Here is a 71234-nt window from a genome sequence, read left to right as displayed (position 1 = left end):
CAATTTTTTCAACAACTTTCCATCCCTCTGCAGTTGGTGGTTTGAAAAAGCAGGGTTCCACTGTAATATTACAAGGTTAATCAATAATCATAGTTAACGACCCGACTTGGTGTTCTTCACCAGCTAGCCAGTTGGCGCTTGTACAGACCTTTTTAGTTTTCAGATAGCTTCACATCAAGAAGAAGTCCCAACCAGGCAGGCAATAAGTATGGGTAATCAAATGGTGACCAGTGAAATCAGAAAATAATTTCACTTGCATTTTGTCAAAATTCTTATAATTTCCTGAGCCTTTAGGCGAGGGGAATTATTTAAATATTTTTGACAAAACATAAGTGAAATTGTTTCTTAATTTCACAAGACTAGTTTAGTATTTGATTACCTTTTGACATCATGGGTGACACATTACGCTTACAATGATGACTTGTTTATTGTATCAAGAAATTTTGTGCCAAATGTTGCAATGGCAATTTTGTAATTCCACATGTGAAATTATATATTAACATTGAAATTTCTTGCCAAAATAAAGAAGTAATTTGTCATCCAAGAAATTACTATTATGCATTTCTACATTCAGAGGTAGGCACTTTTCTCTAACTTTTGCCTTGTTTAAGAGTAAAAGATATGTAAAAAATGTTCTAGGTATTTTAGTGTGATTGTGTGACAGTGCAACATACAAGAACATGCACACTAACTTGACCTCTAAGTAGTGGTGGGAATCAGTTGAGATTTCACAATCGATCATCGGAAATAATCGGATTGCCCCAACCAATCGATCATCAATTATAATCAGAAAAATATACCAGTAAGCATTCCATGAGACTGACACAAAATCAACAAAACACACGTGCCACAAACCTTTGTTGGCGCACTGCGTTCTGCAGAGCCTACAGATTACCTTCGTCATATCCAAGTTTTCTTTTGTTTTGGGCCCTTCCTTCACTTGATAAAAACCCAAATATTCCCACACTTTTGACCTGGCATTTCCAGGATAACGACAGATCTCCAACTCAGCCATTTCAGCCGCCATGTTGGACTCATCAGCAACATGTAAGCAAGGCAGGTTTGAGAGAGGACCTTGGGAATTAATTTGACTCGACATTTCGCTGCGATGTTGTTTCTTAATACCTTTCATTCGCTAGTGATAGTAGTGATACTACAAATGCGAAACAGTGAGCTTGTAATTTATGTTTTGGTTAAGCTGTTTACGAAATACAAAGCAGCTTAGCATGCCACATCTTTCAAACATGCGTGGTGTATTTGAAGTGACAACAACTCAGCGGGCAGGGTACGCACAGGTGAACACATTCAATCTTATATTTTATCCACTTTTACGACTTAGAAGTTAGGAGTCCACAGAAAAAGACAACTCACACCAAGATATTAAACGTACATTTTTATTGATTTTAATACTTTTATTTGTCCCCAATAAATTTTTTTATTTTTCCGCAACAATCGATTATGAAAAAAGCATAATCGATTGTCGCGTCGCTTACACTTTTCGATCAACTTTCGATTATAATCGATCATCGGCCCACCACTACCTCTAAGGATAACAATCTGAAGAAAATCAATAACTTACCTCATGATAAGAGATCTGTGGTTTTGCATACACTGGAATTGCAACAGTTCTGCACAAAAACAAAAAATAATTGGAATGCCACAAAACCATCTGGTAAAATTGTCTCAGTTAAGAATCTTCATATCATAATTCTTATTTAATTTCCTCCCACAAAAGTAAGCTATTGAATAGAGAAATATGACGTACCCAGCTGTGATGTGATAGGACAAAAGGCGATAATTTCCATCAGGTGGAACAAATGACAAAACTTTCTCCCCCTAAGAAGCAAAAGATTGTTATTTTTTTTTTTTTTCAGCAAATGAGACAATGGAACAAATTCAGCTTTCACAATATAAAACAGAAACCCAGTTTGATAGTTTGCAATCCACTTCCACCAATCCTACTTACATCTAAGAATCTGCACTTTTACATGTACAGCTACATGTACATATATACATGTGTAAAACTTGTTATGGATTCAGACCTGACTTGTCCCCAGTTGTCTCCATACAACTTCATACAGCACGCATCACGGGGCGAGGTGAGAGCACAGTGTGAGATGGATAGGAAGAAAGGGATCCTTAGTCTTCTTCCTACAACTTCAAAAAATGTACAGCACAGGACGAGGTGGGAGTGCAGGGTCACCTTGCACCATGCCGTGTGTTGCATGAAGATGACTGCAGACAAATCAGGATTAAGACTGCAGATTATTTACTTCATCCTTTCTTTGAGCACTTGGATAACACATTTATTGTAGTGTAAACTCACTTCCCATCTTTTCAATCTCACACAAGGATGGAAACTTGGGTCCTCTAACAATCTTGAGTTGACAAACGATAGTGAGAGATCTGGCATTCCTGACAGCTTACAACATGAATCAATCTGTGTCAGTGAGGAGAAAAAAATATTAATTAGCACTCATAACTAGCACTCACTACCTGGCACTAATAAACAGTGGTTTTCCCCCAGTGTAAGCACATGAAGATATTTACTGTAATTACTTCAAATTAAAAAAAACTATAAAGAGTACTTAAAATGATGAAGACATTCCATGTACACTGTGCATACTAACCACTCCTTGGATTTCTGTAAAAACTGTTGAACCCTGGTAAAAAGATTATCTATTGGTAAGTAAGCATATAGAGTGTATAAATGTGTTCACTAAGGACAATAACATTATTACACACAATCTATATGAAAGTCAGATTTAATGAGTGCACATACATGCTTGTCAATTATACAGTCAATTTCCTCAATGACATCAAAGTAAATCTGCAAAGAATAGAGATCTTCTAGTCAGAATAAGGTATAAACTGATTTCTATTTAATATACCTATAAACTGTATGTGTAAAAAATTACCAACCATCAGCGCTATAAGTTACTTGTGGAAAGTGTCTGATAGCCAGCCGTAAACATTGCTTATAATCATGTAGTTCCAGAAATACACCCCCTGCCACCCCCCTCTTATGGAAAATTCACTTCGGGGAGTGTTTGATGGTCAACCTGACATTTGTATGGTCTACAACACTTTACACCATGCCATAGAAAATACAGCCAAACAGAATAGAGGAAAGCAGTTGTATATTTGACAGTATTACATACAACCCTCCCATCATGCGCGGCGCATATGTCGCTTTGACTGTGTATTTCCTACGGCATGGTATAAAATAGTTATGCAACGCTCTCTCGTGGTATACCATGGAATATCCTTCTTGTCACTTGTATTTTCCTGGTGTACACACTCACCTAAGCTTGTGTGTATCCCAAGAAAATACAAGCGACCCGTGGAATATTTCATGGTATACCACTTGAGAGCATTGCATATGTGTAACAAGTATGTACACTAATCAGAAAGAAGACCACAAAGACCAGAAAGGTTACCACACTTTATAGCCACCAATGCTACAGTGCTTCTACAAACGTTCATTGTCAGCTGGCTGATGATTTTACTGCTCTTCATTTTCATACCAACCATTGGAGAAATGTGTCAAAAGCAATTCGTACCTCATTGTGTGTATATTTGACACCTGTTCTTCTCCATGGAACATTAGAAAGTTGTCCAGTTGGAAGATGGGAGCTGACACTGAAACAACATGATCAATACACAGTTACATGTAGTTTCTGTTTCATGGCACTAATTCAGTTGTTGTGCAGTTCTGGAACTCATAATCAAATTCTACATGACTGAACTGTTAATTAAAGAGTATCAAGATGTTCATGTTTCCACAGCATAATAATAATATTATGTATTGATTTGTAGACAACAACAACACAAAATAAGAAGTTACTTACTGTGAACCACCAGTCACTGTATTGACAACTTGTCTGACAATACTTGGAGGATTAATAAGTTCCCGTAAGATATTAGGTTCTGTTGCTAGAGGAAAGCCATTATCAAGCATCTCCTCAAGTAACTAATGACAAAAAAGACGTCTTGGTTTCAAGAAAAATGGATGAATTGGAACACAAGCATACACGTACTGTATGGCTTAACACAGAACTACACTTCTACAACTGTATTCATCAATGATCATAGCTTTTTCTCACCTCAAATACTACAACAATATGCTCCTTTATAGACGTCTCATTACAGCTGTTAAAGTACTCTGTAAACGTGTCCACAACTCTGTGTAAAAATTCTATCACAAAGAGTGGGGGCACTGAAAATACAACGTTACAAGAAAAATAATATTAACAATGTGACTTATCACCTTTATTAATAATCTCTGTAATGCAAAGACATCCATGATCATTACAGTTAAATAAACAGCTTAAGCAGTTGTGAAAATAAAGTGAAAACAAATTCAAGCTTGAACTCTCTGTAACTGACTTGTACATGTGTACATTGAGTAAATGGATGTCTAATGTTTGTTGTAACTCTTATTTATCAGAAAATGCATGACTTGTACATGAACTAGGCTCCAATTACAGTAGCAGTGTCAAGTATAGTAAAAGGTAAAGTATACATATGGGCCAAGTAGCCCATCAGGCTGGAGCTTATCCCGGTTTCTGTTACATGAAGTGACTAGGAATATTTCTACTCCCCCTTGGATGGGATGCTAGTCCAACGCAGGTTACCCCCATCATTAAGTTCGCCAGTACCCATTTCAGGGCTCGAAAAAAAAAGTTGAATTCCAGCTTGCCCTTGGGACAAGTAGCTCTAAAATTTTGCTTGCCCTGGAGAAGTCTTAGTTTGCTCTTTCATGATTTAGTTGGTAGATGACTTAATTGATCACTTACCCATCGAGCTAGTGAGAATGAAAAGTTACTTGCCCAAAAGGAAAATCTACTAGTCTGGGACAATCGGACGGCACTTTTTTCAAGCCCTGGGTGGAGAGAGGCACTGTAAGGGTAAAGTGTCTTGTGCAAGAACAAGACACTATGACCCTGGCCAAGACCGCTCAGTCCAGAGACAAGCATACTAACCATGAGGCCATTCATGTAAGTAATGATACAAATACTAACAGTAAATTTAATACATACTGTAGAAAAATAATGAAATATTGTAAATTTTATGTAAGCTGCCCTGCATACTATAAACATGTATAGGTTGTGGTTCAATTTTAGCCATGGTACAATTTGGTATTTTTCTTTGTTCTGAGTGTATTGTTAATGTAATTTATTAGTAATAAATAAATGTATTATGAAACAGAGAAAAATACCCACAAATTGTACCAAGGATATATAGAGGATATTACACACACGCATGTGGATACAAATTTTATCTTCAAGTGTTCAACTCGATATTTCACGAGTGAGTACAGCGAATGAGTGAGATATTGAGTTGACCATGTGAAGATAAAATTTGTATCCACAACCGGGCATTTAATATTCTGTTTGTTATATAAACATACTAACAGGGCTTCTGGTAGGGCGCAGGAAAAAAAGTCAAATTTCACTGGATTTTCTGGGACAAATTCACAGAAAAAATGGACGATTTTGCGGGAATTTCGCGGGAATTTTCAAGGCTAATTTCAATGAAAAACGATCGGTAAAAAACGGCTGATTTCGCAGGAGTTTTCTGGACAACTTTTGCTGGAAAGTGATTGGTTTTGTGCTGATTTGAGGAACGTTTTTAATGAAACTAGACACTCTTAGAGCATTTACCCAGGCTTCGTACCGCAATATGAAATTGTACTTAACAAGTAAGCTTATTGAACACAATAAAAACAAATAACAGAATCAGGATATTAAAAACACAAGAGTTATGCTTAGATATTTACAATTCAAGTTGCTCCGTTGAATATCTTCTTTATCCAATTGCATGTTGTTTGCCTTATCTTCGAAGTTCTGTTTACATCAATTCTTGATTTTTTTTAACATCTGAGGCAAACAGTAAAGAGACAAACTACACAAAAGAAATATGGTATGTTTGATTCTTTTCAGTCTTCGTTTCTTGATTCTGGTTCTTCGTTTTGACTTTTGTACTTGCCAAGAAATGATTAATGAAGGTTGCGGTTTGCTCTATGTTTGACCACGGGGTTATTTTTAACAGAGAACATCATTTGCTCTTTTAACAACAATGCACTCTAGAAATGTGCCAATGACAAAGCTTTTTACATCATGGCTGCTGCCCAGTTTTTTGCAACATTAATCTAACAACTCCTGGTAGTTTTGGGATGTTGTTTACTCGTTGCAGTGACAAAGTTTCAAGGTAATTTAGCAAGTTTACAGCAAGTAAGCAGCCCCAACAGCCAAGATAACTTTCAAACATGTTGTGCCGACAAGTATTTGGTAAGATTTCTAGCGAATTTCGCAGGATTTCGCGGGATTTCGCAGATTTACGTGAAATTCGCAGCTCCGCGACCACGCAAAATATCAGAAGCCCTGTACTAATGACGATGTTTTTGATGATTTTCTGAAGATTTACAAGCACTTTCCGAAGATTTCCAAAGCTTTTCCAAAAACCGTTCCAAAGGCCAGACGAACGCTTCCGAAATTTTCCGCACATTTCTGAACATTTCCCGAAGATTACCAAAGATTGCCGAAGATGACCGAACAAGATCCGCAGATGTTTCAATCATATATCAGCAAATTTAAGTGTAGTTAAAGGGACAAAAGAAAAATATTATCAAAAAGGAATGATATCTTCACAGTGTGAAAGATAAAAATAGTATCTTCACTGCACGTGATGAAGATATGATTTTTTAGTAAAAGGAAAAATCCTGGTATTTCACTGGTGTTTACATGTACATGTAATAATATGTAATATTAAATGACAACTACATATGGTGTTAAGCAGTTTTCAAATGAGTGTCATAAAATCAAAACCAAAGTCATCACTCTAGCCAATCTCAAAAGACGCGTTATTTTACATTGCACACATGTAGTTGACGTGTGAGGTGAAGGATACCATATGTATAATAGCCTAAAGCAAGGCACTTCTCAAAGTTAAAGTTTTTAAAGTTTTTTTGTTTTTGTTTTTTAGTTTTTTTTGAATTAAACATGTACTTGTTTTCCTCATACATGTACCTTCAGACTGCACAACTGCCAGAAAGAACAAGTCATTCCTGTAGATACTAATGAGGTAATGATGCGGAGCAGCAATTACTGGGGGTACATCTTCAGGTGAATTGGCCTGTTGGAAACATATAAACATTTGACCAAAATGTAACTTTGGTTTCTACAACATTAAAACACTACATGTATAGGCCAATGAAACATGACCAGATAAAAGAAAAAAATGGATCCTTTGCAACTAATGGCAATGCAACAAAACAAAAAAACAAACAAACAAAAAAAAGAGCTTCAGTCCAAAATAAAGTGAATTTGGTCAGTCACCAAGCACTGCTTTCAACAGCTGATTTTATTTATAAAGAGATTGTGCAATGTACCCTGCCTTAGTGTTGCACTGTACCCTTGCACTCCAGCTCTAAGCCAATACATGTCATTGAAATGTGACAATTGCACAAGAAAATGAAGTTAAAATAATCAAGGGCACCCAAAAGATCTTTTCAGTAAATTATTGTTCCAAAGACTTTAATCCCCTTATATTTTCTTCAAAGTATAATCATCTCAAAGGTTCATGATATATGAAAATTATTTAACGCCTGTGGTTTTTGGATTGATAAAAAATTATGCTGTTCAATTTCTCAAACACTTGTCAGCTAACTTTTACACTGCAACATATTTCCACTTTTCTGACTGATAATAAAACAGCATTCTTCATAAAAACATTCTGACTTAGGTAGTGAGAGCTGTAAGTGCACCAAATTCTTTGTGACATAGAGTGAGACAAAGTACGGGAAAACAGAAACATGGATGGAAGACTAACACTGCAACTTTGATATCCCCAGCATAAATGCACATCTCTCAGAGGAAAACAAGTGTACACCATGTACAAGATATATCAATGGAGGGGAACCGGAGGGTGGGAAACAGGGAGACTTGTGTGCAGCATGGAACTGAGAGAAAAATAGCGTCTGTGCCATTTCTGTAGCAGGAAGCAGGCAAACCAGGATGCATGATTACACCCCTCCCCCCTTTCTGTTATCTATGAAATGAACCTTATCGCGGTAGTGAAATCAAAATAAAACGATTTTCATTTCGAAAGGCCAGCTTCCTGTACAATGAAAAGTATCAAGCTAGCTGGAACTTTTATGAAGAAAATATTACTAACTAACCTTGGTTAGTGCTTCAAAGAAATGATCACACACAGATCTACTGATAACACTTTTCCAGTGTTTTTCGAGGAAAATGTCCCTGTGGAAGATGACGTTAAAATTTACTTCAATCGAAAACTTTCTAACATTACCGCAGAGGTAAATAGAATTATCACTTGACTACATGAAGTGAGCACGTACCCGACATTATTAATGACAAAAAGGCTGTTTATCATATTAAAAAATTTCTGTAAAGCAACAAAACCTTCGAAGAATAAACAAGATGGCGGCGAATGCTGCAAATGCGCGTGCTCCACTGACAAGTGAGCCGCTGAACAAAATCTCAATCGTCCACTCACTCCCAGTGCCCTCTGCTCCACTTAGCCGGCGGGGCCTTAGAACAAGCATTTGCAGACAATGCTTGTCTGGATTGTTGGAATAACATTTCCTCTGTAATTCAACGCTGGTTTCCTTTCCAAAAGTATCCACTGGTTGAGCGCCATTCGATTACAGCACCTACTTCCAGATCTTCCAGATTTTAACGAAGGAAATTTAAAACAGAAATACAAGTCTCGCCATATTCTCATGTCCACGTGACCAGAGTCAGGAGGCCAGGACACGAGGATATGAAGAGATTTGCTGCAATCCAATCTCGTTCCCAGAGCCCACGTGTCTTTTGGTCAGGCGCTGACCAAAAGACACGTGGGCTCTGGGAACGAGATTGGCCGTGTAAGCATTCTTTGCATTCCCAATGTAAGATTCCTGTGTGAGGATTCTTTACATTCCTAATGTAATATTCCTGTGAGAGGATTCTTCGCATTCCCGAGGCTGTGTAGGTACGCCCACGGTTCGTGCAACTCGCTCGCCATTTAATCAATTTTGACAAGAAAACTTAAAGAGGAGCTCGGCAGTCACGGTATTTTGAGCTATTTTTGCCAGGTATAAAATAACCTAAAAATTGAAGAAAGCCTGAAAATAATAGTTAAAAAAAAGATCCAAAAATAACAAAGAGTAATAATAAACCATAAAGAAACAAGGATAGTTTAGGATGAAGAAGATTGACACGGATTACAAACGACGAACTTGAAAAATTTGGGCTGAAAATTTCAAGATGCGCAAACCGTGAGGTAGCTCCTTTAAAATGCTGAAGTGTTAGTGGTTTAAAAAGACGGGTTTCGTTCACGCCATTCAGATTCCAAACTTTTTACGGGGACTGCATGGCATCAGACCAATCTAGGGATCACAATGACTCGATTAAAAACCAACCTCTAATGCGCATTTTCTGAGAATAAGCAAACAGGTATAATCACAAAAATATGATCAATTTCAGTTTTTCATTGTATATACATCAATACAGAGCAGATCAGGCAAGATCGAATTGCATTCGTAATGGTACCGAAATTGTAATGCTTGTATTCTGATTTCTTTACATTTTATTTTAAAAAGCGTTATAGCCTAACATCTAGTCTGCGAACGCAGACGTATTTCCGGCTGTCGCTTGTCTCCGCCGAAAATAAAGTCTGCCAACCCGAGCCAGGAAACGATTTCTGTGACGTATGACTTTTATTTCCCTTTGGCCAATCAGGTTCCATGATAGAATGAAACTCGAGTGCTCCACGCAGCGAATACCTCGCACAGTAGTTCTGGGGCTACTTGAGCTATACTGTGATTGGCTTAAAATTCCTACGTCACAGAAATCGGTTCCTGCCTCGGGTTTGCAGACGTTATTGGCGGAGACAAGCGAGAGCCGGAAATACGTCTGCGTTCGCAGGCTACCTAACATCGCGTCAGGCTACTTCCGTTAAACTAGGAAGCAAGTCGAATCACTCGAAGACGAACGACCTGGAACTGATGAACGCCGACTGGTTTTCCATTCCTGTATCAGTATTATTTCAATACATGAAACCGGGAAGAACCAAAAGATCGAGGTTGGCCATTTACCTTCATCTTTTGACGGTCTAATGAAGCATCCGTAATGATCACCAACTATGACATTTGCCGAGGTAGGCGTTCGTTTTTCTTCGAGATATCCGGCGGCATCATGATTTTGGCCTCTCAAGCGACCTAAAATGGCCGAAATTAGGCGAGCCTAAAATGCAGTTTTTACAAATTCCAGAAATTCTTATTTTCGTGCGATACTATCTATTGCCTCAGTCAGTTGATTGAGATACTGACTAGAAGTCTTTCGCTTTAATTCTACGGTCTTCACGAGGAGCCAAATATCGCCGCCGAATTGTTAGCAAGCGTGACCCAAATTTTAGCCATTTTTAGCGAATTGTTTGTCAAAAGTGTTGAAGTTTATTTCCACAGAAAAGTATTATTCTGATGTTTTTTCACATTGTTATCAATATCCAGTTTAGTTAAAATTGATATCTACTGGCAAATCGGAGTAATTGGTCTCGCAAAGCATCGGTCAGAAATATTTGGCGCCTAATGTTTAGCGAAGAATATCACTTTATTCCGATCTTCTGCGATTGTTTAAATATCCATGATTTACTGAAAGTACAAAATCAGTATCTCAAGCTGCATATCAAGTGGTCGTAAGTCAATGGGCCATTTCCGGATGGCCTTAAGCCTCTTTCTCAAAGCGATTCTTGGTGCCCATCCTTTCATATGAAAATGAGACTAATATACTGAAATTAAACTCATTTTCATATGAGTGGTTGTGCACCAGTTCTCGCTTTGATAGAGTGGCTTCAGGCAACTTTGCGCGCACCGAGTAATAAAGGAAGGAAATGGAGCGGAAAACAAGCAAATACAACCAACAACATATCATTGAACACAAGAAAGAATTCCGCTGGCAATCCTGACATAGCAGCGATTACACGTCTTGAGATGTTATTCCATTCGTTTGTCCTTAGACTTGCCACAAGTCGACTTCATGAATTTCAGAGTAGAATATGTTAGGCCGCGAAGCGGCCGGCCGGACTGAGCTAGAAAGATTTGTCATAGCCTACATTTCCTTATTGTTTGCTTTCAGCTGCACCAAATGGACACCACTTCTGACATGATCTTTCCTCGACCATCTGATTTGCACGCTAATAACTGAAGAAAAACTGATCTGAATCCATCCCCTTTGCTTGGCGATTTTTTTGATTCGGAAGAACAGTTAATGTTTTCAAAACACTGTGAACTCGACCTGTCGTCTGAACTTAAGTTGAATCTGTGGAGCGTGATGCCTTCCAAAAACGACAAATCGATGTAGACAATGGGTTTGCAAAAGCCCAAAATTCAATTTTGGGTAAAGCTTCGCGATATCGATCACTATTACCTTGCAGTTTGTTCTACACGACAGCGAAAAAGATCAGCGAACTGGGGAACCATTATATTTCTCCATGACGCGTGACGTTAAAAATAGAATTCTCGCGGGAAAATTCAGTCTACTAATGGTAAGGATTTGGCGAGTTTTAAATGTTTACATAGGTTAGTAACGATGTTTACAGCTTAATTCTATCCTGTAGTCCAACTAACTATTTTAAGTGGATATTTCAGTTAATCATGAATAACATTCGCAGAAGATCGGAATAAAGTGATACTCTTCGCCAAACTTTTGGTGGGAAATATTCCTGACTGATAATTTTCAATGGACTTTGCGATACCAATTACTCCGACTTTAACTTAACTGGATATTGATAACAGAGTAAAAGACTAACAGAAAATTGTTTTTCTGGGGAAATAAACTGCCGCACTTTTGAAGAAACACCTCGCTGAAAATAGCTAAAATTTGGGTCACGCTTATTACGATTCGACGGCGATATTTGGCACCTCGTATAACCGTAGAATGTGAGTTAGAATAAGTCAGTTTTATAATTCTGTAACCTGCGTCTGCTGATTTGACCTTAACTCTTAACCGGCTGTGGATAACAAAAACAGGAAAGGGCTGTTCCCATGCGGTTGCATTATGACGTTAGGTGAAAACTGTCGATTTCTGTGTGCCTTTCTTTACTGCAGTGAAAGCTTTTAAATCACTTAATACCCTTAAGAGCTCCTTCAAAGCTGCAAAGTGTTGTTCCACCAAATAAGTTTCCCGTAGGTGACTCCTATTGTAAAAGCAAAGCAATGCACTTTGATCACTCTAGCAGCTGAATCTGTAAAATACTTTATGTAATAAACATAAATGACAGACTGATCCCTTCGGCAAGGCGAACAAAAACAGAAAGAAAGACTGAAAAATAACAAACAGTATGAAAGAACAAAAAAGAGGCCTGTTTTGACTGACCCGGAACATATTTTATACAGCCACGCCTGCCAGATCCCGGCGTATTGACACTTTTTTTTCCGAATACAGAATTGTTTTGTTCTTTAGGCTTCGTCTTTGAGGAACGGGATGTATCTGAATTACAAACTTAGAATGGATCAAGCATTTTAAATACATGAGGAAAGTGAAACAAACGATTAAGATTCGACTCTTAGCTGCTACCGACGGCGATTGTCGGAATGAAACAAAAATCGTCCAAAATGTTTTACTAGTAATGTATTAATTGGGTTTTGAAGTGAGAGTACATTTTTCTTGCCTGCTGGATGCCTGCTTTTGGCTGGCACCTTCCTCAGTGGGAAATAGATTGTTCAATAATGTTTTAGAATTTAGAATTTTAGAAAACTCAGTTGCCAGTGGCAGTGTGCAGTGAAAATTCTTTCTTCTTCTTGTGTTTGAGCTTAGTCTGATATCTCAGTCAGTAAAAAATAGATTCCATGTTGCCGTGCGTCTGTTCAGTAATAGATCAGAGATGATGTCAAATTACTGTAAGAACAAAAAAGTGGCACATGAGGCATTAAGCGAGAGTGTCACTGCACGACAACATGGAATCTATCTGTTTTATCATAGTTTTCAAGTTAGATTGTATAATAGTAATAAAAAAAAAACTGTAAATGCAATCATCTATGAGTCTGTCCTCCAATAGATCATAGATAAGAACCAATCAAAATGCGACAATAATTTGACTTATTATATAGATTTCTACGGACTTTTGCATTTGAGTTACTGGTCAGGCCATATTTGAATTTTCATTATATTTCAATGTCTAAAAGTTAAAAGAAGACCTCCGGCGTTAAACGACATATGACGAAAGGAAGCAAAGCATTTCAGCTGTGGAATAAAAGGTTCTACATCCAATTTGTTTGAAGAACATTTGCACAAGGCTCCGTTTTGTTCAGGTGAGTACAATCTTCATATGCATGGCTGATGTTTTCACTCTTCACTACGCGTAAAACTACCGTGCTTCAACTAAGGGTCAACTATAAAATTGATATTTTCAAAGGAGTTTTTGGATATTTGAACTGAAGATACTGGGATCTCCAGCGGTCAGAACATCAATTACCGTTCACCTGATATTGAACATTCTGACATAACAGAGGTCTAAAACAAATTGTTTACCCATTTTTCGACCAGTTTACCTAAATGTACAGTTGTAAAAGTTGCATCCAAGATTGATATTCATAACTTGAAAAGCCAAGCGGAAAGGTCTCTGATGAGTCCCTTGGCCGGGACGAAACGAGCTGCGTAAGATTAGCCACGAGCAATGTATTATCACAAGTAACTGTCAACTTTATTGCCACTTTTCACTCGCGATTTGTGCGGTCGGGAATCCTTATGCGATAAAAGGCGAGATTGCTGTCATCATTTTATTAGCGAACGCGACTTTGGGCGCGATGCCCAAAGAGTTTGCCAAGCAGAAAGGTCTCTGGTGAGTCCCTTGGCCGAGACGGAACAAGCTGCGTAACACTTGCCACGATTATTATTATTATCATGATCATGATCATGACCATGACCATGACCATGACCATGACCATGACCATTATTATTATTATTATTATTATTATTATTATTATTATTATTATTGTGTATTACCACAACTAACTGTCAACTTTATTGTGAACTTGAAAAGCATTTAAAAAAAGCGAAACTAGTCATTGGCACTCTACGAACTTAGGTAGTATAACTTATTTTTTCTCTGACGGCTCGTTTCGTTAAACGTAATTTCGTAGACTTCTTCAGAGAGTTTACTAACGTACAATAAGAGACGTCTGCATTTAAGCAATACGAAAAGCTATTTCTAGGAACACAAATCACCATGGTTTGACTGGATTAATTAAGAAACAGGCGAAGCTCTGAAATGTTTGGGTAGTTACAAATCGTGAAATTAAAAAGGTCTGATGTCCACGATTCTAGCTAAACTTTTCCCAAAAAACGTTTTCACGCCTTGCCTAAATATTTCACAAGCGTTTAATGTATGTGATATTAGACTAGCTCAGGAGTAGCTGTACCAAAACTGAGCAACTAACGTTCTCTACATAAAATTAAGTTGAACAACGTATCCGGGGGTACATTCCGGTTTTAAACTGAAGTGGTTGGATTTTGTAGCCCCTGACTTCCCTGAGTTACAGTAATTTGTAGAAAAATCCAGACTGCCCCTACGCTTCGTGGCAAATTTACAACCCTGGAATTGATCGATAACATATCTTGCCTTGTTTTCAGCAGTACTGATCAATTATGTCAGAAACTATATTTTATGGAAATTTATTCGATATCAGAATGTACGTAATAGGCGCCATGCTTACTCCGTTTTGAAAAAAGATAATATCCTCGAGAAAAGTTTGCTACAGAAGCATTACTGAACCCATATTTGTCTTTGGCGGTGTTGATATCCCTTTCCGATAACACAATAATGTATTGTCACGATCATTTAGTTCATTTTAACTATAAATTTCCCTTAGGCATTTCAATATTGATCTCTTTTCTAAATGTTAGTCTCATTCGTGATATTCCCGGAAAATGTACACAGACTTGAAAAAGGATTTTACTATATAATTGTAAATTCCTGCCCGTTTTCATGCTTCAAAAACATCTCTGTCTGAAAACGAAATGTTTATCAGGTGCTCGAACTGACAACACATTTCCAAAAACACCCGAGGCTTCAATTCTATGAGACATTGCTATTGATCCCCCAGGGCAAAACAAGGCAGCTGAAAGCTCTCGAAACATAAATTACTCCCGAAAAGGTTGCCCCCCTGGCTTTTTGTCCTAAGGACATCCTTCCGGTCTTCACTGCGAACAACGTACCGTTTATTATATATTCGTGAAAAACACTGGCAAAATGGCAAGACATTTATCGCTGCCAGTTCACGTTTAGTCTATGTTTTCAGTTGTGAGAGGCTGACTCGTTGAGTTCTATATATACAACTGGCACCGAGCGAGTGAGAACATCGACAGTTGAATAAGCAGGTAAGGAGAGGAGTTAGTCATCATAAATTATGTCGATTGCGATTACGCGCTTTTTGCGTTTCACTGAATATTTTTAAAGCAGTCTTCAGCGAGAAGTTGAGGGTTAGGACTACGTAAACGTTAAGTTAGTAGTCGGCATTTCCTAGCGACGGACAGGCCGAAATCCAGCAACCACAAGTTGGCTCTTTCTAGCGTTACCTCTACTGACCTTCAGGTCCCCCTAACGCTGAAACTCGGCGAGTTCTTACCCTCGTTTAGAATATAAATGTCCGTTTTTTTGGTTTGTTTGTTTGTTTGTTTTTTTCTTTTTAAGGGAGGGGGGGGGGGGCTTTCCTAATGGCAGCAGCTTGTAGAGCTCACTTAGCATGAGATGTAGAGAACTTCTTGTTGTTATCTATTTATTATTATCATTATTATTTAGCGCTACAACAACTTGTCAACTGCGCGTCCTACAGTTCGGGGGAGGCTATTTTGCGAGCCCGCGAGCCCGAGCCTCGAGCCGCGAGTCGCGAGTCTCTTTTTGCGAGGCTCAAAAGATTCCCGCCAAAAAATCCAAAAACGGGCATAATGTCCTAATATGGTATTTATTACGTACGGGGTGCTTCCATGTGCCAATACTCGAGGAAAATGGAACGACATTTTCCGATCACACCGGGCCAACCAAGAGGAATCGGACTCTTACCATTTTTTATTCCTTTTCCGAATTCCCTACATAAGTGAAGAGACTGAGCAGGGCAGTGAACCGGTTTGTCAACAACGGAAAGGCAAATTTCCGTCGGACCGGTCCGACCGAAATAAGTGGACCACCTCCAGAGGTGATCCCGAATATTCCGGTCGGAAGAAACCAAAATGAACCTTTCCATTTGATATCGAACCGAAATTTCAGGAATCTTTGGCATAATGGAAAACACCTGCGGTCTTCACTGTAGCATGACAAGTGAGGTGATGGAAAGTTTTCCTGTTTTTTTTTTTTTTTATTTCTACTAATTAAGCAGATAGTATAGGAAGAACATTTTTCCCATCTTGCTTTTTGGGTAGCTGCAAGCGAGGTAGAAATGTCGTGACAGCGTGAGCCTAGCCTACTACACTTGTCTGAATTTCAGTTCGCGCGGTGACTCTGAGAAGGAGCTGACCGATTAACGTTCTATAACTGCTGTCTAAAGGAAGTCTGCCGACGACATCATTAAGTCCAATGAAGGTGCAAGTTTAACGATTTGCTAGCAAGCTTCGTCCATTATCGTACATGAAGCGGTCCTGAGATGTCTTAAACGGAGAGTTGTTTCCTTTTAATTGAGCTACGATAAGCCTTGTGGAAACTTAGCTCTAGGACAGAATTGTAACAAAATTATCAGTGACAAGTTAAATTCTGTGGCTATGTTTTTTCGAATCCACACATGTATTCGTTACTAAACGACTCTTATGCCAGGATACCGATGCGTGACACCTCAGACGAACTTAAGTTTTCGCAGAAAATTTGCGCGTCATCGGTAGACTAAATCTAAGGTATGCAAGCGTAAAATAACGCGCTATGAAACTTGTTCGTTCATTTTGATTTGAACTGTATGCCTTTTCGAAATGATTAAAAACAGGCGATAATATTTGCTTTTTCTTGGGCGCATTTCATTCATTGCAAGGATTTTCATCAAAACTCTTCACTCCTTGATGAGAACATTTTCCATAGTCGGTGAAAACATGAGATCTAAAAAAACAAAATGAGATATCGATCTAAGCTGTAATTCTAGACCTAAAGAATTGACACGCGGAGGTTCCTGTTCCCGAAGAGGTATTGCTTCGGGTGTATTCGGGCAGGTGGACGGGAGTCCTTTTATTTAGAGGGATTATTTTTCGGGGATGGCGCCGGCGGCAGATGTAGTCTGGTCGTCGAATTTGAGCAAACTTACGCCAATAAATAGAATAGCCAGCTTTTCCATTTCATTCCAATGAGAGGCAGAGTATCAGGAAGGTCGACATTAGGATAGGATTCCGTCATGACGAGCGTACTCCGACTGACTGGGGTGCAGGTACACCATGCTTGAGCTAATTTGTCAAAAATCATTTGTGACCATCGTAGAGTGAAAACATTTTTCTAGTTGCTCTTAAATTTATATTTTGTTCCTTTGTCTGTCCGAGCAGAAACGTCTCAACTTTCCGACTTCTGCTAGCTTCCAAGTAAATTTACTTTAAAAATGTTGCCAGCCAGCAGACACATCACATGAATTTAAACATACTTAACGCTCTGCAGGGTGTGGTTACGGGACCTTGTCCATCTACATGCAGGGGTGGGGGAGGGGGTAGTGAAGGGATAAGGGAAGAAAAATTCAACCAATCAAACACAATTTATTAAACATCTAGCAAGAAAACCTCGATGGAAATACCGTAAACCCTTGAATTAGCTCCTCCCTCTCTCGAATAAGGGCCCCTCAATCAGCAATTACACCATGTAAATCTAAAATTATCCTTTTAATTTACACCTTTTCACGTTCTGTTGTTACTATTTGTCTTAATTAGCATTTTTGCCTACTTATTATTCAACTTGCTTTGTAATCATTCATTCAACTGAAGATGACAGAAGTTCTGTCGAAACATGTCTTTTAAACTTAAAAAATTGGTCGTTTTCCTTAAAATCTTTACGTGTCTGCTGCTATCTAGACCTTTTGGAAATAATAATAATAATAATAATAATAATAGTAATAATAATAACGATGACAATGACGATGACGATATTGATAATGATAATGATAATAATAATTTTAATAAATGTAATAATAATAATTTTATTAAACATAATAATAATCATAGTAGTATCATAATAATAATATCATAAACACTCTTGTTCTTTGGCCATTTCAATTAAACAAGAAATAAAATGCAAACAGCGGCAAGAAACATAACACATGAACTACGCATGGTTTGGAACAACAATCTAAAATTTTCTTGATGTTTCGCATGCTACAGCACGCATCTTCAGAAGTGGCGGTTACAAAAAAAACGAAAGATTTAAAACTTAAAAATACAAAGCGAGGTACTGATAACTAACTAAACAATAACGAAAACAAAAGGTGATAGCTAATAAAGTGACAGCTTTTCACTGCTAGCATTGTCATTAAGTGTTGGTTTCAAGTCACGTGTAAACAAGGTTTCTTTTATTTTACAATGTAAATCACATTGTCCACTAGCTAAGACCTCGAAATGGTCCCATTTGATGTTATGGCCGGTGGAGATTGCGTGATCAGCAACAGCGGAAGCGTGACCCACTTGCGCAAGGGCTTTAAAATGCTCGACCTTTCTGTCATGCAGTCGTCGCTTTGTTTTGCCGATATAGAAAGCGTCACAATCCCAGCAGCTGGCTTTGTATACGACTTTAGATTTTTGCGAGCGATTTAAACGATCTTTGTAAGGAAAAAAGGACTTAACTCGGCAAGTGTTCTGAAAAATCAACCTAAGATTGACAAAACCAAAAACTCTATTAACACAAGATTTAAGACGGCGTTTAAAAACTTCGCTTCGGAAACCTGAATAAGGAAGCACAAGGATTACATCTCTCTTGGGAACCGTGGTAACAGTTTCGGAAGGTCTGTTCCTATGCTTGTTTATGACACCATTCATATTGAAGGAAATTATGCCTTTCGGGTAACCATTTAGAAGCAGTGTTTTCTTGAGATCAGAGAGAGCAGCCTGTAATGAAGAAAATGTTGAACAGATGCGAAAACAGCGATAAGTGAGGGTGCGTATCAGACTGATTTTGTACTTTCTTGGTGTGAAAGAATCCCACTTGGTGTAAAGACCTGTGAAGGTCTTTTTTCGGTGTACTGTTGTAGAAAAGGCATTTTGATGGCGTTTGATGAGGACATTTAAGAATGGGATCTCTTGGTTTTCTTCGAGTTCTATAGTAAATTTGATATTGGGATGCCTGTTGTTGACGTAATGTAGAAAACTTGTAGCTTTGTCCTCATTGTCAAACAAGGAGAAAGTGTCATCTACATATCAAAACCAAATGGATGGACAGGCCACTGTATTACTCGACCACTGCTCCTCGAAATGGCACATAAAAATGATAACGATAACGATAACGATAACGATAACGATAACGATAATGATAATGATAATAATAAAATAATAATAATAATTATTTTTTCTCTAAAAAAAATTCGTTTTTATCGGAATTTGAATCTTAAGGTCTTGATGCTTTATTTTGAGAATTTCTGTTACCGAAAGTTCAAAGTTCGTTTTCTCAAAACAAGATATTTTGCGAAGGATTTGTTCAATTGAGCTGAAATTTCAGGATTTGTTGTTCTGAGTAAGTTTTGTGTTTTAAGCCGAGAACCTTTCCATTCGGTACATTTGCTCGAAGTTATGTATTGAAACGTACGCTTGATTTTCTCTACAAGATTTAACTGGTCGCCGTTTCATATGTTTCTAACTTTTCAAAAATCTCTATATTTGTCCTCGTTCAAAAAATGTAAACATTCATTTTATGAAGATAAGATTGATCATCGTAGTTATGCACATAACTTAAGCAGTTGTGAAATTAAAGCCTGAAAAAAAAAAAAAGTAGGTCTCAACGGGATCCCGTTCAGCCCTGAATTTTTTTCAGGCTTTAATTTCACAGCTGCTTAAGCTGTGTGCATAACTGCGATGATCAATCATATCTTTATATCCTCCGCAGTTCAAATATATGAACTTTCATATATTCACTTGTATTATTCATTTTGATCAATTCTTGTAGGAGTTATCTTTTCTCAAGTACGCCCTAGTATTTCCCAGCAGGTGGCAGATTTAATCAGCCGGTGTCAGGTTACGATACAGTTCTAGGGTATTAAAATATTTTGTTCATAATCTTTAGTCTTTAAGCTTTCTAAAGTTGTATACTTTGTCATGGTTTGGAATTAAATCTTACCAAGAGAAAAGTTTGAAAAAATGGTGTGTTTTTGGGTGAACCCCCACCTTTGTTTTTTTACTCCCCAGTTGCCTCTCGGTTTGCGTCACTCGTCACACTCCAGAAAGACCTGGAAACGAGTTCTCCGACCAAAAGGTTTGAGAGGATACTAAACTTCCACATCGGAGGTCCTTCAAAACGGCTTTTCTTAGCACATATTTGCGCAGAGTTATCTCAAGAGAGCAATGGAGATTTTGCTGTTTTGCTATTGAAGGACTGAATTTGGGGCACATTTAATTTCTTCTCAAAACGACTTCTCAACGAAACACGCTGAACCATCGACAATCACGACAGATAGTCAGATACAAAACGTGGTCGAGGTTTAATTGAACTATTAAAGAAATTCCTTCTTGTTCGATGACACCAAATTTAGTTTCTGACGCCACACTGGCGTGAGTCCCATTGATTTCTTAAGAGAGCTCGTGTTTTGATGTCAATAGGTTTCTAAAAAAGATCTTTGCCCCAAGGCGTACTTAATTTAACACAGCCCTGAATGATGTTATGCTTGCCTCTCGCCTCACGCTGCAAAAAACACACTTCACGTGGTGTTTGTGTAGTAACCGCAAGAAACGTTTCACGTAGCGAAAACTGGAAAACATATTATTTTTAGTTTCTCAGACTCAACTGGTGCTGTTCTGTCATGTATAACGGTTTGGTGAGCGGCAGGTTTGTTCAATGTTTTAAAATAGCCCCAGGCAAGTTTTAAATAAAAGCACACTGTTAATGACAACTAATAATGCAATGACATGAATTGAAACACAGAACTTTCCTGAACTTTTCGTTGACGTTTTACTGATTTTCGAACGAAGTCATGATCGTTTGAAATCATTTGACACGGTACGTCACAAGTTTTAAAACGTTTCAAAATTCTTTTTCAGGAGGGCACCTACAAAATCGGAAGCGGACGCGACGGATATAGATCATAAAAGATAGCTTTAATTTGAATAAAACGCAATGTAATGTATATATTTTAGAAAATTCTTGCTAGGAACTATGTTGCTAATTTCGATCAGAGCTTGACAGTGCAAGCGACCAAATTCTATCTGTATTTTTAAGGAACGCGCTTATAAAAATACCAACCATTCAAATCTGTTACTGAATCATAATTTGTTATCATTCTTTTCAAGAATGTCGAAAAAACTGAAGGCCGAGGTAACATGGCTCGTCGCTTCTGCCAAAATTGTACGTGCGTAGAAAAGGCATTGTTTCGGGTATACTGTTTTGAATTGCTGCTCAATCGGATGTGTCTGGACGGCCTCAAGCTTCACCAGTTTAGTGAGATATGGCTTTATAGCCCGCTGAATGTGTGTGTTGTAGTTTAATATTGCTGACTTAGCTTTACGACTTCATTTCTGTGTTTCTTTAAGGCATCTCCAAATATGAGGTAGTTTTACCTGGCCAGGGTGTTGCGCGCTCAGGGACAGCTATTAAGCCCGCGTAAATTACGCGAGCCCTTTTCGAGGCTAACTGCTTCAAATAGGCAGACAGCCGAATACAACGTTCTGAATATCAATTTATTCCCCGAGGCTATAGAGACACGGTGAGCGTGGTACATATATTACTCGTCTCCTGGGGGGTTAAGTATGCAGACTGGCTTTTGAAACAAGGGCTGCCGGCTAACTTAACATAATCAGGCCTGACTGACACAATACGCATCTTGTTATTTCTGACATCTCAAAATTTGAATAAAAGGGAGTGAAACAATAGATCACTTTCAATAGCGCTTTTGTCAAAACGGTCTGAAAACGTCCCGCGTGGACAAAGAACACTGCGTAAAACTCTAGTAACAATCTCCTTTCACCCTCAGCTGTGCTGAGAATTTCTTTGCAGGAAAATAGAAGCAATGGCTTCGCAAATTGCTTTCCAAGACAACGTGCTTATTAAAATTAAGACGGAGAGAGACTTGCCCTCCACGTATTGTTCAGAGAATCATGGCAGTCTTAGCTTGGATTCCCCGCAGCAAAACGGAAGACTGGCAAGTGTTGATTACTTCCACCACGCTAGACAGCAGATGATCTTTCAAGACTCTGCCCAAGGTAAGGACCGACTGCTAACTACTGTATTTAAACAACTCATTATAGAAGAGAATGTCATGCAAGAAATTCGCTTGCCTTTCGCTAGGTCTGTTTAGAACCAATACATTTAAATCGTCGCTAATGACCCTGTCACTCTGAACATTGATACCAGGAAACTGTTGCGTTAAAACTGTCTGTCAGTTGAATTACTTTCATTCACCAACAGTCAAAACTGTTTCACAATATGCTGTCAAATTGCAGCTTGACAAGGCAGACCAGCTTAAAAATTATTGATACCACGCGAGGTGATGCAGCCTCGGGCGTTTCGCTGTGCCATGAAAACACCTCTGCTTCGGTTATCGCATATGCACATTCCATCCACAGAAATCAAATCACTCTCCAAAAAATGGATAGCACAAATACAACGCAGTGAAGAAAACTGCATTTTTTGCGTGGAAATTCCGAGAACACTTACGGCATGTACGGGCACAGCCTTTCTAACATGCAAAATAAAACAAACTCTATTTTTCTCTTCGAGAGTAATTTGAAAAGTATTTGACTGTACAATGTTTATGCGTAAGAAAATGGCGGTAAAGAAGGTAAGCAACCTCCAGAGTAAAGTTGAGGGTTAATATTTGTCAGTCGTAATGAATGTCTTTATGTCGAGGTTGTCACAACCTGCACTGACGGCTGAATTTTTCACTCCAGGCGATCGAGACCGTCACGCTTCATACAACAGACAAATTGTCAACGAAGAATCGTCATTAATATTTTACCTTGGACAGCTCTAAATGACTTTGCTTTAGTCCAATCAATGCACCTTTGCTACAAAACATCAGCTCACACACATAGCAACTTAAAGTTGCTAAATTCAAAACCCTATAGATACTTGATATTCATTTCGTGTTCTCGCCACGTCATTCACAGCCTTTTCATAGGCTACGTAGGTTAAATCTACTGGCCCTAAAATAACGTGAAAGATAGCTGAACTCAAGAACACTCGTTGGAAATGTTCGAGCTAGAAACGATAAAGCGTTGTTCTTTTGTTGTAACGTTTGTTATTGAAGATAAGCCACTGACAAAAGCCCAAATAGTTAGCGGCGAACTTACGTTTCCATCGACAAACCACAGTTCTGAAACTCGCGATTTGGTGAGGCAGTCCAAGTTGATAATAGAGAGAGCAAAGTTTCACGACAATTTACGAAATTGCCGTACCAGAAAGATTAACGCCACAAGAAGTTTTCTGCAATACCTTAATTGTATTTCATTACAAACCGTGGGCGTTTGTTTAGATCATGTAGCCATACTCGTCTCAGCTGTTTAACGGAAATAAAACGTTTCCTCCCTTCAGCTGCTAAACTTCAACATGATTACAGTCCAGCCTACAGTCGCCCCTCTTAAGAGCGAACACTGGTGGCCGGAAACAAAAACGAATATCTCTCAATCACCCCGGCAAATTGATTACATGCGCACATATGCAAACTCTTCGCGGAGACGGAGAGCATAATTCACGCGCGCTTGTGTGGTCTTGAATATTTTTCCTGTGTCCTAAATTCCTAATCAGACACCACGTTAGAGAATAAGCAAATATATGCATTCAAGTTGTTGTGATGAGGGATTCTTTTCCAAATTGTGTCGGGCACACAGTGCGAGTAGATTTTTAGTTGGGCTCTAAATATATGCCATTCAAACTTTGTCTTCCTGCTTAAACGGTGGGCTTCTCGTTCTGTATGATGCAGTGTATTGTAAGACCATAATGCCAAAATGTAATCGACCACAGGCAAGAGCTTAAGAACAAGTACATTAAGAGCAATAGGCGAAACGGAATACTTTTTATTAGCAAGTGCTTGTACTAAATTCGTAATTCTTGTAACAATACAGTAGATAGTTTGATCGTAAGCTCTTTTAAGGCAAAACCCTTTTGGTCAAAGTTGTCGTGCCATGTTTCGTACATAACATTTTAATGTACACTTTGTACGTTTTGTAAAATTTAGTTTCCTTGCTTTAGTTCCTCGATGTTGTCGTTCAGGAGGCGGATGACTGCCATTAAATAATATCAGATCTCGTTTGAATACAGGTTTGGTTTTCTATCTTTAACCTTGATTCCCTCTCGTAAGTTTGACAAAATAAATCGACGCTTGCGGGCGAGCGCGTCGGCTTTGACTCCGTTATAAGATTTAATATGTATATAAAGCACCAGCTGAGTCTTTTCTTTGCATAACGCCTCTGTGCCTTAATTGCAGCGTTTTCAAGCTTAATAACTAATTTCTAGGTTTTTTAACAAAAGCGGGCGGAATAATATCAATTTTCACGACAACTCCGATCTTACTGCTTACTTTTAGCCCCAAGGACATAATATTTAGTCTTCCAAAATCTCTCCCATTTTTCACGCCAATTTTGTCCAAGTTAGACAATATTCCTTAGTAGTTAATTTTCCTCGTGGATAAAATACGGAGTACTTCAATGTTTTATTGCGTGTTGGGTTAAAATATAGCTTCTCCTTTGTATGGTATGCAACGGGCTGTCCTTCGGCCTTGTTTGTTATCTAAAAATCACGCGAACCTAAACTTGCTCACAGATCAAAGCTTTCCTCCTCTCAAACGTTCCCTCTTGATAATATTCCTTAGGGAAAGTTATTTCTTCAGGTAACGACTCCGGAGCTTCTAGATGCAAGCGGCAAGACCTTCATCTTTGAGAAGATCTAAGACACTTTAACTTTCCTACGTGTTGGTTTATTCTCCCAGGAATCCACAGTATTGTGAAAGTCTTATTTTTAACCCTTGACGTTAGACATAACCATTTCAGCCTGCAGCATCTAAGTCCTTTTCATCATTATTTTCAGCAAGAATTTCTCTTGATCTTTACTTTCCAATTTGACTCAATTCAACCGTGCAGTGCGCAAAAAGACAAAAAGAAAATGCTAGTAAACGTACTAAAATTCTAACCCGCTGAAGTCACGAAGAACTGATCGAGTTGCCTTGGAAACCACAGTGCTTTTGAAAAATATCGTCGTTTCATCGAGAGCCAAGTGACACAGGGGTTGAAGTTGGCAATACGTGATTTGAAATTTTGTCCATTATATTTAGAATCCAACCACTATTGAATGCCTTATCATAGTAGCAATTTGCTAAAATTAAAGAAGCGAAGAGGTAACGAATCATATTAATTATCCCTGAGGGACAATACAGGGGGTGAAATATCTAGCTGATTGTAAGAAAAAAAAAGTCCCCTTGTATTAGGAGAACCAATTCTTTCACTTCATCTTAGCTTGCGATTCTCTTGTGACGACGTCTTTTAGGAGACTTGAACCTGTAGACGACTCCTCGAACTGAGATATCGCTCAACAACACTGCGCACAAGTCAGCAGAACCTCTTGAGATCATGACATATAATTAGATCTTAATAGGCCTTTTACGGCTCTTTAGTAGTCACATTTCAAGAGCAATATTAACCTTTACTTGCTTGAGTTTCAAAATGCACTCACAAAAGGCTACATTAAGGATTTGGAGGATGCTCCAACATCAACTGAAGCCTTAGCCTCTATCAACGGTTTTCTTACCGTGCGCGATTACAAGGGGGCCTGGATCTGGTTGTGTGTTTCTTGATCAAAGTTCAAGGCGGTGTTTCAGCGGAAAGGCAAAAGAAACTCGAGACAAAAAGACAATATACATGTATAAATATTCATTGTTTTTCCTTTAATCTGGCTGAAACACCGCCAGCTTTGATCAACTGTCGATAAACGTTCTCTAACAATAATTCCTTCCGGTATTGTCGCGTGCGCTAGGGGACGGATGTACACGGGCTATGTTGTTGTCAGTGTGTAATAAAAATAAAGCTCGCCCAAACGCCGACGTGGTAGCAGAGCGAGCGGAATGAAGGAGAAATAGAGATCAAAAGACAGAAAGAAAGCGATACCGTTCGTTTGAAAGCCGTTCACATCAACGTCAGTCGAATTATTTTTTCCTCGCAGTCGTGGACAACAACATCAGCAGCGAATTAGCCGAGTTACCCAGAAGCCTAGCCGAAACCTACGAAGAGATGGTAGCAGACTTGGGCGCGATTAAAAGACTGATCGGGCCAAGGAAAACACATGTGGCTCAACATTGAGGCAGCAAAAGAAATCAAACAGCGACCTATCAATGGAGATCTTGAGCAACTCCTAGATGAAACACGTGAGAAACGAGATCCGCTGCCACAGCATTTAAGTGTTATCAAGGTCTCCGAACTCAACTTGAAGACGCCGCTAAAACCTCCGGAGAAAGGGAGTACGAAAAAGTGATGGAAGATAATTTTTTTTTTTTTTTTTTTTTTTTGTGATGGAAGATAATGAGGATTACAATGATCTTGTGTTAGAAGCCGCACAACTTGCTGTGGAACTTTCGTCGAGAATGGAAATGATCGAGGACAGAATGGAATTCAAGGTCAGACGAGGAATTGTGAAAGTAAATATTGACCTGAATTGAAGGAGTAGATGTTGAAAATCGAGAAACAAAAGACCCAGATTGAACACGGAAAGTTACAAATTGAAGTAGAGAGGCTTAAGAAGGACAAACGGAAGAAAACACTTCACGCAGCAACAGCAAAACCCGGTACGAAACTTAACACTGTAAAATTGCCAAAGCTCGATTTCAGCAAATTTAGTGGGGAGCTATTGAAGTGGCTGGAATTCTGGGATTCTTTTGATTCAGCAGTACCTCCAATGAATCACCGAGCCCAGTAGAGAATATGAATTACCTTCGAGCTAAATTTGAAGGAGAAGCAGTAGAAGTAATCTCAGGGTTAACCTTGACAAATGGTAACTATCAGGAAGTAATCAGACTATTGCAAAAATGCTTTGGATTATGAGATTATCCTCATTGTTCATCACACACTAGTCGCATGGATTTACCTGCCTCCTCAAGCTATATACATTAGCCTTTCGTACCAGCTATGACACCTCACATCATTACAAGCCCTAGGGAAGGATGTAGACACAAAAATGCTCGTAACCCTGGTCATGACAAGGCTACCTAAAGATGTGATAGTGGACTGACCAAAAGAAGGATGATCAAGAATGGACGGTAAAGCTTTCAAGACATAAGTCGCACAGATACATAACAAACCGGGAAAATACTGAGCGACATTATACAACCAAAGATGACAGTTAGCATACTATTGGAAGCCTGCGGCCCATAACTCAGGACGTCAGTGAAGGCAAAGCTACCACTGACGCATTGGTATCTGTTACAAAACCTCCCAAAGATCAAAAATTATAGTGACGGCACGGTTTTTACAATTAATTCCAAAACTTCGGAGAAGAAGAGCACCGAAAAAGAAGAACTTAAAGCCGAAGAAATAAACCAAGCAAAGATGATGTGAAAAAGACGTGTCCCGAGAAAAGCAGCTTTACATCAGAGATTAATGCAATCAAGAGCAATACAACAAACAATCTGAAGAATCAACTTAGACTTGCTAAGATAGAAAGTGGAATCCCCCATTGCCATGGCAGGGTGATCAGAGAAAATCTTCCAGAAACTACCCCCTTCCCAAAGCTTCTACCGAACAACCAAGGCTTTATTAACTTGGCCATCAACAGCCTTCAGTTGATGCATGGTGGAGTATCACAAACGTTGTCATGCAACTATCAGAAGAGAATTCTGGATACACAGGAAAGACCAACAGTCAGACAAGGTCTTCTGAACTGTCGATGTAAATGCAGAGGACATCAAGGGGGTCCATACAGAATGCCCCCAGATGGCTCCATACCCACCCTCAAAAATAGAAGAGTCTTCTCTCTTTACATATACAGGCCTTGACTGTCTGGGACCCTTGAATGTGAAAGTGAACGAGGTGTGGGTCTGTCTATTTACCTGCTTAGTATTCAGAGCCGTCCATTTAGAACTCATCAATGACATGTCTGCAGAGCAATTCCTTTTGTGCCTAAGAAGATTTATCAACAGGCGTGGCAAGCCGAAACAGATTATAACTGACAGTGTTTCACAATTCATGCTAGCAAAGTCCAATGTTGATGAAGCATGGATATTTACCACCATTAGCCCTGACGTGCAAACTTATCTAGCCAATAAAGGAATCAAATGGAGCATTATCGTTGAAATGGCCCCCTGGATGGAAGTTTTTATGAACGGCTTGTGGGAATTGTAACGCTTGCTCTCCGAAAAAGTATTGGCAAGATCTGTTTAACATTGTCCAGTTGGAAACCATCCTTACAGAAGTCTAAGCTGTTGTAAATTCGCGACCATTAGTGTACGTGGAAGCCCATTTGAATTCTAGATTCGCATTAACCCCTGGTGAATTCATTAGTATACACCCAAAAACCGGTGTACCATACCTTGCATCAGAAGACCAACAGGAAAGAAAGGCCAGAAACATGTCAACGCGTTTTGGAAACTGTGGCTTGATGAATATATATGTGCCGAGTCTGCGTGAAAGAACGAAAATACACTTGAAAGCTCCAAGAGTTCGATCGAAAGCTCAACCCAAAAAGGAAGACGTCGTGCTTCTGGAAGAAAGTTCACCAAGAGGAACCTGAAAGTTAATCATCGATATTTTGGTACAATTAGTATTATAGTGTGAGAGAGTACAAATAAAGATTGTTGTTGTTAGGGATGATTGAAGACTTTTTTACAAGATGATGAGGTACGATCAACTACAGTCCGAATAGCCTCCGAAAAGTTGCTGAGCCGACCATTGAACTTTCTTTAGCCTTTAGAATCCTCGAAAGTAAGTGAAAAACCAATCGAATCTAACGAACCTGTCGGTAACAACAGAAACCACGATGACACAAGTAAGCAGAAGAGTGGAAATGAACCTGCTAAGGGACGCCCAATTTACAGAGCTGTCATCGAAACAAAAGGAAAACTGAACAAACAATTGAGTTTAGCTGAGTTAACATAGGTTTTCGAGAGACATATATTATTGCCGATTTTGTTTCATGTCACTTAAAACATTTGTTGCCTCCGCAGTGTCATGGAGAAAACTCCATGCTTTGGGACATGTGTGAGGCATTACATCATTTGGGATGACATGAGGGTTTCCCGTAAACACGTCCAAAAAAGAAAAAGTCGGAGCCGCCATGTTAGATGGTCAGTGTTGTGTTCGCTGCGAAAGAAAAATAGAACGCGCCCAACGCGACAGCTTTCGGAAAACCAGAGATACGAAAACTTCCGGTGTTTTGGTTTTACTAAATTAAACACAATTCAGTTCTGTTTAAGGCGTTTTAAGAGTGAATGCCTATAAAAATGGACCTAAGTCGCCTATCAATGGCACAGGTCGAAAAATTGATTTCGCTTGTATTTTGTCCATAGATAGGTCCTAGTAAGAATAGAAACGGACCATAGTTAGTTTCTGCTAATACAGCTTTCTTTGGTAGAAATACGTCAAAAACGATTTCGACCCGACTGGGCTCAAAATCTACCTCCGGTTTTGCTGAATTTTCCGAATATTTGATTGCTTCGCGCTCCGCAGAACAACTACTTGAGAATCTTTCAATGGATTTTGTATTCAGTTCAGGTCTTGGTAGTATGACTGAGCGAAAAATAAAATAAATCAAAGTTAGTTTTGAGCCCGAAAAGAGGTAAAACTGAAGCACAAAATTTTACAGTATGTCGCAAGAGAATTATTGCTTAAAAACATCGCCATATTTTTCTATGGGCTATAACTCTAAATACCATAAAAACACTTTCTACGGGTTAAATATACACCCACCTGTTAGGATATCAAAAAATATCTCTGGGCAAATGGTTTCAAGTCGCCCGCCTTGGCCTGTGTTTCTCATAGATTTTGCCCAAAATCCGCCGTTGGAATGTAAGCAATTGCGTGACGCGGATAGCCACTCTCGAGTAAAATATTCGTTTCCAGCAATCCGATGAAAGCAATTTTTGAAACGTTGTGTGGATAAAATAATGGAAAATGTTTTTTTTGTTGTTTTTTGTTTTTGTTTTTTTTGTTTAACTTAGTATAAATATATATGTTTTTTCATTTGCATTGCGACACCCACGACATCCATGATAAAGAACGTTACTACAGTACTCCGGGAAATGATTTTAACACTTGTTTATTTTATTGATTTCACTGATAACTTACAACACAGTAGCAGTTTCAGAGATACACTTAACCAATCCTCTATGATTTATGGCAACTGAATCATTGACTGACAAATAAAGTCAAGTGGAAATACCATAATTTCTATAGACTACTAACTGCGTGACGGCATCTCAGCTCTTCTAGCTGTGTAGAAAATTTGTACCTACACAATATGCTCAAACTCAGCTAGAAAACCCGGATTTTCTTGAATTGAATTAGCCGAGGAAGAAATTGCGTTTAAGTTTCAATCATACTGGGAAAAAAATCCATCTTTTCTACTTTGGTTGTTTGATCAATTAACTGAAATTTGCAGATCAAAACACTGGTAGACAAATAAACATTACAGTGGTCGATCTAGGACTAGGTTTACAATAAAGGAGTTCCCGAATTCATCAATTTTAGAGTATTCGGATTAGTAGGGGTTTACAGTGAAAGGATATTCGGATTCTTAATCGTTTATACACGACGATAACTCCGGGAACATTCATGATGGAATGGTTAACAAGCAGTTTGTTGCCTCGACAACGAGAAACAAAATGCCTCCGAAAATAAGGCTATGGCTAGGTTGAGACAGTCTGAAGTTTTCTTTCAACTCGCTGACCACGGTACTGTTGTCCATCATGCCAGGTTCCTCCAGGTATTTACTTAGGGTTTAGGGTCGAAAACTGTCGAGGTTTTCGATCGTGCCATCGTCGTCATCTGCGCAGTAAAGTATAAATTGGGCACGGTTTCTGAGGAGTATGGCATTACCCATTATAAAAGTGATTACCTACACCTGAAACAGCACGAGGTAATCACCCAGCGACCGCCATCAAATGGCCATCAATGCGCCTACGACTCGACTACGACTGGATCATGTAATCCGCCATTTTCGTTCCACCGCAAACTCAAAAGATCACAGGCGGAAAAATATCTGGATTCGAGAGAAAATCGTTCACACGACAAAACTCTCCGGATTCAAAAGTTTTCGGATTCAAAGTTCCCACTTTAAATTCCGGATTCAAAATCTCCGGAGACACGACCAAACCGGGGGGTTTTTATTTCGGTTTCGTCCACTTTTGTGTAAATGGCAAAATCAATCCGGCACTAAAACATTCTGGATTCATCACGAATCCGGAACAATTTCCTCTAGTGTAAACCTGCAATCCTGGCCATAAGTTGTTGGGACACCTCCCATTTTTGCGCGCTGAAACCCACAATTTCAACTACGTCCTTAACGTTTTAGAACAAAAGATGAATGGAAGCAAGTACAATTGACCCCCCCTCTCCCCTAGCAATGTTGCATGAAAATGAAGCTATTCTGAAGACTAGATTGGATGTGGGAAAAAAGGAAAAAGGGACAATAGAAAGTGGTTAGACAGTTGTGTTGGAACCAAACGCGATTGCTGAAAAATCGCTATTATTGGAATAAGACGTGAATATCTATCTTATCGTCTCTTTAGTTCGAGAATACTGTTCTAGGAGGCGAACAACTCTTGAAACGAGGCTATTCTGAGGCTATTGTCAAGGATTTTTTTTCTTCAAGATTTTTATCAACATTGACAGGGGGAGGGGGTAGGCGGGCTTGCGCGGTTTTGGTCTTAAGAGAGGCTGCCTGTGAAGTCATCTGCCGTAACTGTCCCAACACTTTTGACTAGGATTGTAGTCTTAAATGAACAGCGAACATCCATCTTGTTTTGTTCGCGGAAGTCGGTCACAGAGGAGCGAATTTCAATGAAATATATATATAATTTGATTAAGCAATTAGCCAAAAATAGGTTGGCCGCCAAAACAGTTTAGGGTTTAGCCTAACTTTAACCTTAAGTTTTAAGACTGAAGAAAAAAAGGAAAAAGCACTGAGCATTTCAGTTGTTTGAAACAGAAACATTCGCGCACAATGAACTATGTATAGTACGTGGGTAACCAGGAAAGCAATCCGTCCAGCACAGTAATTGTTCAAATTAACAGCTTACCGAGACACTCGCACTGTCGATGCCTCTTATTTATGACTTTTAGGATTTGTTTACTTTCTTTTTCCGACTTTTTAGCAGGAGAAAAAGCACTAAATGTGCTGGCACAAATAAAAAGGTTTAAACGAAAATCGATCCGTCGAAATCAACAAATACAAATTTACTCACTGTAGCGTTCCTTCAGATCACGTAAGGCTACAAACCAACAATATCAACTTTTCATTACGCTTAACAAATGAACTTAGAACGATTTTCTTTCTAGAACTCGTTCTTGTAATTAAAATGATCAGAGAAAGAACGACAGCCTAAAACGACATAGCAGTAACACCCGAACTCCGAGTAAATTGCTTTTAATTGGCGTTTTTAATTAACGAAATTTCCAAAGCGATGACTTTCAAAATATAAAAGTTAAAAGTGGTCCATTATGTTTTTCTTTTTTCACCCAAATGTTCTAAGATAGCCATCTGCGGTTTGTTGGAAACGAATTATGTATTCAGGGTGACCGCCAGAGTCACGCAATTGTTTACATTCTCACGGCGGTTCAGGGAAAAATTCATGAGAAGCACAGGCCAAGGCGGGCGACTTAAAACCATTTGCCCAGAGATATTTTTTGATTTTCAAACAGGTGGGTGTACAGTTAACCCGTATAAAGTGTTTTTATGGCATTTAAAGTTATAGCCCATAGAAAAATATGGCGATATTTTAGTGCTATAATTCGTTTGAAACACATCGTAATATTTTCCGTTCGTGTTCGATCTCGTTTCAGGCTGAAACGAAGCCTCGATTTATTTTATTTTTCGCTCAGTCATACCATGAAGACCTGAGCTGAATGTAAAGACCATTGAAAGATTCTCAAGTAGCTGTTCTGCGGAGCGCGAAGCAATCAAATATTCGGAAAATTCAGCAAAACCGGAAGTAGATTTCGAGCCTAATCGGAAAAAAATCGTTTTTCGCAAATTTCTCCCCAAAAAAGCTGCATTAGCAGAAACTAACTATGGTCCGTTTGTTTACTAGCTAGGGCCAATCTATGGGCAAAAAATGAGCAAAATCGATTTTTCGACTTGTGCCGTTGTTTGGTCCATAATTATGGGCACTGGCTCTTAAGTGTACTCATTTTATCTGTATTCTGTTTTTGGCTTTCAGGGAATGGTCCTCGGTCGCAACAGGATGCTTGTTCCGTGGTTGTAAAGCAAGAGGCGGTCGATGATATTCCATGTAACAATGACTATAATTGCGACAAACCTCAGCGTTCTTCATCCCCGAGTGAAGACAACGAAGTGAAATCGCCTAAGGATAATTCATTTTACGAGCCCCGTGGAAGATCATCACCGCAGAAAATGAGAAAAGAATATTTAAACCATACGTCCCGTTCCGAAAGTGCGCACCATGCAGAAAATTCCTCTCGTACCGAGGGTGTGTCCCGTCCCGAGGAGGTCTCCAGGTCTCCGCCTTCTTTGCGTGGACCTGAGTCTCGTTTGTTCCAACCAGATGAAAGAATACGAAATCTACATTTCGAGGCACTGAAAAAACGGCAACGTTCAACCTCACCTGTCAATGGTTGGTCGTACCCCAACAAGCAGGTTTTCAAGGGGTTTCAACCAGCCTTGATATTAGTGGAAAGAAGCGTCGATCCTGCTATGTCCACACAGCGTTTCCCAACCAGAAGAAATGATGATTTGTCTCCTCGTGAACGACAACAGTCGTTTCAGCGCGACACCAGCCATGTGAAATCACTGAACGGAAATGAGGGCGTTACACAGTTGGTAAATGGTGAACGAAGCACAGCTAAATCCAACGGTTTCCATGAAAAGCTAATGTCTGGAATAAACGGCTCACCATCAGACAGACCCGTGAAGAACGTCTCTTCGCCAGTTTTGCCAGAGAACAATGCTAGCAATAGCTCTGTCTATCCGAAGGATGAGGTGCCTGTGTGGAAGACATACCAGTGGTATAGAGATCGCAAGCGACCACTTTCGCAGCAAACCAAAAGACAGAAAACAGAGCAAACAATCTTCATGCAATATAACGAAATGCGTTGCAAGAGAGTCGAAGAGGGGAGGATGGTAAATGAAAGAAGAAGAGCTTCAGAACCTTGCTTGGACCCTATTTACAGTAGGGAAATGGACCACTCATCTCCATCGTCTCCAACAAAAGCTCGTTCTGCGGAGTCTTCTAACGGAGAGGGACATTTCGCATCGCAATCTCCACAAGCACCAAGTCGCTTCCTAGCCGACCATCGAGTGCTCCCACACAGCTCTTCGACTTTTCGAAGTGAGAAAAGACATTTGAATAATGGCCCCCGAGAGTATAATTGTCAAAGACGAAAGAGCGACGAGGGTTATTTCAATGGAAAAGCAAATTTCCAGTACGTGTGTAGTAGAGAGAGTGGTACCTTTCCAAAAGAAAAAACCGCTCAGCACGTGATCTTCTGTCATGAAAAAATCAAACCAAAAAACCAGGAACGCAGCGCTAATGCTGAGGAGAAAGTAGGTGTTGAAATCTCCGCAAATGAAGACGAAGTGGCCAGTGAACCAGATGATGGCGCTTTGGAGAGAATTAGGAGCCCAACTGAACAGGCTGATAACATTGAAGTACTGCCAGATAAACTACGCCGCTATCCTCAAGACGTTGCCAAGATTCTAAGGCTGAATAGGATCGTAAAAGCGGTGAGGAATAACAAAGAAAAGCGGCTTCCCTATAGTACAACAGAAAGACAGCGAACAATCATGACGAGCAACCGTAATCCATCGCATACGACAAGCGTTGAAAACGAAGCGTTTTCGGACGAGATGCAGATAGAGAACACGAGTGATTCCGACCAGGAAATTAATCAGAGATGTGGTAACGGTCACGCAGCTGACGAAACAATAGAAGATGATGATGATGATGATGATGATGATGATGATGACGACGGCGAGGAAGAAAAAGAAGAAGAACGAAATTCAGCAAGAAACCTCATCGACTGTTTCTTCTTGCCTGAAAGAGAACCTCAGCAAATCAGAAACGGACGGGTTAACACCCTAGCCTTCCCGCAGTCTGTACCAGAAAAAGACGAGTTTTCCGCAAAACATTTCAACGGTCTCGGTGCAGTGCAAGCCCGTGACGACAGCGATACAGTTTGTCAAGTGAACGGCCTTCTTTCCCTTCCTGGTTTCAAAGAAACCAAGTTTAACATCAGCCTGGGAGAACTAAAGCGTCGGATGAACCCGCCCGAGACACTGACGCGGGTCGAAATGATTTCTTACGTTCGACAGGCTAAATCTTCTGGAAGGGTCCTCTTAGACAAGAACAACATCATTACTGCCAACCGCTCGCGTCCCACAATTCTTTCGCGCTTGTGTGAAAGCGAGGCACAACTACTGGCTGACGGAATACTTAAGATGAACAGGGAATATTTACCGCTGACAACGCTAGCACGCAAGACAGTTGAGGCTTACAAAGATGACGACTGCAAAGACAAGCACTGCGAAGACTGCAGGCTCAAACTCAGAAGACGAATTGTTGATGTTGAGATCACAAGGTGAGTGTAGCATGCCAATTCCAAAAATACCAATGAAATTCTGAGTATAAGTATTCGGCAGATCTTTGGAGGCAGGCATTTCTTCGCGAACTAAATTAAACACGTAATGAACATCGCATATGGAAAAGTCAGGAACTCTAATGATTCTATGAGCGTTTCAGCTTGAGATAACTATTTTATTGACCACTCCCCCAACCCCCAATGAAGCTTTTCAGGACAAATTGGAACAAATGCTCAAAGAAATATTGTAAGAGAACATAGCCTGATTAAAAATCCCAACTGGCAGGGGGCAAACTATCGAGAACAACACCAGCTAATGGCCATTACGGGAATTAATTCCGCGGCCTTCAGATTTAATGTCCAGTGACAAAGATTCACTTTGCCTAAGATCATTCTGCACATTGCAAAATTTTCTTTCTTCGCAATATAGCGGAACTGGCTCAACTGAACTCACAGTTTACATTTAAGTGTGATTGCTAAGTAACCGGACGCGACATCAATACGTTATGGATCACCCGTCGTCTGTAGAATGGGCAATGCTTAGATGGTAAGCTAGCATTAACAACCCAGCCTCGGCGTTCAATCCAAGATAGCGACTTTTCTAAATCATGCGCCGTCTTGAATTCGAAGGGAGAGCCTGGAAGACCCTGGGGGAGAGTTCGCTTCAAACAAATTTTCGTTCTAAGACTAGACCCTTCAGTTTCCTCGGTCAGTGGCTGGTAAAACTTCCCACCAAGGAGAACAACTAGGGGGTATGAGAACATTCCAGGAAAGTTACATACGGTAAACACTGATTAGTTTCTTTTTCGTTTCTCTACAGAAACTCACTAAAAGAGTTGCACAAGATTATTGAAGAAGCGAGGACGGAAGACGCATTTGAGACCTTCGAACTTGCGTCGCACACCTTTGGAGCGGCGAACATCCTCAACCATCTGTCCCTGTTAGACGAATATTTTAGAACTCTGTTGCTGACGCTACAAGATGAATAAGACGGCAAACCGTACAGGGATTAATCATTGTATCAAGCAAGAAAAAATATTTCCAAAGCTGCCGTGCCCCATATAATGAATCCTTTGTTGAGCAAGCTTGTTCCATCAAGATGCCTGAATATTGGCCTCGTTATTTTTGCGTGAAAATGGACCTCGTCTCCGTCTACGTCCTTAAAACCGCCCCAAAAGAACTTGGCCAAACTTCAGGCCTCTCGACCTCACGCTTGATCAGCAACCCATATATATATTACATTCTTAATTTTAATTGGAAATCAGCGCTTTGCGAGTTTCAGAGATTGGCCTTGAAATAATTCGAGTCAATTGTTCAGTTCAGTTTCTGCGACACCAAGAAATTTCTGCGAGTAAAATGTCACCACTAAATTTTCTCCGATTCTTATTCGTTAAAATTGATCACGTGACGCGATTATGTTCATCAGCGGAGAAACACCGTCTGCCCTTAGTTCCGTCCGAGGAAAATACCCGGATGGAGAGTACCCTACGCGAAAACTTTTCTATAAAAAAGCGGGCTTGTAGAAGCAAAAAAAAAAAAAAAAAAAAAATTGAAAGATTGATTGATCTGCATTTAATGGCTTTTTGTCTGTTTTCGTTTTCAAATTCTACATTTGGCTTTCACGCTTTTCATTTAGAGAAGTTGAAAATAATTCAATATGACTTTTGAACTGGCACGCAGAAGAAAATTTAGTGGTGAACAAAGAAGACAATAGAGTGTTTATGTCTTGGAACTATTGGTCAGATAGTTGCTTCTTCAGTAGAAATTTGATGTTCTTTAAACTACAGCCGAGCCCCTATTAAGCGGCCACCTTCGGGGAAATTGGATCGCCTTCTCCAAAAAGAGGTATTACGTTTTGGACGGCCGTTTAATAGCGGTAAAGACAATAGGAAAACCCGCATGGGTACGACCAAAAGGTGGCCGCGGCCGCTTAATAGAAGTGGCCGGTTAATAGGGGTTTTATTTACAGTATTTTACTGACAATGATTTCGGGACTTTGATAACTGGCCGCGAACGGGTGGCCGCTTAATAGAGGTTCGTTTTAATAGGGGTTAATAGAGGTTAATAGAGGTTAATAGAGGTTCATAGTATGTTCTTCCTCGAAGCTTCCCTTCTCGGGCAAATATTTGTTTTGAGAGCATCAAATTTCCGCGGGGCAACTATCAGCCGATAGTTCCTCGACAGAAACATTCTATTATCTGAACACAATGAGAGAAACAGATTTCCAAGTTCTAACGAACTCGTTGTAGGCATGTCTATTTGTTTTATTCCAAATTATGTAGCTAGGAATAGTGATTTCAGTTAAGCCGTAAAACATTTGGTGCTAGTCAAAACTAAGAAAATGTCAACAATGGAATTAGCGTCTAATATAGCTATTCCTCGAGTAAAATCTCTCTAATGAAAGTAATTCGTTAATTTCCAGTAGTGGAACTATCTGCATTTTAAAGTTTCTCCTCGTTCAGAGAGGTATATACAACCCTAGTCAAATGCCTTGGGACACGTTACACTTTTGCCAACATATGATCTTTCTGCCCACCTCCCCCTCCCCACCCCCAACACAATGTTGATGTCGATTCATCCAAAGTAGACCCACTATTCCAACATTGTTTATTGTTGTTTTTTTTTGAGGGAGGGCGGGGGGAGGGGGGGAGAAGAGAGGTTCGGCAAATTAAATCGTGACTTCCCACTTCAAAATAATGCGTCACCACTTGTCGTTTTGTCAAGTGTCCCAAGGACTTTTGGTCAGGATTGTATGTTCACCGAGAGATTGGCGTTCTTCGACCTCTGCGACGCCGCGCATAAACTAGTCTTACCTATATGCCGACTGAATGTTTAACATGTAGCTTTTCATACAATAGAGCTTTTCTTTGGGACAGTCTCCCTGATTAAGATGCAGCTATAACTAGCTCTTTGAGTCTCTTTAAAAACACATACTAACAAATGGTTTTCCACCTCGGGCTTCCACATGGCAAACATGTAAACCAGTTAATATCAAATTTACTTTACAAGAATGTACATAGACACTGTATTACTAGGAAAAATAAAGTTCAGTTTGTATGACCCCCATTGCGCATACATTTGTTTTTTGGGATACTGTTCATAGATGACGACGAAATTAAAGGATGGCCCTGTATCACCCATTGCTCAGTGATTTGCGCGCAAGGTATTCTCAGACGGAAAGCATTAAATACATTCTGCTTGAAGAAAACTTTATTTTCACATTTAGTAAAGCCATTTATTAACTTATCGGAGCCTTAAACAATTTACGTGATGTACAAACACCCTTTCCAGCTACAGTGAAAGGAACATCTTTGTAACAAGCAACTCCAGCATCGTTTGTCCGTAAATGAGGCTTCACTTGATCCCAAACCTGCAAAACAGGTTTTTACAGGAAAGCGTTGACAAAAAAAAAAAAAAAATCAAAACAAAACAAAAAAGAAACGCTGACATTTCAGGATGGCTGGCATTGTCCCAGGCTTTATTTCCAGCCGTTTCCTAGACTACGAGTAGCCCCTCTTTCGCTTAGTCCGTCGTGCGTGAACAGAAGACCTCGAGAAAAAAATTGGCTGCGCGAAATGGAGTAAGAAGGACCCCGGATTTCGCACGGCCACTTTTCCCTCGTTGCATAATTACGGCGACACAAGGCGGACTTAGCGAGAGGGGGATTACTTGGTTTTCGGAGTCCGGTTTTAATTCCCCTGCTATTGTGTGGTGAGGAACAAGGGGCGCGTGCTCACAAAACGGCTCGAAATCGAGTGTGGCATTCTCCTAGCCACACACAGCCTCGTTGTGTCTCTACCCGCCCTATCTGGAGCGAGAGAGAAGAGAAGAAACATCTTGTGTTTTTATACCGAACTACGCCTACATCCGATTGCTGCAGAAAGATGGAATTGAACAGACAGTGCGAATGAAGGTCTCAAAACCAGGACTACAACATTACATAACGTCACTATGATCTGGTAGTTAGATTGGCACTGTATTTTTAGCTTCAGTACACTAGTTTCTGTCCAGACAAGATTCACAGTGTAAAGCCACTAGATTACGCAATATGGGGTCAGCGTGAAGAAAAATATGAATGAACAACATCAAAGGGACCAGATGGCTGTTGTCCAGTTTTACTCACAATAAATTTCCAGAGTGAGGTGAGTTCTTGCATTTAAAGTGGCTGGGAAGCAGTGTTCGTTTCAATGATAATGTAAATATTTCTGTGTTTTTGTGCAGCACTGTTTGTGTTAATGTTTTAAAAATATCAAGTATTTTTCAGATTGGAATTTTTCTGGCTTTCTTTTTGGCCTGTGCGACATTTTAGGAGTAGGGAGCTGTGAGGATTTTGGGAAGTATATTATTAGGGCTTGAAATCATTTGCTATATATTTTACCTTCTTCTTTGGGTTAAGCTGTTTGTCTGGCTCTTCAGGATACCCATCAAATACAACCCTATCTCCTGGCACACTGCCAACAGGCGGTGCAAGCAATTCAAAGAACTTCCTGTCCTCAGACACTGCACACATCACCATGGCTTGAGATGTCACACCACGCATTCTATTTATGACAAGACACAATATAAGTAATAATTGAAAACACTGGAGAAAGATCTGTCCTTCCCTGAAGCCCCTTGTTTGGCTTGTCATGCTGCTGTTACTTCAATGGTCACGCAAAACTAATGATGACACTTGGGACCGGACCGTGACAAAACCCACGACGATTGCTTCATGGGAGGAGAAACAATATAATGTAAATCCTTGGATCCTGCTGGACTGACTATTTAATTAATATTCAATTTCTTGGATTCTGCTGGCCCACCTGCATAATAATTATTCTGCTAGTCGGGAAAGACCTAGTATAGCTTTGCATAAACGTGATGGTATAATATAGCCCCTGCGGGGGGGGGGGGGGGGGGGGGGATTACTCCCAGGAAAATTGGGTGGGGGTGTGCAGCCTGCCTCCCAAAACCCTTACCCTATTTATGACCAAAATCTGCGATATTCCCTACCCTATTTATGACCTGATCCTAATGTTAAAACCCTGTTTCAGACCTGCGTTAAAATTAGTTCCCTAGTTCAGACCAATGTTAAATTACCGTAAACATAATTTGTGAAGGGCTTTTGTTGATTTTCTTTTCGATAATGATAAAAAAGTGGCTTCTTCTTAAAAACATACCCATATCAAGGCTAGAGTGCAAAAACCATACCCTATTTATGACCAAAATGTCCAAAATCAGCTAAAATCAATACCCTATTTATGACTGAAATGGTTGAAAAACCATACCCTTTGGGGCCGCACATACCTAAATAGCCCATATAAGGGAGTATTCCCCCCCCCCCCCCCCCCCCCCGAGTATAGCTTTGCATTAACGAGTTTGAGAAGTTCAGGTCCGGGTTATTCGAAAGGTGGATAACGCTATCCACCAAATAAATCACTATTGTTTTGTCAAGACTTATCTGCTGGATAGTGATTTGACCAGACGGCAGCGTTAGTCAGCCGTCGAGCAACTGGGGCCTGGTTCTTTTATTAGTGCAATTTACAGTCACAGCAATTTTCTTTGTGACTGCGTGTGCTTTGGTTTTCATAGTACAACATTCATTTGAGAAAAAAAAAATTAACTGCATTACATGTATGTTAAAAAATCAATAAGTAAACTTACTTCACTGGTTTGAGGTTGCACATCACTACTACCACACTATCCTAAAGAGAATTTAAGGAGAACAAGTGTACATCGCAATCAGAAAAGCAAGGCCATGGGGGTTTCAGGGACACATCAGGCTTGATTTCCAGCTGTTCTGTGAGCCTGCGTTCTTTGCCCTACACCGGGAGGGGGTTCGCACCAGGACCCCAAAATAGCTGAAATCAAGCCTAGGCACATATCAGCGAAAATGTTCATGAAAGTAGTTATACAGTGTAATGGTCAATAGTTTAATATTGCACACCACTGTATCAGTAACATTTCATAAGGACAGTTTGCACAAAAATGCCTCGTACATGTACATGTCAAATGTACAACTACTAGTTTTTTTGTTTTTGTTTGTTTTGTTTTGTTTGATTTGTTTTGTTTGTTTTGTTTTTTCAGCTCCATTCTTTCATTGCTATTAAATGGCCATACCTGAAGTTCTTCTAGTGGCACTGATCCCACAAGGCCACTGCAAACTGTCCTGGGTGTTTCTTCCCCAACATCAACTGAAACAAAAGAGGCATGAACACACAACTCACCCTCCTTGTTTTCATATGTTTTGATTAATGATGTGAGCATACAGGTACAAACTGTTAGTAGCAACTAGGAATAGCAGGGGCCAATCTACATCTATGGGGTATGAAATACATGTAGTCATCTGGAGAGCAAGGAATGATTATAGCAGTTTTTTTAAATTCAAAGATTATAAATGATATCATTCAGGCTACTGGCAAATAAAGGGCAAGAGGAAGGGGGTTAGGAGGTAAGGTGGAAAAAGAGACCAGTGCCTGAGAATATGTGGTTCAACATAACATAATCCAACATTATCAATGTTCTGTGTTTAATGATATGATCCAGAGAGAAAATCTTTCTTTAAAATTTTCCTTTTTCGGCAGGGGTCGAAATATCCAGACTAGTCTGGTGGAATTTTACACTACGGAATTTTTCTGGAGGAATTTTACACTGTGGACCATTATCAGACTCCCTTGTGGCAAATTGGTGAGCAAAGGCAACTCAGAGTAGTCTAGGAAGGAAGAATGCCCTCCTCTTGCTCAACGTATTGGTCACCTTATACCCAAGTTGGGAGCCTGTTCACATTTCTGCAGGCTTGAGCAAATGTCGTGGTTAATGATAACTAGCACTCTCTTAGAATATCTAATCTTTTATGATATTAGAAGTGCAATGCAACACAAACCAAATTTGCTAGATAAGGCGTACCAAATAAATGTCTACACACATTCCACGATTTATCCTTTCTTGACCAAATGTTATACAAATTATGTACAGTGTACATCTTTACATGTATGTACATTTTCCAAGGCTGCATTTACATCTACTGGATTACAACTTACTCTCTTCCACAAACAGTGTATCTGCATCAGGATGGCGCTTGGCTGACAAAATTCTACCCACCCGGAAATCAATACGGGAGACATCAGGTTCTGAGCTGCTCGGAGTTCCTGAATATATAGTAAGGAGAACACCAAACAATTAACAATCATAACATACTCACTGGATAGTTTTATTAACACATGACTGTGTCCTTCTTACTGGTTAGTGACTTGCCAGAACAGGGGTGTCAAAAAGTACAGCTATGTACAGTGGGTACTAGATGGCTGATGGCCAAAACCACCATACACTTTGAACAAGACCTGACAGCTACTCTACTGGGCTATTTATCTGATGCTTTTCAAAGACATCTGATTCATTTCACAAACAATTGGCAAAATCAGGTGCCCATACCCCAACAATAAAGTGCCCACATTACCTCAAGCCTTTGTGACAACCTAACAGTACACCACATAAGCCTGCAAAACTCCAGTTCAAGAAGCCCAGGATTGAATCTGGCAGGGGTTATTGAATTGTACATGTACAGTACATGTATTCTAACAGGCAAGATATCTAACTCTCCCAACAATCACTCTCTCTCTCTCGCCACCCAAGAGTATAAATGGGTATGAGCAAGTTGCTAAAGAGAGCTAACAAAAAGGCTGCAACTACATGTAAACCTTGTGATGGATTGGCATTCAATTCAGGAGAAATGGCAATAATTATTATACTCCTAGTCTATCTATACTAAAAAGAAAGAACAGAAAAACACTTTGGCAGTTACTTCTAGCAGACATGGTACAATGTTCTTTTGACATTCCATTAATAAAAATACATGATTGTACAGTATGCTGCACTCCAAAAAGATATTTAAATGATTATTGAATGACAAATCTTAATAAAAATTTGCATGTATACATGTGTGTTTGGGATAGCTGCTGCTCAAACTTCCTTTGAACAAAAGGTCGAAGGTAAATGTAGTATTGGCTTAAACTGTGAGGAGTCTCTTTTTTGTTGGAAAATCTGAAGAACGTTAATGAACAGAGGTGAGTGGCAAAGCCACAAGCTGCAACTTGTTTTTGCTTGTCTTCCAACACCTGCGCTACTCGAGGCATGCGGTTTCACCACTCACCTCACCTCATTGCTTTGCATTTATTCTCTTGCGAATCTTAAACAACCAAAAGACAGACTGCTCACAGTCTAGTACTGGCTAAAAATTAATATTATGCCAAGCACAGCTGCCAACAAGGGCCATTTATTATAACCTGTAACACCAGCTGCAGCTAAGTAAGTTTGATGGGCCCTTAATGTAAATTGTAAACTTGCCTGTTGTTGATACAATTCACTCAAAAGGTAACAAGTTTGTTACAGGAGGGTGTGAAGATCAAGGCTACAGGTGATTAAAAAATTAATGACAGTGCTGCGTCTCAAACAAAAACAAAAGCTAACAAAGCTTAACATTTCTGTACAGTTACCTTCTGTATCAGGTTTCTTGTCTTTTCCTTTCTTCTCCACTTTTTCCTTCTTCGGTTTCTTTTCTGGCTTTTGCTCTTGTTCTTTTTCAGGTTTAACCTCAGCTTGTTCAGCTGCTTGAATTTCAACTTTCTCCTCTGTTCCAGAAGGTATCCCTTGCATTAAATTTGGAAGAGAAACCTGTCTTACTGAGGAAAAAAAATCCAGTGTAAGTGACCAGTAGCATACATGAAGAAGCTAGTCATAAAAAGGGATAAGTGACGATTTTGGTTGCTTTTCTTTTTTTCTTGCTCCAAATTAGCTGAATTTTTGCATGTGGTCTTCAATGTAATAGAAAAACGTGTTCCTGTATTTTTGCCGCTGGTTTTTGCTTCGCTTTATAAAGACGCCGCTAGGAAAACCGAGTGGTTTTTTGCATACGCAATATCCTGAAAACGAAGCAAGGTTTAGCGTAAAAACTACGGGACATTGCTAAACATACCTAAACAAAACTCTATGCGAAATTTGGAGCGTTTTCGACAAAGTTCACTTTTGATTAAAATACCTAACGCCCTTTTCCCGCCGAGGCTGCAAATAAACGAAGCCGGGCCTTTGTTATGATAAACAGAGCCGATCCTTTGTTATAATAACCAAGCCAAGCCTTTGTTATAAGTCGAAGTCTCGCCTCGGTTTATCATAACAAAGGATCGGCCCGCCGCGACCGCAGTAACTTTGATCTCACTTAGAGAGCAGCAAAATGTCAATTTCACGCAACGTATAAGCTCAAAAATGTTGCTTTTAGGTCAAAAAAGGTTTAAATGTTGATTTCACGTTAACGCGTGACGGCAAGGATGTTGGTTTCACTTAGAAACCAGCAAAATGTCAATTTTACGCAGCGCATAAGCTCGATGATGTTGAATTCAGGTCTAAGTAGGTTAAAATGTTGATTTCGCGTTAACGCGTGATGGCAAGGAGGTTGATTTCTCTTAGAAACCAGCAAAATGTCAATTCCACGCAACGTATAAGCTCAAAAATGTTGATTTTAGGTCAAAAAAGGTTTAAATGTTGATTTCACGTTAACGCGTGACGGCAAGGATGTTGGTTTCACTTAGTAACCAGCAAAATGTCAATTTCACGCAACGCATAAGCTCAATGATGTTGATTTCAGGTCTAAATAGGTTAAAATGTTGATTTCACGTTAACGCGTGACGGCAAGGAGGTTGATTTCTCTTAGAAACCAGCAAAATGTCAATTCCACGCAACGTATAAGCTCAAAAATGTTGATTTTAGGTCAAAAAAGGTTTAAATGTTGATTTCACGTTAACGCGTGACGGCAAGGATGTTGGTTTCACTTAGAAACCAGCAAAATGTCAATTTCACGCAACGCATAAGCTCAATGATGTTGATTTCAGGTCTAAATGGGTTAAAATGTTGATTTCACGTTAACGCGTGACGGCAAGGAGGTTGATTTCTCTTAGAAACCAGCAAAATGTCAATTCCACGCAACGTATAAGCTCAAAAATGTTGATTTTAGGTCAAAAAAGGTTTAAATGTTGATTTCACGTTAACGCGTGACGGCAAGGATGTTGGTTTCACTTAGAAACCAGCAAAATGTCAATTTTACGCAGCGCATAAGCTCAATGATGTTGATTTCAGTTCTAAATAGGTTAAAATGTTGATTTCGCGTTAACGCATGACAGCAAGGATGTTGGTTTCACTTACAAAACCAGCAAAATGTCAATTTCACGCAGCGCATAAGCTCAATGATGTTGATTTCAGGTCTAAATAGGTTAAAATGTTGATTTCGCGTTAACGCGTGACGGCAAGGAGGTTGATTTCTCTTAGAAACCAGCAAAATGTCAATTCCACGCAACGTATAAGCTCAAAAATGTTGCTTTTAGGTCAAAAAGGGTTTAAATGTTGATTTCACGTTGACGCGTGACGGCAAGGATGTTGGTTTCACTTAGAAACCAGCAAAATGTCAATTTTACACAGTGCATAAGCTCGATGATGTTGATTTCAGGTCTAAATAGGTTAAAATGTTAATTTGACGTTAACGCGTGACGGCAAGGATGTTGGTTTCACTTAGAAAACAGCAAAATGGTAGGAGCCCATGATGGGCTCCTGAAAATGGTAATTTCACGCAACGTATAAGCTCAAAAATGCTGATTTCAGGTCAAAAAAAGGTGTAAATAAAAATAAAATGAAACAAATAAACATTTCAATAAACACTTTTTCAAATACGGCAAGGTCTTCAATGGCTAAAAAATCACGAGATAAAACATAGTTTTCGACAAACGCGATCGTAGCTTGATGTCACGCACCGCCATAACTTCCAAGTTCAAAATGCGCTGGTACCTCTTATGCCTGATGAGGATAACAACTTTGGCGGCTGTTTAGTTTTGGATTTAAGAATTTGATGACTCCACGTGAAAACGCTCTATAAATAGGGCTGACAGATTAACAGATTAACCCTTCTGCGCAACGTACGGGTCTCCATACATCTGCATGTCCCCTGATCCCAGAAGCTCAAAACACTACAAATCATGCCGATTTGAAATAAAATCAATGCAAACTGGATCACAGATCTGTTACAATCGATTGCCACTTGCTGGCCATTATTATGTTTAAATCTAGTTACCAGTTTGAGAAACGTCCGCAGAACGTAATCGCAATGCATGCCGGGAAGGGTCTTTACACCTCGTGCGCGGGAAGACATGGCGGTCGATACAAGACAAATTTTATAAGTCTAAAACCAGTTCTCGCTTTCCAAACTTTGACGCTAGCAACGCTTGGCAAATGGGCCACAACTCACCAGAGGGTATTTTTCTTGGGCAAGAACTGCTCTTGGACTTTGCTACCTGGCTCGATCTGACTTCGAACGCTGATAACACGATAACGGTATATCAGCTGCCTTCGAAGTTTCAGAACACATTTTGATTCTTTAAAACGTGATGACTTACGGGTTTATCGAGGCTTTATGATGCCTCTCAACCACCAGGTAGGCACACAAGGTACTTTAAAACAATGCTTAAGATATTAGTTGACAGAGCTCTAATGCGGCACATCTCTTTTTTGTTTGATGGCATTTCGTTTGACGCTCGATCGATTCACGTGTTGTGTTCACATCACAATAACCGGTGTAAACAATCCGTTCCCAGATTTCCGCTCTATATGCTGTGGGATTTGGTTTTGACTTCATACACTATAAACAGTCTGCCTGTTTGCTGTTCAACAAATAAACTCCTAAAGACATGGCTAGGAAAAGCCAAGTTTTTTGCCTACGTTTTAACTCGAAAACAAAGCAAAAACCAACGACAAAAATACAGAACCACATTTTTCTATTACATTGAAGACCACATGCAAAACTTCAGCTAATTTGGAGCAAGAAAAAAGAAAAGCAACCAAAATCGTCACTTATCCCCTTTTATGACTAGCTTCTTCACATGACTTACAATGTGTACGTGTACATTTTTTTTTTTAAATGATACAGTAGTACAGTGTATCTATATTTCACCAGTCTTGCCATCTCACAATTTTGGCCATCCCTCTTTGGAGAGTTGGTTTATTTCGCAAGGCTAAGAAAGCGGTGCAAAAAAGATTAGTCTAATTCTCGACCTCAAAATCTCACATTTGTTCATTTGGAACACACAGACTGTAGCCAAGTTCAGTGTAATGTGTAGTTCCAGAAAATATCCATACCTCCCCCACGGAAGGGAATTTTTCTAAGTCCCCCTCTCCCACCCCTCTGGAAATTCCAATTGAGCTTCATACATTTCTTTAAATTTTTTGGTCTCATAGAACACCCCACCCCCCAGGAAATTCCAATCCCTTCTGTGGGGGGAACATGGCTATTCTCTAGAACTGAACAATTAATCAAAGCTGTTTATAACACTTCTGCATCAAGCTACATGAACACCAGCTCACATACTATGTGTACATGACTTTAAAAAATGTGTGTTGCTTGCTGAGAATTGAAACAAATTACTTGATTAATTCTTGTGTTAGAGGAACTGCAAAATGATTGACTAAGGCCTTCTTTACAAAAGCATCATCAGTGCTGTATTGTCAAGCCAAGAGGTGAAAACTTCCTTGCAATTGCACAATGTATCTCTCTGGGTTGATAAGCAATAGCTATATGACTGTATAATTTTTTTCAGGTAACTTTTACTTTCTTAGGTCACAAGATAAAACATTATGTACACCCTCTGTTTACCCGGTACTTACATCCATTTCTGACTTCCCAGTATTCCAACTCTGATTTAAGTTTGTCAGCTTCTTGCTTAAGATGGTCATTCTCTTGTTTGAGAGCTGTAATGCGATCCTTAACAGAAAGGTCAAAAAGTAAATTTGTATATTACATAATGCAAAGATTTCTTACAGATTACGTTAATAATACATGTACATGTAAGTTTATATAAAGTGACGTTACTTCAAAAAGTAAGTTAAGAATCAGACTGTTTTTACTTTTTAATACAGGATTATTGCTGTCCTTAGGGACATATAAGGTACATGTATTTAGGTAAAGCTTCTATCGAAATTAATGGCCAGCATAAATAAAGAATAACATCTCAAATATATGTACAAAAATAATGTAGTCCTAAACTGGCTTGTGTTGAGCAGAGATTAGCACAGACTAGTTAGCCAAGAAAATACAAGTAATGTTTGCCTGGTTTTCATTAGTGCCAGACCACAATCAAAATCTCATTATTCACACACTTGGTGATAGCTGACCCATTCCTCTATCAACACACACACTCAATAACAAACATATTTACTGAGTTTAACATTTTAATGATACGTTTTATTTCGGGGCTCATCAACCTACATGGTGGCTAATTAACAATTGGACCCATAGCCCGCAAGGGCTATGGGTCAATAGCCCATTGGGCAGAGCCGAATGGGCTATTGACCTGTGGCCCTTGAGGGCAAAGGGTCTAATTGTTTTAGTATCACCCAACTAGTTGGACAGAAAAGGCAATATAAAGTTAGCAAATGCAAGTTGAAGAAATATTTATTTGGGAATAAAACGAAAGAAAGCAATTAAGCGTCACGTTCGATTACGCCAATTTCACTACTTGAGGACTATTTCTAAGAGTCCTCTAGTAGCGTAGCCAATTAAAATGCAGGATTTGCATTAGTCCACTAGTTGGGTAATACCAATCGACTTTAGTTCAAAGGCTAATCAACTTTTGGTTGGGGGTTGACAGGCTAGAGGCTAATCTTCTTGGGGGGATTAAACGACCTGCATCCCTTGCATCAGCCAGAAAATAGCACTTAAGCTAGAATCTTGGACAAAATAAATGAAAAATTAAGACCCCCCTCCCCCATTTCAATAATGGAAAAAATGGCGCATCTTGGTTGTAGTGCGAGTTCATCATTGATTCAGGGAGAGGGGTGGTTTTATTCTGTCCAAGATTTTAGCTGTAGATTGAAGTGTTAAGTTAACTGTGACAAACTTATCGTGTGCAAAAGCATTGGAAAAGTCATTTAATTTATTCTAAGCTGCATGTCTTTACGTAATACACAGTGGGCAAACCTTTATTCCAACAGGCTTGGTCTTCTTTTCTAAAACGAAACAAAAAAACAGAGATAATCTGTAACATACAATTTTTTGCTAATTTAAGGTTGTGACAGTAAATTTCTCAAACCTCCGTCGAGTCAGGACCTTTCTTTATATTTGGCAAATTATCGAGCAAATTATTAAGCTTATCTCTGGAGGTGAACTATATAGAGTCGATACTCTTCAGAAAATTCCTCTAAAATTCTCTAATTCTCTACTGGTTCGTTTAGAAGTGGGAAGATTATAATCTTCAACACTTATATAGTCACAAGTCCTCCGAGCAAGTCACAACTCGTGCACACTAACCTGCCGCTTTCTGAAGGAAGAGAAGTTGAGATTTCAACAAAGCGATGGTCTCTTCGGCTTCCACTGCGCGTTCCTCGAGCCTTTTAGCAACATCTCCACCTGTAACCATGATTATTCGTGTCTGAAGGACTGGTCTCAAAATGTCCGATTTCTTGAAAAGGTTCCTATATGTTGTGAAATCTCGCCACATCAACTTCTTTTCCAAGAAATTATCAGAGAGATTTACTTTTTTCGCAAGGGAAAATGTCAGTGGTTTCTTGAGATACTTCATGTAAAGTGCTGGTCGCGACGCACCTAGATCCCATTCTCCTCTCTACCTCGTCAAATAACGCCTTGTGAAAAACTGTTTGAAAGAGGATATTTGTGCATAGTGTTGGAAACATCTTATCGGTTATTTTTTACGAGTATGGCTGATCTTCTTAAATTTATGTCTTTAGTCGGAAAGCTGAAGTCCACCAAACGTACCGGCTGGGTTTACCGTGGCGTCAAATCGCCTGAAAGCGTTTCAGATCACATGTACCGCATGGCTATTATGAGTTTTCTGCCGACTGGACGTGAAGAGGGTACAAACATCAATCGCGATCATTGCATTAAACTCGCACTGGTCCACGACATGGCGGAATGCATTGTTGGTGATATCACGCCATTCGATGGAGTCAGCAAGGAGGAGAAACACAGAAGAGAAAAGCAAGCTATGGAGAATTTGTCGAGTTTGGTTGGTGAAGAAGTGGGGAAGGAATTCCTACAACTTTGGCAGGAATATGAAGCCCAAGAGACTGAGGAAGCCAAATTTGTGAAGGATTTGGATCGATTTGAAATGATTCTACAAGCACATGAATATGAAGACAGCGAAGGAAAGCCGGGCTGGCTTCAAGAGTTCTTTGACTTCACCACGGATAAATTCCAGCATCCAATTGTCAAAGATTGGGTACAAGAGCTTAATAAGTTACGGAGTCAGTCAAAAGAATAAATCAGCATAAATCAGGCTTGTGTTTTCAATGAGGAGGGATCATCAATGTTATTACTAATAATTTACTCGATGTCAAAGTTTTGTTATTTACTGTAAGGCACCATTGTGTGTGCCTAATATGCATATAGTGAAATAGAGATGAGATTTTCATTTGCATTGCATTTCTGGTTACAGAAATAGGGTATGCGATTAATCGTCAATGGAACTTGGTGATTTTATTAGTGTAGACAGTATTGTTGATGGTATAAAACTTTGTTGTTTTGTTTCTTCATCCTTGAGGAATTATTCCAAAGGAGAGTAGACTACGAGTAGTCCCCCTTTCGCTTTAATAGTCCGTCGTGCGTGACGCGAAAGAAAACTGCGAGCAAAAGATGGCCGCGCGAAATCCTGGGGGCGAGGAGCCATGTCGCGTGGCATGGACGTAGAAAAGCGTTACATGACAATCCAAATAACCGACGCAAAGAGACTGGCACAGCTGTATAAAGAATCAGCAGCGGACGGCAGCCCACTTTTGGTTGGGGGTTAACAGGCTAGGGGCTAATCTTCTTGGGGGGTTAAATGACCTGCATCCCTTGCATCTGACAGAAAATAGCACTTCAGCTACAATCGTGGACAAAATAAATGAAAAATTAAGACCACCCCCCCCCCTCCCCAATTTCACTGATGGCAAAAATGGCGCGCTTTGGGTTTAGCGCCCGTTCATCATTGATTCGGGGGGATGGGTGGTTTTACTTATTTTATTCTGTGCAAGATTGTAGCCTTGAAAAAAATTACCATTTGTTTCAACTTTGCCGTCCACGCTAATTTTCCTTACTCGTAACCAGCCTTGTTTGTTCTTGGTTTATTACCAGTTCCCGTAGGCCAGGTCGCACGGTCCGGGGGTTACCTTGCAATGGCCTAGGATCCCACCCACGGAGAAACAGAAATACTCGTAAGCACCAGTCGCCCCATGCTACAGAAGGTAAGCGCCGTTGGTATGGACCTCTTGGCCTGATGCTGGCTTAACGTTCTACCCTTTATAGCTAATTTTGTACAACAGAAAAATGACTCAAAATATTATGGCATAGCTCTTTAATACAGTCGTCAACCTAAAAAGCAAATTTCTTATCCTAAATAACTTAAACCACTGCTGTCTAACATCACAGCATTATATTTCTGTACTGTATTTCAACACATTGGAATACCTCATTTCTATATTTCTCTTGAGACCGAATAGTTATCTTTCTGTGTCCTAAAGATTCATAAATAATGCCTATTTTCGCCTGCTTTCGTTGAACATTTTATTAAGAGCCAATTTTCACGCAGCACCCCTCAATCGTATTTTTAAACAGTTGGATGAAAACAACGTTGTATGGCAGCTAAGTATATATGACAAAACATCGCACATACATGTGACTTGTCTACAGGTAGGTCCTTCAGGTGTATGTCCTTCTATACATCTGAGGACAGGATAACTGTTGACCTGAAGTTACATGTTAACTATTCTGAAGAGAAGTTTAAAAACAAAAAAAAAAGAGTCGTTCAATTGTATTTCCTTACTGTAAAGAACTGTGGGGAAAAAAAAAAGATTCTGTCCTCATCAAGCGTGACCGCACATGAGTTCGCAGAGAATTGTGACAGTAGTGATAGTATACGGTAGTCTCAAAATGTTTGCATTAGATATTTGAATGCACTGCTGCGGTAATCCTGGTTTTAGCACCCGATCAATCAATTCTTTAACTCTTTAATGCACTGAGCAGTGACCAGTTCAACTCGTCACCAATGCTTTCAAACCAGTAAGCCTCCCGCCAGTCTGGATACACACCAGTCGATTGGCAATGCACTCATATCCTGTCTTGCAATCCATGGAATGTATGCGCCTCGCTACTACAGGCATCCACCCAGTATTAAAGACACTCAGGGCTTTCACAAGAACATTAGCATCCTGCTTTGGTAACCAGTAACTGCAGTGAAGACACCCAGCCACACACAGTTGCAATGATCCAAAGACCACCACGGTACTTTGGTTGTGTCACCATCCCATCAAAGGTCAATGACAGTGCTGTATGCAGTGGGTGACGATCTGGCAAAATTCACTGAAGATTACTAATAACGAAAACCAATATTACAAGCACTTCCATGTAGCAGCAAACGCAAAACCTAGTTGTAATGTTAGCGCCAAAATATACTGTGTGCTAAAGCAAAACATTCCCTGCATTTAATTTGAAAAATGTTCGAGAAGAATTCAGCTTCTTCTTAAAATTCATATGACATAAGTAACAATGATGAGTGTTTTTTTTTTTCTGGTAACTTCAGAGCATACAATAATTATTGCTGTATTTGGTTGTGTGCACAATTTAGGGCATTAAGCCCAACCTCGTTGCCAGGATCTCTTTCCCCCGGTAACAAGGTTGCATTACGCTTCAAAGGTGAATTAAAGACTGTCACACAAAGCCTGGCCAATACAAAGGAGCAGATGAAAGTTCTTTCTAAAACTGACGCCAAAAAATAATTGACATCCCCACGCGCATTGAACTAAACAACAGAATTATGCTCCCATCCACAAAAAAATATGCTTTCTTGTTCCCTTGCATAAGAATTTATGCAGAGACCCCCCTCATAAATGGCCCCCAATTTAAAATTCTTTTGTATGCATTTAAATTAGCCTCATAACCTTGTTTGATAGTAAAAAAAATATTTTGAATTGTCAACTTAAAAACGAGGTTAGTAAGGCTAATGTTGATACAGTCGAACCTCACAAAAGCGACCACCCAAAATGTCTAGCCCAGGTGGTCGCTTACGAGAATTTAGACCATATTGGGTCAAAATTCGCCTCATTAGCATATGGTAACTGCAGAGGCTTACCCCATGTTTTAACTGTTTCATTCATGTGAAAAGTCAATTTCGAGAAAAAATCCGGTATTTCCCATTGAGAAATTTCCGTCTCTTGCACTACTCAGGAGTGCGATAATGTTGCAACACCTTATTATCCAATTTTCCCTCTATTATCTATCAAGTGGTCACTTACGGGAGGTAAAAACAAAAGATATTTTATAACTTTTAGCTCTAAAAGTGGTCACGGTCGCTTACGAGAGGTGGTCACTTACAAGAGGTTCCAAATATAGTGATTTACTTGGAAACTTTTGGTATTTTGGAAAACTGGTCCCGAGGAGAGGTGGCAGAAATTTATGCAAAGGGTCTACACCATAATTTTAGAATTGCTTATTAGAAGAAACTATGGATTCAAGTAGGCCAGACTGAGAAGGTTTCCGTGAGTGACCACAGAATTAAGGAATAAACTAGCTACACTGTACATATTACATCTGGTTAGTAAGCTTTACCAACAAACAGAAGCCTGTTGTGGAATGTACTTCAATACAGATAAATAATTTTAGGATGATGCAGATTACATTAAACTATATTATTTAAATATGTTCTAAGAGTAGTGCTCCATTTTCTCTTTTTCACTGTCCACGGATGACTGCAGATCAAGGATATAAGACTCTATGGATTGAGTTATCTTCTTTTGGGCATTATATTTTTCTTCAAGGCTCTAGAGAAAATAAAAAGAAGTATATATTTTTAGACCACCATTTAAGTACAAATACAATAAGTACAAACAGCAAAAGAAGTTAGAGAAAAAACAACAGTGCTTGCGCTTGCAGGTGTGGCAAATCTTTCATAAAACATGTACAAAATTCACGAGTGACCTCTACTTTAACTCCAATGGAACTTGTGAGATCTCTGGCACTAGACCACACAGACAATGTCGAGGTGGCGTGGCCTAGTGGTTAGGGCACTGGATTAGTGATCTGGTGGTCCCAGTTTCAAATTCTTCTCACTACTGCTAAATGGATTTGTGTTTGGTGGTCAGGAATTCAACACTTCAACACCTTGTTAATAGCCAACTGGCCAGCCGCGGTGTGCCAACCTCCATCCAGTTGGGATTTTTAACACGTTTTCAGTTCTACAGTACTTAGAATATTTGTTTCTTGATTTACATCAGGGTAATGTCGTGAATCAGCACAGCAGTGCTTAACACTGACACTTAAAGACAGTGATTTATTTTCCTTATTTATTTTTTATTTAATTTTATTTTAGTCAAATAGCATTATTAATCCATCTGGCAAGCTGTACACATGCCCTCTGGTCCATTATCCTCACAAAAGAATGTAACTTAGAGCATCACCCATGAAGTAATGCACTGTGCGTATTTCCTGCACATCACCTGTATCTTGCCAAGGTAAGTTCCTTTCAGTCCTTCAGTGAATTTCTTGAGTTCTCTCAGTTCCATATCCTGCAACATTTTAAGCGATCAAATCATATTTTTTACCACAAAGTAATCCATGTTAGTGTCCTTAAGTTCTTTCACTTCTTTTTGTCTACCCAGCACTTCAGATGACCGCTACAACTGTGGTACTAAGCAGCCGTCATGCCTTGAAACAACGGCAATTTTTAGTGACTTCCGGACTTGTCCAGTCAAGACTCTCAGGCATGTGAAAAGTTAGGGCAAACATTTCAAGTACACGCTACACAATTAAAAATAGTGAACTGATTCAACTTTTCTACATGTAAGCTGAAGATTAAAATTTCCTTTGGCCTTAGAACTTAAGAATTGTATTTATTTATTTACTTAGTAGTAATAAGTGTTTCCATGATAGACTTTTACATGTGTTAACATGTACATAGGGAACCCAGTATTGAGTACAGCTGTAAGTCCATAAAAATGTGTGCAAGCAGGAGCGTTGAGTCCAATCCAAAATTCTACATCTACATTTGACATTTGCAATTTTCTATTTGCCAGAAGCTCTCTTGAATGTCTACAACTAAGCAGCATTTAGGCTCAAAACACGTCAGTAGGACCCCCAAGTTTTTCTAATGCCTGACAAAAAAATATAAATGTAAATTCAAACAAAAACTGCTATACCTTGCTAGAAACAAGTGTCTCCATGTCTGCAAGTTTGGACGTTATGGCCTCTAGTTCAGCTTTCTGCCTTTTCACTGTTTGCTTTGCAACTGGGAAAAAAGAATACACACAGACATACTCATTTTTTAATATTATGACTCTTACAGACTCATCCTTTTTGTGCCACGCCAGTTGAGATTTAACCAAAAGTTCCTACTGTCAACCTTATTCTCCTTCCAGATTGCAATACAGTGTTATTAATGAGAATTTCAGGGTTGATTTTTTTTTTTTTATTTAATTTAATAATCTGCATGTGCTTACAGGTACAGTATTGACATTGTTACAAGAGCAGCATTTACATTATTACAAGTGCTAATTATAATATATAAGTAATATAATACAATATAATATAATATAATATAATATAATATAATATAATATAATATAATATAATATAATATAATATAATATAATATGTGTTTACAAGTACAGTATTTACATTGTTACTAGTGCCAATTATAATATTTAAGTGAAATACGTGTGTATACAAGTGCATGTCACTTATAATGCTTTGGAGGAGGGGTGTTTTTTCCTATTTAATCATTAAGAAAGATGTTCTATTCTGTATTTGCTTAACACTTTATCAACGAAAGTGGAGAGGTGAATAGCTATTCAATTTCAGGGTTGATGATTTTGTTTATTTTCATCAATGACTTGCTAGAGCAACAATTTATCAGTAACGAAAAAGTGATTAAATCATTCAAGTTACGGGGCTATCACACGGAAGAAATGAAAGTGGTTTTACAACAACACTAACTGTAAACATGCACACAGTACTGTAAATTCTCTGTACCAATACTGCCCTGTACCTGTCAGTTCTCTGTGACAACCATGTAACTGCAGATTGCTCTCAGGATTCTGTCCCTCAGCCAGAGCAAGTTTTTGAATTACATCTTTTTGTTGTTGGTTTAATTCCCCCATAATTAGAAGTTCCTTGACAAGGTGATTCACCTGAATACAGAACAAAGATAAGACTTTTATATTTTGGAAGTCTGTGATAAAGTTCCAAGTCTTGTTAGGCACCTTGTACTCTGCAAGAAAGCCCTAGGTTCCCTCTTGTCTCTCATCAAGCAGAAAGAGAACTAGGGAATCTCTGTCTTGCCGGGTGTACACCTTCTTGAATCCCTTACAAAATGTGTAAGAGGAAATTACAAATGAACCAGAAGATGAATATAAAAGTTTACAAGGTACCTGCTCTGATAATTGGTCTTTTTCTGATACTTCCACTTTGAGTCGATCCAGCTCATTTTCTAATGTGAACACTTTTGCTTTCACCTGGTTAACCTCCTATAATTTAATCAAAAGATCATCAATTTTAACATTATTTTTGCAAAACACATCACTTCCATGTGTAAAGTAAGCCAGTGTCAACTTGATGCTTGCAAGAATACAATAAGAATACAATAAGACTATAAGTAAGAATAAAGAATACAACAGGAAGTCAGCTCAAAAGGCTGTGTTCATGAGCAGGCTAACAAACTTGCAGTGTCAACCGTTTCTGTCACATCATGTCTGAGAACCATAAAAATATTCTAACTGAACTTCTTAACCTTCAGCTCAAAAATGGAGATGAGTCATCCTACCCTCCACCGTGAACTACAGTACATATACTAGTGGCATACTGTGTAGCTTAGCATGACATACAGTACTAGTTGCACACGTTCAAAACTGAAACATTTCTATTTACGTTGTGCACTACTTACTGACTGTTTTGTATCAAACTCTTCTTGCTGAGCTTTAAGCTTGTCAAGGAGCTCCTCTTGAGCATATTTCAGTTGAGAATTTTCATTCAACAAATCCCTGAACACCAAGAAAAATATGATCAGAGTTAAAAACTATTTATATTGAGTGATTTACTCAGTATTCAAGAATTAGACTGGTACAGTACCTGTAGCTCCTTACACCGACATGCTCAACTGACACACTCATTGGGTATTGCTCCTCCAGAAGCTGTTAAAAGCTTCCATATGTAATCTAACAATTTGTTGGAGCCAATACACAAAACAAATGTAATACAAGAATATCTCACCTCAGTTGCAACCTTTGCTGGTGATCCCAACTAGAGGAATTTTCTTTAAATTTCCTTTAGTGCAAAAACACATCTTTAGACATGATTCATACATGTACAAAATTCAACCCTATGTTCCATTAAAGTGGGGTTTACTTTGCATCTTCATCAGCATGTACAATAAATTTAAAATGTTTCTCTTGAATAAATAATTTATTACTTGCAAGAGGAAGAGTGGTTGTGTGGTTCAGGGTGCTGGAATTGAAACCTGGAGATCCCTGGTGCAAATACTCCATCCTGCACGAGTGCCATTAACTGGATGTGCTCTGAGCCATTCCGACGTAAACTTGTTAGCAATGCTATGTGCATGTCAATAGCCAAGTGGTAAACCTCCACCAACCAGAAATAAGAGAGGAATTTGTACAGACTTATTAACACTTCTCATTGCCAAACCTGTTTTCTTCTACTTGTGTATTGAGTGCATCGGTCAGTTCCCTCATTTTATCTTCTTGTAGTCTCAATTGATCTTTCTACATTGTAACAAAAGATAAGCAAATAAAAATCATGTAATGCATTGCTATTGATAAGAAACTAAATAAAAACTCTCTCCTGATTTTGGAGCAGTTTAATATAACACAGAGTTGAATGAGTCATTTCTTACACAGAAACAAGCAAACCAAGCTTAGGAACAGTCTACATGTAATCCATGATGATGAATGCCTTTTAATTAACAAACTTCTGAAAGTGCATGTTGTGTACAGTTACATGTAGCTACAAGTAAGTATTTAGAATAATAAAGGGCAACATCATACATGTAGAATCACAACCATGACATCCCCTGGCTGATGATTTTCTTTCTTCTCCCCACTAGTCTTATAAAAGTGTCTTGATCTTGCAAAGAGAAATTACATGTAGCCTTCAATCATTGACTTACAGTGGCCAGAAGTTCTTCATGGTATTGTGCAGCCTTAAATGTCTTGCCTATAAGTCTTCTGTTACGGATAGCATGCAGATCACACTTGTGTCGTTCAAACAGGAGTTGATTATGAAGCAGTTTGACTTGTCCTCTCAGAATTTCCACTTCATCCACAGGGGGGTCACCTAACAAATCAAAGAAAATTTCTGCATTGAAAAAGATAAAAAAAATAAACAAAAGATGTGAAGGTACAGTGTACAGATTCAATGAAACAGCAGTTTTTCCTAAATCAGCAAATCAAGACTCTCTGCCTGTGTACAATGTACCATTTGAAAGCCACTGATCGACTTATTTAAGAACTGACATCAGCAGCTATGAAAGAGGTACATGTACCGTATTTACCCGTGTATTAGTCGATCCCGTGTATAAGTCGACCCCCAATTTTTGAGGCCAAAAACTAGATTTTCTTAATTTCCAGGTAAGAATTTCTTGGAAAACTTATCTTGTATTTCTTAAAATTATCTCTCAGCTACCACAGATATGTAAACAAATCACAGCATGTTTCAATGCGCAGTTTTAAAGCTTATTATGGCACGTATACGAGCGTTTTACCCAGTTTAGCAACACATGTACATGCAGACTTTTCGATGATAATTTTTGTAAAATGCTCACAAAAATCAAACGTAAGGATTTCAAACAAGCCTTTTTAAGTGCGAAGAGATTAAAAGTGGCTTTATAAGACAGGCAAAACACCAAAGAAGCTCACGACTTTCAGAACGACGCCATAAACAAAGTGCAAAGCGTGTGTTGGGAACTTGGAAGTCAAGCCTTGAAATCGGTCAAGTACTGGTACAGAAGTCCTTGCACTCGTATCTTGCCAGGTTACCAAGCAGAGAAGTTCCAAGCGCGAAAGATATTTTCTCCGAGCGGCTTTACTACAGCTTTATTTAAAGGAAAAATATTGGTTCTTTATGACAAAATTGAGCCAGTGAGTGTCTACAAGATCCAGGTTAAAATTTAACGAATAAATGTTGATGCATTTTAACTTGAAGCTCTGATATGGAGAGACAGATCGCTAAGCGAACGTACGTTGTAAACTGTGCTGCCGTTTATCACATGTTTGTTAACATTGAAAGACAATTATTATGCTAATTATTTGACTGGCGCTTGGATCTCAAGTTTTGACCCATGTATAAGTCGAGGGCGAATTTTTGGACTGATTTTTAGGTCTTGAAAGGTCGACTTATACACGGGAAAATACGGTAGTTTTTTTTTTGAGAAGTTGTTTTAAAATGTGAAACTGAAAATCTTTCAACACATATCAATTTGACTCAAATATTATAGGTATACCCCTGAACAATAGCTTATTTTGCAGGTCATAGTACACAGCTTGATGAGAAACTGTAAGTCTTGCATTCCATGTGCATCTCAAAAAAGAAATTGGAAAATAGTGGGGGTGGCCAACCATATCTTAGATAGCTGGAGGGGGTCACAATTTTACATGTATGTTTTCAATGAGCAAATCTTTACAAGACCATTTCCGTGGCAAAAATTAATAGAAATCTCTCAAATGTCCACAAAGTTATGACGTTATGTGCCAAATGGCACTCTTAGGGAGTAAAGGGTTACCGCCTTAGGAAAACAGGGCAGATTATACCTCCAAAATGTGTCCACACTGTCCCAGCTTGACTGACCAGAGGAATCCTGATAATTGAATGAGAACATCACAAGTCAATGCCACGTCACATACACAGTAACTCAGTAACTCAGTTAAATGTTAATGACGTACCAAGGTACAAAGCACACAGTACTTACGGGTGGGTAGATGATTGAAACAGAAAATTGAGAACATTCACCCCTATCTATATAAACCATATACTATCACAAGTATTTATTTAGCAACATTTTTTAAGAAAAAAAGGAACAAAACTTCCTAAGAAGTGATTAATTGGAATAGAAACTACATGTATTTGAGCCAGGAAAGCCCTAGAAACAATAGCAGAAAGACGTAAATAACTTACGAGTCAGGCTTTTAAAAGATTGACTTGTAAGTTATTTACATCTTTCTGTTAGTCATTATTTAAACAAAACGTTTTAGTGGCACTAATCTTGTTCACCTGTGACTCCTGTTCCTTGTGGTTTTAGAAGCAATCAAGAATATTCTACATGTGTACAGTACATGCATACATGAATGTAGTAGTAGTTTAAATCCATTTTACCGGATGTTAGAACTTTAAATTTTGTTTTTCATATTCATTAATGCCTGTAAATACTGAAGGTGCATTGCATGTTTTGCTTAACTTACAGTTCCAATATGAGAATCATCTATAGGAGTGCATTGTATAAAGCATAACCAGATTGAAAACAAAGCACAAAATAATTGCTTGAAGAAACATCCATAATCTACAGGGGTTTCATTAGAAGCCAGCAACTGATGAAAATCGCCGCCTACTTTGTCAGAATTTACCTCTTACCGCTGCCTACTCTGTCTGTATTTTCACTCAAATTATTAAAAAGATTCATCAGTTTGCTGCCTACTTTACTTAGCTCAGACGGCTATTTCAAACCTTATTGAAAACCCTGAATCTAACTTACCTTGAAAGCTGACCACAATGCACACTATTCCCTATCTTCAAGTAATTATCAAGAATTTCCACTGGGCTAGCTCCACACAACTGCTGCTGAAGTCTTGATGACGTTACATCATCGCCATCAGCCATAGAACTGTGTCCACTGTGCTCCTGCTCACTCTGAAATAAAGGTAACAGCTGAGGAAAAGCTGTGAGCAAGTCACATGTATGAGCTGGATAGTGGTTCCGGTGAACAGCAGAAGTAGTGCTGTGAAATTTTGAAACGTCTGTTAAAGCCTCGTCGGATGCTATGCTAGTTTCACTGTTGTTCACCTCCTGCAACTTGTTTTCTAACTCAGCACTGCTTGGTTGCTCATGGTGTTCTTTACTCAGCAATGAGCTATCAGAATCATAACATGGCTGAGATACATGTATGCCTGATTCCTGAACTTCTGTAGACATACAAACATTGGAAGATCCGTTCATAGAATCACTGGGTGTGTTGGATAATGTCACTGCATCTACTGACTTGAGTGACTGACAACCAACAGGTGTCAAAGAATCTGACAAAAAATCTGAACTGATTACATCCTTGTGTGATTCAAATGACTTGAGTTCATTGCTTTCTGAAACAAGACTTTCTTGCCTGCTGAAGTCTCTATATTCCTCCTTGGGTGAAACATTCAAATTACTGCTATCAAATTGTTCTTCACTAGTTCCTGTAAAATTTTCCTTAGTTTGTTCATCTTTAATTTCAAACGTACTCAGTTCACTGTTGGATGGGGAGGTCAATGAGTTACATCCATCATGAAGTGGCATACCCTCATTTTTGTCATTCTCGCATTTTACAGGTTCTTTGGGTGTTGATGTTTGATGACCCCTGATTGCTGCAGGGGCAGATGCAGAACTGTGCTGAGCTAGCACAGAATACAAAGCTCTTGACAACTGTCCCTCATGACTTCTATGCATCCATTCTGATGCACCAGTCTTCCCTCTACTCCCAGTAATTGAGGGGGAGCTTGAGTATCCATGATGATAGCTGGCTACATCACCCCCAAGTGATGTTGTTGGGGACTGCCCTGGGGTGTACACTGCAGCAGGTGTGCTACAGTGAGACTGAGTATTACAAGCCAGCAGCAGATCAGGGTTGCTTGTTGAGGGTGACATCTGGGATGATGGTGGGGTGCTGAGTCCACACACAACTGAAGGACTCCAGTCTGCCGTGATCTCATCAGACGACATGACTGGCAAGCTGCATGAATCAGTGCCACTGTCTCCACTTTGTAAAGATTTACCAGTCTGTGTTGCTGAATCAGACATTCGACGTTCTTTTGACCTGCTAATTTCAGGTCCCTGACTATCACATGATCCTGTGAGTATGGAGCTAATAGATTTGTCAGCAAAAAGGTCCTGGCAATTCTGCTTTGATGTCCAAGAAGACATAAAGCCTCCTTTCTCCTGTATTCTATCAATCGGATCCAGAGATAACTTCTTGCACTCTATTACAATGTCATGAGGTTCTTTCTTTCTCCATCTGAAGTTTAATACATTTGCAAGTAATGCAGTCAGGAAAAGTGCATGCTGACCACAACAGTTCACATCTACAGAGGTCTGCTTTTACATGTACAGTATAGCCGCTAAGGTCCAACATTGTCAGGCATAAACATATTTTAAATACATGTAATGCATACAACTAAGTACACTTTAAAAATAATGTTCTAATATGCTAATTTTGATATATTAAAATTCTAACTTGGCTCCAAGGCTTAGGGGGAAAAAACAAAGGACATTCATTCATCCCTCAACCTTGAAGTGATTTCATTGTTTTATTCCGCTAAGCCTCAGAGCTAAGTTAGAATTTGAACATATCCAGATTAGCCTATTACAAGCTGATTGTCATACACTGCACAAGTATAAATGAATAATAGTCAGTTCTTGTTATATTAGAGACACATAAGTACAATGTTGTCAATGATAATCTCATCGTCTGCTTCTCCAGGATCAAAGTTGATTCTCAACCTGGGCACTCATGTAAATGAAAGGGTTAAATAAATTAAGAATTAAATAAATTTTGTTCATTCCTAATAACCAGTCACAAATTCATCCAAGATTAATTGCAACACCCCAAGATCGTCTGACAATCATACATCAACTGTACTGTACTGAGTAATGAGCCAACTGACTGACCTGTGTTTTTCTGTTTCAGAATGCACTGTTTCAGTGACAAAACATGGGTGAAATCGCACATGCTCCATCATAGGCTGAAAAATATCAAACAAGTTCACTCTTGCAGTATTTACCCAAAGTTGAGGAGACTCCAAAAGAATGATTCAATTTGGAGTTTTGACACAAAAATAAACCCACTGAATCAGATTAACTTTAAACATGATTACAATGTGTACTGTACATGTTGCATAGTGCTACAAGCCTTTTTGTCCAGTTGCCAGTGTTCAAAGATACATGCACATGTACACTAATAATGTGAACAAAGAAATCTTAGAACATATTTGTATGAGTTTTACAAAATGTATAAATTTGGTTTCTGTAACATCAACATTCATCACCATGGTAACATCAAAAACAGTCAGAGATACACACTACTGTTACCAACTGGACTTCACTGATACTAATTGCTACATGTATTAAAAACCTCTCACCTTGATAGTGTTTTGATAGAGGCCCTGATTAAGGGATTCACCATACTGAGCTTTTAGATATACCAAGAAGTTGTTTGGGTACATGGCATATAACCGATGAAAAAACATGTACACTGCAACATGCAGGTGAAGAAGGTACACTTCAGGTGCATTGCCTGTGAAGGAGATACGATGCAGTAGGAAATTTCTTTCGTGTTTATTCTTTGCCCATTCAAGCTCACAAAACAATGTTGGCTTATATACTTTTATTACAAAATTCAGCTTGTTAGCAAGGCCCACAATATAGAGGCACAAACAAGAGAAATTATGTATAAACATACTTGTTTAATTTCCTTTGTTTGTGTCGTCTATGCCTAGCTATCAAGCTGAATTTTCATACATCAAAAACAGTCTATAAATACTGTTAACATTACCCCACTGTGGAGATACATAAACATGTAAACAACATCAAAAAACAAGGTTGAATAATAGAAGGGGTGACTGGAATAAGCCCTAAGTGGCTCTTGAAAAAAAAAAGAAATGATGCAACTAGGATTGAAATGTCTCCTAGCACAGGGGTTTCAATAATTTTTTGCACAAAAGGGTAGTTTAGAATTAGAAGCGGTTAGTTTCTTGGAAGAAACTAACCTTCAACACGCCTTCCAAGGGGGGTCCGGGGGGTCCAGGGGCATGCTCCCCTGGGAAATTTTGAAATTCCTGACTCTCGCAGATCCATTTTTCCGTGTTTTGAGGCCTATCTTATGTTGCTTTGTTGTTCCTAGATGTCAATCAATTTGAAAGACAAGGTTGATAACATGTGGTATTGTAATTCTTCGTATTCAAATCGATTCATGAACACTACGTCATTTTTCACCACGAAAAGAAGCATAGTATTAAAGTTTAAACACCGAAATTTGTCCCTTTCAATATACTCGACTAACCTTGCGAAGAATCATTCTTGTTTGACCTGTTTTGTTTTGACGCTGGGACGAAATATGCTAATGACAATTGCCTTTTGGAAGCCATTACTATTCATGCTTATTCCCAGTTTCCTCTTGATTTCAGCTGTAGTGCCTGGAACATTTTTTTCACTTTGTATTGAAGCGATTGTTCTCACGCGTCAGTTTAGACTTTCCTACATCTTTCGCTGGGTTAACACTAGACAGTTTTTTCTTGTACCTTTCTTTTTCTTTACCTATAACATTAGACTTATTTTGCCAAATTTCTTGAAGAGAATCCTTAGCTGCAAGGAAATTATCTTAGTGGGTAGTCTGCTCATTACAAGTGGGTAGATCTACCCGCTACCTGGCTATTATTGAAACCTCTGTAACAATTTTGACAATTTGCTCACTGATTTTAATTATTGTTTAAAACGAACTACATTGTATGTACAGTGTACAGTATTCATTATTACTAGGACTTTATCTAAACATTAATTAAAACCAGAGCATACTATGAAAATTTGTGCCCAGGAGGTATTTAAATGCTGGTTACCTCAAAAATTTCAAAAAGTAACAAGCAGGCATTTTATTTCTTTATTATCTGCAAAACCATTGGTAAGTTCTATTTAACAATCATTCAAGTTTTAGTGTATAATAGTGTACAACATACAATGTAAGTTTTATTCCCGGAAAAATAGACAGTCAGTCAGTTTGATGTAAATGTATAATACCTGACCGACGAGCTCTGAAAGCGGACAGTCTGGAGAATATGTCAAACAAGTCTTGTAAACAATGACCAATGGAGGCAGGAACAAGAGGTAATAGAGTAGTGATGGTCAAAATACCACTTGTTAAAACCAATACGTCTGTGTCGCCCTAAATGGAGAACATTACATGTATAAATACATAATTTAGCATCACAGAAGTTTCTGTTTCACAGCACAGAAAGACACTGTCAAATATACAAAAGCTGCATTAAAATCCTGGGTGGAGAGTGGCAATGCAAGGATTAGATGTACAGTACCTGTAAGTTTTTAGACCAAGAATACAACACAGTGACTCTGGTCAGTGTAAAGACCATAAGGTCACAATGTCTCCCTCAAGATACAAACAAAAGAAAAGTTCACATAATTGTAAATAATCAACAAAGGCAATATTAATTCAATGCAGGCTTGCCTTAGCCTGCAAACAGTCTCCCAGCGAGCACACACAAAAAAAGAATTTGGTGAATGAAGCGAGGGAGGCTGTATACATTCTATCGATGATGTCACCATTCCATGATACCAAAATCTGATATCATGATCTGATTGGTTAAATCGCTGATTGGTGACATCTTTAAGATAAACATTTGACAGATCTTTGTAAAATGTAGTTGAAATTAACTGCCCTACACTGTACATGACTCTTGCGGTTCGTGACAATTGTGCATTTGCCATACTCATTTAATTTTCAGCTTTACATGTAGTCCGCACATGTTTCTGAAGGGCACTTTATGCTGTGTGATAAGGAGGAATTTTAAGTAGAGTGGAGTCGTTTGATTGTGCTAAAGAGTTGTTTTGTTTTGTTTTGTTTTGTTTTGTTTTGTTTCTTCTTCTTCTTCTTCTTCTTCTTCTTCTTCTTCTTCTTCTTCTTCTTCTTCTTCTTCTTCTTCTTCTTCTTCTTCTTCTTCTTCTTCTTCTTCTTCTTCTTCTTCTTCTTCTTCTTCTTCTTCTTCTTCTTCTTCTTCTTCTTCTTCTTCTTCTTCTTCTTCTTCTTCTTCTTCTTCTTCTTCTTCTTCTTCTTCTTCTTCTTCTTCTTCTTCTTCTTCTTCTTCTTCTTCTTCTTCTTCTTCTTCTTCTTCTTCTTCTTCTTCTTCTTCTTCTTCTTCTTCTTCTTCTTCTTCTTCTTCTTCTTCTTCTTCTTCTTCTTCTTCTTCTTCTTCTTCTTCTTCTTCTTCTTCTTCTTCTTCTTCTTCTTCTTCTTCTTCTTCTTCTTCTTCTTCTTCTTCTTCTTCTTCTTCTTCTTCTTCTTCTTCTTCTTCTTCTTCTTCTTCTTCGTGTTCTTCTTCTTTTTTTTTTTTTGAGGTAAAAGTTCCCCATGCTTTTGGAAGTTATCTCCATGTCCCTTTGGAGAGTTTGAGACCTCTGTAATTTGCCATGTGCTTATTTATAATTTGTTTAAGTTCATCTCTATTGCAAAATATGTTTTAAGCTCTCCAGGTATCGGCTCTGGAGGGACAAAGTTTGAAATAATCCATGAACATGTTGCTTACTTGCACTCTACACGTATATATATTAAATGTGTATGATGTTGGGCCTAGCTGTTTGATGAGAACTGTTTGTAAAAAAAAAAAAAAAACAGAAAAGCTTCTTGACAGGTCTAATTACCTCATTGACTGATCAATTTGTTGCAGGCTAATCACTGAGGACAGCTAGGCACATCAAAAGCAAAGTCTACAGGCTCAACTGACCTGATCGCTTTGCTGTCCGAATTCTTCAGCTTCATGCTCATCGGCTGGCTTTGCTTGCCAAATTTTTTTCTGTCCTCGCCGAGAGCCTGTTCACAGGTTAAGCTTGGCTACTGACTACAATTCAAGCCTAGTTACTAACAATACTTTTTACCTTCATGCACTTCAGAAGACTTTCAAACAATGATGTTTTAATAATCTTGTATAACCAGGAAGGCTGAAAAAAAAAAAACATTCACTGTATTAAAATCTAGACAGGAAAAGGACAGTGAGGAAGATGACCTTATTTACATGTACGGCTATAATGTAAATGTTAGACATGAACAATATGACACACAGTTTAAGTTGAATGGTAATAACAAGTTTTGTGAAAATGTACAAAGAAATCATTTGGAGTAATTAGAGCTTCCATTTCTGGGGCTTGAAATTTTATCTAAAGCAAGTCCTTAGTTGTCTAGTGGGAGGTAAGCACTCTCTTTCCATGATAAAGCGAATACTCCAGTAACATGGTAAAGTTTACATACGAGCCAAGTGGTCCACCAGGCCTGAGTTTATCCTGGTTTCTACTTCCCCCTAGATGGGATGCTAGTCCATCGCCAGGTTACCCGCAGCATTAAGTTTGCCGCTACCCATTCATACACCTGGGTGGAGAGAGGGACTGTGAGAGTAAAGTGTCTTGCCCAAGAACACAACACAATGTCCCCAGCCAGAGCTTGAACCCAGACTGCTCAATCCGGAGACAAGCGCACTAACCATGAGGCCACTGCACCTTCCACAAAGTAACATACAGTGCACATTATTGTAGCAATGAACCAATAAACCCAGCAAGAGATGAGTTCAAAACATCATGTTACAAAGACTCGACTAACAGTTATTAGGAAAATATGCAAATGCACACAAGCAGGCAAAGAACTTAAAATGTACTGCATGAACTAATCACACTCTTAGTCATGTGACCAGAAGTGGCTAATACAGCAAACTGGGTACTGTATATTAGACACACATATAGTTGCGACCTTTCATGAATTTATGAGATTCAGTACAAACTTTATTTAGAAGAACTTGAAATTTATGCCTTGGTGTGCGCAAGTACAGTTTGAGGTAAATCAAAAATGTTGCTTACAACCGCGAATCGCATCCAAAAATCTCAGAGAAGATCCGGGGATCTTTTGTGCAGGCTTACATGATGTACTACCCCTGTTACCAGTACTGTACAGGCTTTGTTTTAAGTGGTTCAATTTAAGGTATGCACGACCACTGATTAATTTAGATGGTTTTATTTAAATTCATAATATGTTTGTTGGGGTGTGCCAAATAAAGTGGATTTGGCTATTTTTTTGGGAATCGGAATGGCGGCGTAATGTTGTCTTGACATTTTAAAGATGGCCGGGAAATTTCAGCATTGTTAAGGAAATCAGTAGAACATGTATCTTGTCATATCCTGAAGCCTGCCCACTTCCTTTCTAGTAATTAGAAAACACTGTTTCCTGAACAGTGTACATGTGGCAATCGTTCCTCTAACTTGCCTGTAATTATATTGTGACGTACATTGTCGGAGAAATCGTACACTGTAACAGTATTTGAAATGAACATGCCCAGTGATTGATAGATGTGTTTTTTTCTTAGAGCAAGCATTGCACACAGTAGAGAGTAGTTTAACTTTTTGTAACGATTTCCGCAGCAAAAACAAATTTGCAAGGCCTGTTCATTTCCAGAATTGCTGCATAAAGCAAGGTTTCATGCAACTTGTCTTGAAAAGGTGCAACAATATTGCAAAACATGTTATCAGAAAAATTACCTAATGTACATTACATGTAACAGGCCTCTAGTAATGGTTACTGTAGTGGTAGGATCTAATTATTAAGCTTACACATGTTGTTTGTGACAGGTTTTTCACAATATAAATAACCCCTTTGACCACTTTTTAGGTGTCCATTTTACAGCTAAAAAAGAAAGACATTTTGGGACCTTGGCTACTGTCCACATGACAAAAGATGTTGGGTTTGACAGCAGTCACATTCTGAAGCTTCCCTGACTTCAAAGTCTTAAAATAGATAGGATCAGACCACCAAACCACGAGACTTAATTAGTTAATGGAAAACCAGCACAATAACTACCAGGTTAAAAGAGTGATGACTTGCACACACGATAAAACGAAAAACGATCCACACGTTCGGTTTCTGTGATGCGCAAAACACGTGTGAAAATAAATTCACGCGGCTTAAAGAGCTGAAATCAAGTTGTCCCAAGCCTTCAAACAAAAATTGATCCCATTTACAAAAAGTCTGGCATTTTAGAAATAAAGATTAATTATGTTACATATTAAATTTCCTTTCCACATAATTGTTTTTTTTTTAAATACCTGTTTTCGTACGATGTGTCCCAGTAGTGTTAAGGTGTCCAAACGGGAAGGCGAGTGTCGCAGGCAATCGTTCATTTTCTCAAATAATGCCTTTCAAAAGAAGGTAAGCAGAATTAAATTGCAGTTTGTAGAGAGATCTTTAGCCAGGAAACAAACATCCTCTTCAACAGACATACAACGTAAACCTACAGATTTGTCACATACTCACATATCAGCTTACCTGTGCACGAGCCTCGTGTATGCTGCTCAATATCTGCAAGCAAGCAGGAGAGCGCGTTTTCAAGTAATAATCCACCATTGCGTTTAGCAGACCAGGATCACGAGATGAGTGAAGATTTCCTTGAATCCGCGCCTTAGTTTCTTCTATAGTCTTAATGTTCTCTGCATCGAGATCGCCCAAGGAAAACTCTCCCTGAGTGGAGCTCGGCAGCACAAAAGCGTCCACGGCTGCGTTTGACATGGCTGGCTAAAACGTTCTCTGCACGTTCTCTGGCAGACTTGTGAAAAGTAAATATAGCTGAGGCATTGCTCCACGCGGCAACTCCGTAGTTACCTTCATTCATCGCCAAAAAACCGAACGACTTGAGGCACGTATCTCATCTAAATCGTCGTCTGTCGCCATTTTTGTTTGATTTTTTTTTTGAAGTCACGTGCTGTCAGGGCATACTTTTGTTACAAATACCGCAAACCACTAAGCGTCTTCAGTCACGTAACATATTACGTAGTTGGTCACGTAAGTATCCAATGGGGGCGAAAAAACGAACGTGAAAATAATAGTGCACGAGTTTTAGCCGTACGCCAGGTTCCTAGCCCGGGGAAGGGGGAGGGGGGCGTTATTTGGGAATTACTGGGTGGGGATGTGCCGCTGGGACCCTGGAACCCTTAGCCTATACCAGAGCTAGTTCAGCTGAATTGTTGAGGCTGATTTGCGTAAAGTTAAACTTGCCGGTTTGATTTTTTTATATTTTTGAGGGGCAATTCCTGGTTTCCTTACTCTAGATAAAATCTGCAACCAACCAGTCAGTTTTGTGAAAAATAATACCTTATTCTAGACCCAAACGCTCTGATTTATATACCCTATCCTAGAGTAAACTGCTTGAAAACCATACCCTTCACAGCGGCACATACCCATATAGCCCATATATGGCAGTACCTCCCCCCCGCCCCCGATATTGCCCCGCTGTGTATACAAGAAATTTCGGTGCGAAGACACTTTTTCACACAAACCCTCTGGGCTC

The 71234-nt window shown here is 39.1% G+C and overlaps 5 protein-coding genes across 5 annotated transcripts in view; 2 read left to right on the top strand and 3 right to left on the bottom strand.

Annotated features, from left to right (window-relative positions):
* The window catches only part of LOC110053414 (AP-3 complex subunit mu-1-like), a 12769-nt gene extending 4282 nt beyond the window's left edge, over window positions 1-8487 (bottom strand). The window contains exons 1-11 of the mRNA XM_089274998.1: window positions 8363-8487; window positions 8183-8261; window positions 7032-7137; window positions 4107-4219; window positions 3852-3973; window positions 3564-3642; window positions 2783-2830; window positions 2631-2663; window positions 2327-2440; window positions 1766-1836; window positions 1580-1628 (exon numbers count right to left, since the gene is read on the bottom strand). Coding sequence (XP_089131124.1) covers window positions 1580-1628; window positions 1766-1836; window positions 2327-2440; window positions 2631-2663; window positions 2783-2830; window positions 3564-3642; window positions 3852-3973; window positions 4107-4219; window positions 7032-7137; window positions 8183-8261; window positions 8363-8397 — 849 coding nt within the window. The 5' untranslated portion in view covers window positions 8398-8487. The remainder of the gene's footprint in view (window positions 1-1579; window positions 1629-1765; window positions 1837-2326; window positions 2441-2630; window positions 2664-2782; window positions 2831-3563; window positions 3643-3851; window positions 3974-4106; window positions 4220-7031; window positions 7138-8182; window positions 8262-8362) is intronic.
* A 13199-nt stretch (window positions 8488-21686) lies between these two features.
* On the top strand, window positions 21687-38951 carry LOC110053399 (uncharacterized). Its single transcript, XM_089275306.1, has 3 exons — window positions 21687-22355; window positions 33509-35885; window positions 36706-38951. Exons 1-3 carry the CDS (start codon window positions 22163-22165, stop codon window positions 36872-36874), a joined length of 2739 nt encoding a protein of 912 aa, XP_089131432.1. The 5' UTR covers window positions 21687-22162; the 3' UTR covers window positions 36875-38951.
* A 126-nt stretch (window positions 38952-39077) lies between these two features.
* LOC110053379 (aminoacyl tRNA synthase complex-interacting multifunctional protein 1-like) lies at window positions 39078-50488 on the bottom strand. Its single transcript, XM_089275307.1, has 9 exons — window positions 50203-50488; window positions 49873-49901; window positions 48561-48657; window positions 44357-44542; window positions 42905-43012; window positions 41985-42058; window positions 41529-41569; window positions 40264-40426; window positions 39078-39255 (listed from the first exon to the last, which is right to left on the bottom strand). Exons 1-9 carry the CDS (start codon window positions 50471-50473, stop codon window positions 39124-39126), a joined length of 1101 nt encoding a protein of 366 aa, XP_089131433.1. The 5' UTR covers window positions 50474-50488; the 3' UTR covers window positions 39078-39123.
* Window positions 50489-50525: 37 nt separating this feature from the next.
* Window positions 50526-51443, top strand: LOC110053390 (5'-deoxynucleotidase HDDC2-like). Its single transcript, XM_020759612.2, has one exon. It carries the CDS (start codon window positions 50609-50611, stop codon window positions 51170-51172), a length of 564 nt encoding a protein of 187 aa, XP_020615271.1. The 5' UTR covers window positions 50526-50608; the 3' UTR covers window positions 51173-51443.
* Window positions 51444-52228: 785 nt separating this feature from the next.
* Window positions 52229-70645, bottom strand: LOC110053378 (hamartin-like). The gene is made up of 17 exons (XM_089275305.1): window positions 70217-70645; window positions 69997-70086; window positions 67789-67851; window positions 65920-66064; window positions 64269-64423; window positions 63799-63872; window positions 61637-63145; window positions 60699-60745; window positions 59060-59226; window positions 58579-58655; window positions 58147-58200; window positions 57821-57917; window positions 57309-57404; window positions 56927-57068; window positions 56079-56167; window positions 55380-55448; window positions 52229-54704 (listed from the first exon to the last, which is right to left on the bottom strand). The coding sequence occupies exons 1-17, from the start codon at window positions 70454-70456 to the stop codon at window positions 54588-54590; spliced, it is 3231 nt and encodes a 1076-aa protein (XP_089131431.1). The 5' UTR covers window positions 70457-70645; the 3' UTR covers window positions 52229-54587.
* Between the last annotated feature and the right edge of the window lie 589 nt (window positions 70646-71234).

Source organism: Orbicella faveolata, unplaced genomic scaffold (assembly GCF_042242905.1).
Source record: "Orbicella faveolata isolate gen_17 unplaced genomic scaffold, um_ofav_v1 contig_36, whole genome shotgun sequence".
Taxonomy (NCBI): Eukaryota; Metazoa; Cnidaria; class Anthozoa; order Scleractinia; family Merulinidae; genus Orbicella; species Orbicella faveolata.
The sequence above is the reverse complement of the archived record's forward strand: the minus strand, read 5'-3'. Positions and strand labels throughout refer to the sequence as shown.

Bases quoted from the DNA above. Each gene is read 5' to 3' on its own strand.
- LOC110053399 (XM_089275306.1), top strand. From the start codon at position 22,163: ATGGCTTCGCAAATTGCTTTCCAAGACAACGTGCTTATTAAAATTAAG. The intron at 22,356-33,508 runs GTAAGGACCGAC...TTTGGCTTTCAG, and splicing joins CTTTCAAGACTCTGCCCAAG to GGAATGGTCCTCGGTCGCAA. The intron at 35,886-36,705 runs GTGAGTGTAGCA...GTTTCTCTACAG, and splicing joins GTTGATGTTGAGATCACAAG to AAACTCACTAAAAGAGTTGC.
- LOC110053379 (XM_089275307.1), bottom strand. From the start codon at position 50,473: ATGAAGTATCTCAAGAAACCACTGACATTTTCCCTTGCGAAAAAAGTA. The intron at 48,658-49,872 runs GTTTGCCCACTG...CTTTCTGTTAAG, and splicing joins CCAAGCCTGTTGGAATAAAG to GATCGCATTACAGCTCTCAA. The intron at 42,059-42,904 runs GTAAGTTGTAAT...CTTTTGTTTCAG, and splicing joins TACACTGTTTGTGGAAGAGA to TTGATGTTGGGGAAGAAACA.
- LOC110053390 (XM_020759612.2), top strand. From the start codon at position 50,609: ATGGCTGATCTTCTTAAATTTATGTCTTTAGTCGGAAAGCTGAAGTCC.
- LOC110053378 (XM_089275305.1), bottom strand. From the start codon at position 70,456: ATGTCAAACGCAGCCGTGGACGCTTTTGTGCTGCCGAGCTCCACTCAG. The intron at 60,746-61,636 runs GTAAGTTAGATT...TTCAATTATCAG, and splicing joins CATTGTGGTCAGCTTTCAAG to GATTCCTCTGGTCAGTCAAG. The intron at 57,069-57,308 runs GTACCTTGTAAA...TTCTGTATTCAG, and splicing joins AAGACCAATTATCAGAGCAG to GTGAATCACCTTGTCAAGGA.